Genomic DNA, 60,948 nt, shown 5'->3' on the forward strand with positions numbered 1-60,948 from the left:
TCAGGTTTTTCAATCAGGCAACTTCTCTGCTCCTAGCCTTCAGTGCACACCTGCACTTTGTAGTAGGCCTTGTGGGCAGACAGACACTCCTGATTCTGTGTGCTACAACTCCAAAAAGGTGTAGGCTACAGTTTATGAGCGCCCCCCCACCTCCCAAAAAAGGCCTTCTCAACCAGAGATCTTTGTACAAGCACATTTCGTAAAACAGAGACTGAGATCTAAAAATAATAGTTCTTATATACAGCATCCACCTTCACGTAAAAAGTGTTTGCTTTTGTAGACAGGATCAAGGTCATTAAAACATAAAAACTCATACAAACGGACAGACTGATTGGCTGCCATCTTGGATTACCTGTGCAACTAGAGGAGACAAAACTTTAGATCACCTTTACAACCTTCTGTCCCTGTTCTTGTTCGAGCTGGGCTTCTCCATCTGTAGGAGGCCTGCCACACCCATCCTCTCACCCATCCATAACGGCTTCTCTGAATCCTGAGAAGTGTGGGAGTGGGCTTATTTCCTCGTCCTTCTTGCCAGCGGTGATTCTGGGCAGCTCGATGGTAAGAAAGGTGACCATTCCGTGTGCAAAAACAATGTCTTATCCCGGAGCTCGTGTAAATGACATTACTAAGCTGCTCCCAAATGTACTACGCCAGGACATGGAAATTGATTCTATAGTAGTCCATGTGGGCATTACTGACATTATGAAGGGCAGTTCTGAAAAGTTGAAACTGGATTTATTTTAAAGAGTTGATTGACTCTGCTAAACACTAACAAAAGACCCATCATACTGTATCTGGTCCTCTACCATCTCTGAAATGCGGCATTGAATGCTTTAACAGGATTATTTCTCTTCACAACTGGCTATGGCAGCTCAATGGGTATAACGTTTGTTGACAATTTTGATACCTTTTGGAAACAAAACACATTTAATAAGGAGCATGGGATCCACCCATATCATTTGGGATTCTGGATCCTTTCAGAGCACTATAAGGCTGCATTGAGTCAATGACTTATCAATGACTAAAGCCCAGCTCAGTTAATCCCTACCATTGTGACACAGAGTTGTCATGATGCTTCAGAAAATGTACATTACACCAGGGGCGTCAGTAGACACAATGTAAGTAACCTAAGTTATGTTCCGTTAACTGCACTGAATGCCTCTACTGTTCCTACAGCTTTTGTATGCAGTCATCATGTGCCTATGAACCAGCTGTATACTGTTAGCACTAAGCCGGTGTGGTCTAGGAAGAAGTCCACTGTGAGCAGCTCACCCTGCACTAACATAAATAACATGGGCACATCTAGTACTGCTAAGCTTCCCAGTAAAGCAATGAATGCAAGTAAGCATTCCAGAAGAAAAGTGCACAAAATAGCCCACATTAATAAGTTTTGAAGTCAGAAGTTTACATACACTTAGGTTGGAGTCATTAAAACTCGTTTTTCAACCACTCCACAAATTTCTTGTTAACAAACTATAGTTTTGGCAAGTCGGTTAGGACCACTACTTTGTGCATGACACAAGTATTTTTTCCAACAATTGTTTACAGACAGATTATTTAACTTATAATTCACTGTATCACAATTCCAGTGGGTCAGAAGTTTACATACACTAAGATGACTGTGCCTTTAAACAGCTTGGAAAATTCCAGATAAGTTTGGCATGGCTTTAGAAGCTTCTGATAGGCTAATTGACATAATTTGAGTCAATTGGAGGTGAACCTGTGGATGTATTTCAAGGCCTACCTTCAAACTCAGTGCCTATTTGCTTGACATCATGGGAAAATCTAAAGAAATCAGCCAAGACCATAGAACAAAATTTGTAGACATCCACAAGTCTGGTTCATCCTTGGGAGCAATTTCCAAATGCCTGAAGGTGCAACGTTCATCTGTACAAACAATAGTACACAAGTAGAAACACCATGGAACCATGCAGCCACTCAAGAGGGAGAAGCGTTCTGTCTCCTAGAGATGAACGTGCGAAAAGGTGAAAATCAATCCAAGAACAACAGCAAAGGACCTTGTGAAGATGCTGAAGGAAACAGGTCCTAAAGTATCAATATCCACAGTAAATCGAGTCCTATATCGACATAACCTGAAAGGACGCTCAGCAAGGAAGAGGCCACTGCTGCAAACTGCCATAAAAATACAGACTATGGTTTGCAACTGCACATGGGGACAAAGATCATACTTTTTGGAGAACTATCCTCTGATCTGATGAAACAGAAATATAACTGTTTGGCCATGTTTGGAGGAAAAAGGGGGAGACTTGCAAGCCAAAGAACACCATCCCAACTGTAAAGAATGGGGGTGGCAGCATCATGGGGGTGGCACTGCTGCACGATCATCCTATTTTTCCAACTTAATTGAGAAAAATAAGAACAATCCTACATTTATTTCTGATACTGTCGCAAAGCTAACTAAAAAGCCTCATTCCCCAAGAGAGGATGGCTTTCACTTCAACAGTAATAAATTCATGAACTTCTTTGAGGAAAAGATCATGATCACTACAAAGCAAATTACAGACTCCTTTTTAAATCTGCGTATTCCTCCAAAGCTCAGTTGTCCTGAGGCGGCACAACTCTAACAGGACCTAGGAGGGAGGGAGACACTCAAGTGTTTTAGCACTATATCTCTTGACACACTGATTAAAATAATCATGGCCTCTAAACCTTCAAGCTGCATAATGGACCCTATTCCAACTAAACTACTGAAAGAGCTGCTTCCTGTGCTTGGCCCTCCTATGTTGAACATAATAAACGGCTCTCTATCCACCGAATGTGTACCAAACCCACTAAAAGTGGCAGTAATAAAGCCTCTCTTGAAAATGCCAAACCTTGACGCAGAAAATATAAAAAGCTATCGGCCTATATCGAATCTCCCATTCCTCTCAAACATTTTTGAAAAAGCTGTTGCGCAACAACTCGCTGCCTTCCTGAAGACAAACAACGTATACAAAATGCTTCAGTCTGGTTTTAGACCCCATTATAGCACTGAGACTGCACTTGTGAAGGTGGTAAATAACCTTTTAATGGCGTCAGACCCAGGCTCTGCATCTGTCCTTGTGCTCCTCGACCTTAGTGCTCCTTTTGATACCATCGATCACCACATTCTTTTGGAGAGATTGGAAACCCAAATTGGTCTACACGGACAAGTTCTGGTCTAGTTTAGATCTTATCTGTTGGAAAGATATCAGTTTGTCTCTGTGGATGGTTTGTCCTCTGACAAATCAACTGTAAATTTCGGTGTTCCTCAAGGTTCCATTTCGCGACCACTATTGTTTTCACCATATGTTTTACCTCTTGGGGATGTCATTCCAAAACATAATGTTAACTTTCACTGCTATGCGGATGACACACAGCTGTACATTTCAATGAAACATGGTGAAGCCCCAAAATTGCCCTTGCTGGAAGCCTGTGTTTCAGACACAAGAAAGTTCATGAATTTCTACTTTTAAACTTGGACAAAACAGAGAAGCTTGTTCTCGGTCCCAAGAAACAAAGAGATCTTCTGTTGAATCTGACTATTAATCTTGATGGTTGATGGTTGTGGACACTATTTTTATGTTTGGAAAAATAACGTTCCCAAAGTAAACAGCCTATATCTCAGGACCAGATGCTAGAATATGCATATAATTGACAGATTAGGATAGAAAACACTGTAAAGTTTCTAAAACTGTCAAAATATTGTCTGTGAGTATAACAGAACTGATATTGCAGGCGAAACCCTGAGAAAAATCAAACCAGGAAGTGGCTTCTATTTTGAAAACTCCATGTTCCATAGCCTCCCATTTCTCAATTTAAAGGGATATCAACCAGATTCCTTTCCTATCGCTTCCTCAAGGTGTCAACAGTCTTCAGACATGGTTTCAGGCTTTTATTTTGAAGAATGAGCGTGAACAACCACATTGCGCAAGTGGATAGGTGGGGGCTCTCAGAGTGAATTGTGCGCAAAAGAGAAAGGCGGCCATTGTTACTCCCGGTCCTAGTGAAAAGCCAACTGTCCCGGTTGATATATTATCGAAGAGATATTTGAAAAATACCCTGAGGTTTGATTATAAAAAACATCTGACATGTTTCTGTGGACATTATGGATATAATTTGGAATTTTTGTCTGCGTTGTCGTGACCGCTCTTTCCGGTGGATTCCTGGGCATAACGCACCAAACTAACGGAGGTATTTGGATATAAAAAAATATCTTTATGAAACAAAAGGAACATTTGTTGTCTAACTGGGAGTCTCGTGAGTGAAACATCCGAAGATCATCGAAGGTAAACAATTAATTTGATTGCTTTTCTGATTTTCATGACCAAGTTACCTGATGCTAAGTATACTTATTGTTTTGTCGAGCGATCGATAAACTTACACAAATGATTGTATTGCTTTCGCTGTGAAGCATAATCTCAAAATCTGAGACAGCAGGTGGATTAACCTTTTGTGACTAGGGGGCAGTATTTTCATTTTTGGAAAAAAAACTTTCCCGCCCGGATCCGGGAGAATTGACACTAGGTAGCATAACGCAACGGACAAAAAATCTTACTAAAAAATATTCAGATTCATGAAAATCACAAGTTAAATATATTCAAACACAGCTTAGCCTTTTGTTAATCACCCTGTCATCTCAGATTCTGAAAATATGCGGTCACGACAACGCAGAAAAATATTCCAAATTAGCTCCATAATATCGACAGAAACATGGCAAACGTTGTTTATAATCAATCCTCAAGGTGTTTTTCAAATATCTATTCGATAATATATCAACCGGGACAGAGCTTTTTTCAGTAAGACCGGGTGGAAAAATGGCTACCTCTGTCTTTTGCGTGAGAAATACACAAAGAGCCATCAGGTGGACGTAATGTTGTCGCTCAGGCTCATTTTTCAAAATGAATGCCTGAAACTATGTCTTGTGATACTAGACACATCAAGGAATCTCTTTGATATCCCATTCACTGCTCAATAGGGAAGCATAGGAAGGGACTCTTATTTAGAAACCGCTATGTTCCTGATTGGATTTTTCTCATTCTTTTCCCTGCAATATCAGTTGTGTTATACTCATAGACAATATCTTTACAGTTTTGGAAACTTTAGAGTGTTTTGTATCCTGAGCTGTCAATTATATGCATATTATATTTTCTGGTCCTGAAAAATAGCCCGTTTACTTTGGGTACGTTATTTTTCCCAAAATAAAAAAAAATGACCCTAGATTCAACAGGCTAAAGGCAAGGGCTGATTTCAAGGTTTTACTGATAACCTACAAAGCATTACACGAGCTTGCTCCTAACTATCTTTCCGATTTGGTCCTGCCATACATACCTACACGTACGCTATGGTCACAAGACGCAGGCCTCCTAATTGTCCCTAGAATTTCTAAGCAAACAGCTGGAGGCAGGGCTTTCTCCTATAGAGCTCCATTTTAATGCAATGGTTTGCCTACCCATGTGAGAGACGCAGACTCGGTCTCAACCTTTAAGTCTTTATTGAAGACTCATCTCTTCAGTAGGTCCTATGATTGAGTGTAGTCTGGCCCAAGAGTGTGAAGATGAACGGAAAGGCACTAGAGCAACGAACCGCCCTTGCTGTCTCTGCCCTTGCTGTCTCTACCTGGCCGGTTCCCCTCTCTCCACTGGGATTCTCTGCCTCTAACCCTATTACAGGGGCTTGCTGGTGCTCTTCCATGCCGTTTCTAGGAGGGGTGCGTCACTTGAGTGGGTTGAGTCACTGATGTGGTCTTCCTGTCTGGGTTGCACCACCCCCCCCCACTCCCCCCTTGGGTTGTGCCGTGGCGGGGATCTTTGTGGGCTATACTCGGCCTTGTCTCAGGATGATAAGTTGGTGGTTGAAGATATCCCTCTAGTTTTATGGGGGCTGTGCTTTGGCAAAGTGGGTGGGGTTATAGACTGCCTGTTTGGCCCTGTCTGGGGGTATCATCGGATGGGGCCACAGTGTCTCCTGACCCCTCCTGTCTCAGCCTCCAGTATTTATGCTGCAGAGTGTATGTCGGGGGGCTAGGGTCAGTCTGTTATATCTGGAGTATTTCTCCTGTTTTATCCGGCGTCCTGTGTGAATTAACTTCATATGGCTGCAGGGGCAGTATTGAGTAGCTTGGATGAAAAGGTGCCCATTGTAAACGGCCAGCTCCTCAGTCTCAGTTGCTAATATATGCATAGTATTATTAGTATTGGATAGAAAACACGCTAAAGTTTCCAAAACTGTCAAAATATTGTCTGTGAGTATAACAGAACTGATATTGCAGGCGAAACCCTGAGGAAAATCAAAACAGGAAGCGGCTTCTATTTTGAAAACTCCATGTTCCATAGCCTCCCTTTGCTGGATTTAAAGGGATATGAACCAGATTCCTTTTCCTATCGCTTCCTCAGGGTGTCAACAGTCTTCAGACATAGTTTCAGGCTTTTATTTTGAAAAATAAGCATTGCTTGCTGTTTGGGGTTTTAGGCTGGGTTGCTGTACAGCACTTTGAGATTTCAGCTGATGTAAGAAGGGCTCTTTAAATACATTTGATTTGATTTGATCATGTTGTGGGGTGCACTAGCTCTGTCAGGAGGAATGGGCCAAAATTCACCCAACTTATTGTGGGCAGCTTGTGGAAGGCTACCTGAAATATTTGACCAAAGTTAAACAATTTAAAGGCAATGCTACCAAATACTAATTGAGTGTATGTAATCTTCTGACCCACTGGGAATGTGATGAAAGAAATAAAATATTAAATAAATCATTCTCTCTACTATTATTCTGACATTTCACGTTCTTAAAATAAAGTGGTGATCCTAACTGACCTAAGACGGAAATGTCAGGAATTGTGAAAAACTGAGTTTAAATGTATTTTGCTAAGGTGTATGTAAACTTCCGACTTCAACTGTATGTTGTAATGGTGGACTAGTTGCCTGAGGGCACATGGTCTGTGAATGTTTTGTAATATTTTTTTAATTGTATAAAACTACCTTAATTTGTCTGGACCCCTGGAAGAGTAGCTGCTGCCTTCGCAAATACAAATACAAATACTCCACACACAGAAACTCATACAAGGTCCTTCCTCACTCTCCCTTTGGTAAATCAGACCGTAACTCTATCCTCCTACTTCCTGCTTACAAGGGAAAACTCAAAACAGGAAGTACCAGTGACGTGCTCAATACAGAAGTTGTCCGATGAAGTGGATGCTAAGTTACAGGACTATTTCGCTAGCACAGACTGGAATATGTTCTAGGATTCATCCGATAACACTGAAGAGTTTATCCCCACTGTGACCATACTTACATATCCCAACCAGACGCCATGGATTACAGGCAACATCCGTACTGAACTAAAGTCTAGAGCTGAAGCTTTCAAGGAGTTGGACAGTAGTCTGCATGCTTATAAGAAATCTTGTTACAACCTCCGACGAGCAATCAAACAGGCAAAGTGTCAATACAGGACTAAGATCAAATCCTACTACGCCGGTTCTGACGCTCGATGGATGTGCCAGGGCTTGCAAACTGTCATGAATTACAAGGGGAACCCAGCCGGGAGCTGTCAAGCATTGCAAGCCTAGCAGATGAGCTAAATGCCTTCTATGCTTGCTTTGAGGCAAGCAACACTGAACTATGTATAAGAGCACCATCTGTTCCCGATGACATTCACAAGGCCATGGGGCCAGATGGAATACAAGGATGCGTACTTAGAGCATGCACTGTCCAGCTATAAGTGTCTTCACTGACATTTTCAGCCTATCCCTGGCCCGGTCTGTAATACCAACTTGTTTCAAGCAGACCACCATAGTCCCCTCGCCCAAGAATGCCAAGGTAACCTGCCTAAATGACTATTGCCTTGTAGCACTCACATCTATAGTCATGAAATGCTTTGAAAGGCTGGTTATTGCTCATATTAACTCTATCATTCCAGACACCCTGGACCCACTCCAATTTGCATACCGCTCAAACATATTCATATATGATACAATCTCTATTAAACTTCACACTGCTCTCATCCACCCGGACAAAAGTAATACTTATGTAAGAATGCTATTCATTGACTACAGCTCAGCACTCAACACCATACTCCCTTCCAAGCTCATCACCAAGCTCAGGACCCTGGAACTGAAAACCTCCCTCTGAATCTGGATCCTGGACCTCCTGACGGGCCTGCCCCAGGTGTTGAGTGTAGGCAACAACACATATGCCATGCTGACCATCAACACGGGGGCCCCTCAGGGTGTGTGCTTAGTCCCCTCTTGTTGTACTCCCTGTTCACCCACGACTGCGTGGGCGTGCATGACTCCAATACCATCTTGAAGTTTGCTGATGACACGACGGTGGTAAGACTGATCACCAATGACGATGAGGCAACCTATAGGGAGGAGGTCAGAAACCTGGAAGTGTGGTGCCAGGACAACTACCTCTCCCTCAATGTCAGCAAGACAAAGGAGCTGAACGTGGACTACAGGAAATGGAGGGGTGAGCATGCCCCATCCACATCGATGGGGCTGTAGTGGAGCGGGTTGAGTGCTTCAAGTTCGTCACTGTCCTCATCACTAAGGAATTAACATGGTACACACACAGCCAAACAGTGGTGAAGAGGTCATGCCAGCACTTCTTCACCCTCAGGAGGTGGAAAAGATTTGACATGGGCGCTCAGATCCTAAAAAAGCTCAACAGCTACACCATTGAGAGCCCAGTACATCACTGGGCCTGAGCTCTCTGCCATTCAGGACCACTATAAGGGTGCCCTCAAAGAGCTAGATGTTCTTTACCATTGGGCCATCAGATTTGCCACCAATGCTCCTTATAGTACACATCACTGCACTCTATACTCCTCTGTTAACTGGTCGTCTCTGTATACCCATCACAAGACCCACTGGTTGAGGCCTCACTCCCCCTTATCTGAGATATCTACTGCAGCCCTCATCCTCCACATACAACACCTGTTCTGTTAGTCACATTCTGTTAAAGGTCCCCAAAGCACACACATCCCTGGGTCGCTCGTCTTTTACGTTCGCTGCAGCTAGCGACTGGAACAAGCTGCAACAAACACTCAAACTGGACAGTTTTATCTCAATCTCTTCATTCAAAGACTCAATCATGGACACTCTTACTGGCAGTTGTGGCTGCTTTGCATGATGTATTGTTGTCTCTGCCTTCTTGCCCTTTGTGCTTTGTCTGTGCCAATAATGTTTGTCCATGTTTTGTGCTGCTACCATGTTGTGCTGCTGCCATGTTGTGTTGCTACAGTACCATTTTGTTGTCATGTTGTGTTGCTACCATGCTATGTTGTCATATGTTGCTGCCTTTCTATGTTGTTGTCTTAGGTCTCTCTTTACGTAGTGTTGTGTTGTCTCTCTTGTCGGGATGTGTGTATATTTTTATTTAATTTATTCTATTTAATCCCAGCCTTCTGCCTTTGGTAGGACGTCATTGTAAATAAGAATTGGTCCTTAACTGACTTGCTTCGATAAATAAAGGTTAAATTAAATAAATCAAACAAATATATATTTACCATGTGGGGTCAGAGGAACCCCCAAACAATTGTCAAAGACTCCAGCCACCCAAGCCATAGACTGTTCTCTCTGCTAATGCACGTCAAGTTGTACCAGTACACAAAGTCTGGAACCAACATTCCCCTGAACAGCTTCTACCCCAAGCCACAATAACATGCATACTGACAGCACTCACTCACACACACACACACACACACACACACACACACACACACACACACACACACACACACACACACACACACACACACACACACACACACACACACACACACACTGCTGCTACGGTCTATTATCTATCCTCTTGGTTAGTCACTTTAGCCATGCCTATAAGTACACCCCCGTTCAAAAGTTTGTCACTTAGAAATGTCCTTGTTTTTGAAAAAAAAAAAAAAAAATCCATTAAAATAATATAAAATTGATCCGAAACACAGTGTAAACATTGTTAATGCTGTTAATGACTATTGTAACTTGAAATGGCTGATTTTTAATGGAATATCTACATCGGCTTACAGAGGTCTATTATTAGCAACCATCACTCCTGTGTTCCAATGGCACGTTGTGTTAGCTAATCCAAGTTTATCATTTTAAAAGGCTAATTGATCATTAGAAAACCCGTTTGTAATTATGTTAGCACAGCTGAAAACTGTTGTTCTGATTAAAGAAGCAATAAAACTGGCCTTCTTTAGACTAGTTGAGTATCTGGATCATCAGCATTTGTGGGTTCAATTACAGGCTCAAAATGGCCAGAAACAAATAACTTTCTTCTGAAACTCATCAGTCTATTCTTGTTCTGAGAAATGAAGGCCATTCCATGCGAGATATTGCCAAGAAACTGAAGATCTCGTACAAAGCTGTGTACTAATCACTTCACAGAACAGCACAAACTGGTTCTAACCAGAATAGAAAGAGGAGTGGGAGGCCCCGGTGCACAACTGAGCAAGAGGACAAGTACATTAGAGTGTCTAGTTTAAGAAACAGACGCTTCACAAGTCCTCAAACTGGCAGCTTCATTAAATAGTACCCACAAAACACCAGTCTCAACGTCAACAGTGAGGTGGCTACTCCGAGATGCTGGCCTTCTAGGCAGAGTTGCAAAGAAAAATCCAAAAGATTAAGATGGGCAAAATAACACAGACACTGGACAGAGGAAGATTGGAAAAAAGTGTTATGGACCGACAAATCCAAATTTGAGGTGTTCGGATCACAAAGAAGAACATTTGTGAGATGCAGAAGAAAGAAAAAATATGCTGGAGGAGTGCTTGACACCATCTGCCAAGCATGGTGGAGGCAATGTGATGGTCTGGGGGTGCTTTGATGGTGGTAAAGTGGGAGATTTGTACAGGGTAAAAGGGATATTGAAGAAGGAAGGCTATCACTCCATTTTGCAACGCCATGCCATACCCCGTGGATGGTGCTTAATTGGAGTCAATTTCCTCCTATGACAGGACAATGACCCAAATCACAGCTGGGGAGCAGATAGCCTAGTGGTTAAAGTGTTGGACTAGTAACTGAAAGGTTGGAAGATCAAAGCCCCAAGCTGACAAAGTAAAAACAATCTGTTGTTCTGCCCCTGAACAAGTTCCTAGGCTGTCATTGAAAATAAGAATTTGTTCTTAATGGACTTGCCTAGTTAAAAAAATAAAAACTATGCAAGAACTATTTAGTAAAGAGCAGTCAGCTGTTATTCAGTCTATAATGGAGTGGCTGGCACAGCCACCAGATCTCAATCCTATTGAGCAGTTGTGGGAGCAGCTTGACCCTATGGTAAGTAAGAAGGGCCTATCAAGCCAATCTAAATTGTGGGAGGTGCTTCAAGAAGCATGGGGTGAAATCTCTTCATATTACCTCAAAAAATTGACAACTAGAATGCCAAAGGTTTTCAAGGCTGTAATTGCTGCAAATGGAGGATTCTTTGACGAAAGCAAAGTTTGAAGGACACAATTAATATTTCAATTAAAAATCATCATTTATAACCTTGTCAACATCTTGACTACATTTCCTATTCATTTTGAAACTAACTTCACATGTGTTTTCATGTAAAACAAGGACATTTCTAAGTGACCCCAAACCTTTGAACAGTAGTATACATAGCTACCTCAATTTCTTCGTACCCGTTCACATCGACTCAGTGCTGGTACTCCCTGCATATAGCCATGTTATTTTTGACTGATTATTGTTATTCACTGTGTATTTATTTTTGGAATAGGACCAGTAAGTAAGCATTTCACTGTTAGTCTACACGTGTTGTTTTATGAAGCATGTGACAAATAAAATTGTATTTTATTTTCCTGGACCAGACACCTTACACACCTTATTAATACACCTCTTAGAGTTAGTTCTCTTTCTGAAAAGAGAGTGTGTGTGTGTGTGTGTGTGTGTGTGTGTGTGTGTGTGTTTGCGTGTGTTTTTGTATACAGCTGAGTGAGAGGATAATGGGTTAAAACAGCCTATGGTTAAATTCAAGAGCAGTGACATCGTCTGAAGAGAGGAGCGGGGCTGTTGGAAGCCCTTCCTGACTAGAGCTCCTTACCAAGCTGGGCTGTAACCTGAAGCAAAGGGGGGAGGGAGAGATAGAGAGAGAGAGCGGGTGGAAACGAGAGAGGGGGAAGAGACAAATTCAGAGAGTGAGGGAAGGAAAGAGAGAGGGAGGGAGAAAGAGAAAGCAACAGAGGGAGAGAGAAAGAGAAAGAGTGTGATGTCAAACCAGCTGAGCTCAGAAAGTAAACAGAGCTCCAGACTGCAGCATGCTTTCTGCGGTACGGGGACTGCAGCTGGGGGAAAGCCACGGGGGGACCCCTACGCTCCCTCACACAGGCATCCACCACTCCCCCGGGACCCGTGGATCTTCCCTCTTCATCACTCTCTTCATCCTCATCTCCCTGTACCAGGGGCTAGCATGGCCCTACGGTAAGAGCCCCTGCAAAATCAGATATGGCTCTCTCTGTCTCTCCACCCTTCCTCCTGTCTTTATCTCTCCTTCTCTTTTTCTCTTAAAGGGCAGAAAGGCTTTCAGAGTGCCTTGTGAAAGAAGAGCCATACAGTGAGATGTTAAGTAGAAGCTTTTGTAGAGGGAGGAAACAGAGTTTGTTGTTGGTTTGACTTAAAGAACCTGCTGTGGGATCCTGCTTTGGGATCCTGCATGAGTCAACCTCTTGGTGTTTTAACTTGTTATTGTCCACTTAAGAGTCATCACGCTCTTTCTTTCCTCACCCTTTACTTACCGTGCAACATGATTTCATATCTGCTGAGCACTTAAAATGATTTAATTTCAACTGACCATCTCTTATCTGAGATATGTGCTGGATCCCAAACAAAGCCACACATTCCTTGTAAATCGATGGAGCCATTCCGAGCCTGCTTATCATCCTGTTAAACATTTGGCAGTCTGTGTCTATTGACAGAGTGTTGTGGATGAGGTCTGCTTAGAAGCATCCGTCTATTGGCCCTCGTGACCATTTGAACCGCTGCAGGGTGTGTATCATATTGGAGTGAATAATGCAGTCTCTGCTGATGTGTCTACCATACTGTGTCTCTCATAACTTTCCAGTGAACTACACAGAGACTTACTAACTATAACTAACACCTCCAGGTGTTATGGCAGTACAATAAAGCCTAATGTAAAACGTTTTACGAGGTAGACTACAACCGTTTTAAACACCTGTAACCAAGATACCTCCCTTCGGTGATGAGAGATGTGCCAGAGTTTACTACTTACCTGATAATAAACAGCAATTACAGCAGTGAGACTGACTCAGGCTATTAATGTACCAGTTGCTTCAAATTCATTATACAATCAGTTGATGAAGGATGAAATCAGTTGAGCAAAACAGCAATCACTATGGAACTGTGCCTAGAGGGAAGGTTGTGGGTTTGATGGTTTTTCTTAAAGAGCTTAAGTGATTACACACTGGAGCCAAGTACTTGGCATGAGGACAGTGCAAAAGAAGAAACGTAAGAGGGAGAGAGACAAATGGAGAGACAAAGAGAGACGGGGGGGGGGGGGGGGGGGGGGCGCAGGAGAGAGATTTAAAAACAAAGACAAAGACAGACAGATAAATCTTGTGAGAATCCTTAACTCTGAGGCTCAAGCTGAGTTCAGTCAGCAACAGGCTGCAGGCTGCCTGGACATTCTTTCCTGTTGAATGTTGGGTTCTCCCTCCACTGTGCTTCCAAAGAACCTCTGTGCTTCTTACAAATTTCCTACTCTCCAGTCAGTCAATGATGTCTCCTCACAGCTTATTTGGCTAAGAATCCCCAGGAGGCTGGTTTAGGCTAATGGGTAGTTAGCAGTCGTAAATAGAGACCACGGTCACTGGCAGATAGAAGAGAGGGAGAGGGGAGAGGGATAAAAGGAGAAAGAAGAGGGGAGAATTAAGAGGGAACAGGGGAGGGAAAAAAAGGGGAAAGGATGAGGGGAAAGGGCAAAGTGGAGGTGGGAGAGGTGAGAGGAGAAGAGTGTTACGTTGGCATAAATAGGTCGGGAGAGTGCATAATAGTTTTTTTTATTAAGCCCAAATTACGGCGTGCCGTGTAAAGGCACAGGGATGAAGACCAAACAAACACATAACAAAACCCAGGGTAGAAACCCAAAACAAAAGAGCGAGGAGTACCTTGAATAAATAGCACATGCGCACAATGATTAACACACAGGACGAGATCCGTAATCATCTGTGCAATTCACAATGGCACGAAAGCCAAAACACACAGCACAGGTACTCATACGCACCATGGACATTGTAACAATAATCGACCACACAATGGAAACCAAAGGGCACACTTATACAAGTACTAATCAGTGGGAATAGGGGACAGGTGTGCGTAATGAAAGTTCTGGAGGGATCCGTGACAAAGAGAGAGTGACGGGGGAAGGGTATGGAGAGTCGGCCATTGATGAGCAAATGTTGGCGAAATTGAGCGTTTGGAAAATAGAATATCATATTGTCTGAAAGAGTTCAGTTCAAGTCTCAAGTTAACAGACCAAATGTATAAAACAAATGTGCAAATTTCAGGCTCCTGTTTGACCTAGATTTCAGTATACATTTTTACACACAATATACAATTTAACAAAAGTTTATAATAGAGAAACGGGTGTATGTACTGAAATGGGCTTGTGGTTTCTTATCAGACAGATGTTTACTTAAAAGCATTGCAGAGGTTGTCCATGGAGACCATTATTTGGGATCAGGATCCATTTGTGTGAACAGAGCTACAGTATCCCCAACACACTCCATCCCACATACTGTACACCACACAGGAGGTTGGTGGCACCTTAATTGGGGAGGATGGACTTGTGGTAAGGACTGGAGCGGAATGAGTTGAATGGCATCAAATTCATGGTTTGATACCATTCTATTTCCTCCGTTCCAGCCATTATAATGAGCTGTCCTCCCCTCAGCAGCCTCCACTGGTACACCACAACCCCCAGAGGAGTTTCCTGTTCCACGGCCGCTAAATCGCTCAGACCTCAAAATATTAGACATCTGCAGCCAGGGAGCACATAGAGTCAGCATGCACACAAAAGTGCACACACGAACACACTACAGCTATTCTGCTCTGCGTACGGGGACAATTTCTTTGGTAGCAGATGCAATGTGTCATCTTATTGATAGTCAATGTTTCCTGACGCAACTGTTTCTTTCATTTACAACCCAGAGAAAGAGCCTGACACAACAGTGGCGAGGCCACAAGACACACAGCTCCTGAATCACAACACTTCCTGTGACATGAACACATGTAGCCATCAACAAGCGGCAACAGAGAAAAATATAGATTTTTAACAGCTATGACAGAGCCCTGAATGCAGACGGCATTAATCTCTGATAAGACGTTAACTCACTGCTCAGCAATGCTCAGCGCATCAGTTCTCTCGCTCGCCCATACGCATGAACACACGCATTAACACATGCATGAACTTACGCATGCCCGCGCACTAGCTCTCTGTGGTTTCTGACTCTATTGTGATCATAATGGTCCTCAGTTGGGGTAGCAGGCTTTATTTAAAGAGGCAGTCTACGGTATTGTGCCATTTTTAGAGCAGAGGACAGGGAATAGTTTTTTTGGGTGGGTGGGGGGGTGAGTACAGTACTCACAGCTGTGCCTCAAAGCATTTGGATGTGAAATCAGAGATGAAAGGAATGAAAAGAAGTGTGTGGACTTTTTATACACAACAAATAAAAGACACTGTAGAGCAACCTTCAGCTTGACCCAAAAATATACATTTATAGGGGGACTGCCATGAGTTGATATGAGTTGGCATGCTGCCAGGGCTGGAGTGCAAGCTGGTTTATGGTCAATATTAGGATTTTGGCCAACAAAATTCTGCACAATAGGCATATTTTGTGTATCAGTCAGAGCAGCTACATATTGGAAGTGGTGTATCAGTCAGAGCAGCTACATATTGGAAGTGGTGTATCAGTCAGAGCAGCTACATATTGGAAGTGGTGTATCAGTCAGAGCAGCTACATATTGGAAGTGGTGTATAGTCAGAGCAGCTACATATTGGAAGTGGTGTATCAGTCAGAGCAGCTACATATTGGAAGTGGTGTATCAGTCAGAGCAGCTACATATTGGAAGTGGTGTATCAGTCAGAGCAGCTACATATTGGAAGTGGTGTATCAGTCAGAGCAGCTACATATTGTAAGTGGTGTATCAGTCAGAGCAGCTACATATTGGAAGTGGTGTATGAGTCAGAGCAGCTACGTATTGGAAGTGGTGAATCAGTCCATATGGTTTGTCCTTTATATGCTGCTTGTGTTTGTCTGATAGTGTATGACCTTTCTGAAGGTCTTGTTACTGTGTGAGACCTGTGCCATAGAGGGGGCAGTAAGGCAGCAGGGTAGCAGGGCAATAGGACAGGGCTCAGATACAGACATATGAGCATCTTTGTAGGAGGACTGTCTGAATGTATGTTCTGCTCCCAAACAATGATGTCAGCATCTGGATCCACATCAAAGCCGGATGGCACATGTTAACAACCTTACAACCTGTGTCTAAACCCAGCAATGGGATGGGGTGGGGGATGGTGTTTTAAAGGGGGAAATGGGGTCTCCTCTCCCCACCATCCACCAAGTGACAGGGTTTCTTTGAAGAGGCTCAGATTATTGCTTTTTTGGTTTCCCTGGCTCCTTGACATTCTTGTCGGAGCATATCTCCCACAACATCTGGGATGGAAAAAACAGATACCAATTACATAAGGCAAGAGTAGCCACACAAACAGCACAGAGATCTGCATGCCTAGCCAAAAGCCTGGAAAAAGAACTTACCGGGGAGTTTTCTATTTGTTGGTGTGTTTTTCTGTTTTCTGTTCTAAGCTGTGAGCAGTTAGCACAATTGCGTAGCGCTAGCAGGGCTGTTCACAAGCAACCCAATCAGAAATAGTCTGTAGGCTATGTGAGGAAAGACAATATCACAAAACATGCAAGCATTTATTTCTTAATCAAGCTTATTGTGTGGTAAGGGGTTGTGTACGACTATCAGTGCCCTGGGCAGGAGAGATTGAGGCATGCACAATCCATATCAGGTTGTTACAATGCACCGGTGTGGTTGTGGGCAGATCTGAATAGTATTTGCATACAGATAATGGCCTCATACTGTGATTGCCTGTGCACATAGAAAGGGAGCCAAAGAGACTATACAAGATTATGCAAACACAAACATGAAACCTGTGCCTTCAGTTCAAAAGAGGGCAAACAAGGTAAGATTGACACATTAAAAGCCCAGACAGACAGTCTCAGGTTCAATATGTAATGCCTAAAGAAAAGAGGCAGGAGAGAAAGGAGTATAGGAAAGGATTTGGTAAGTCTGTGCTATTTCCCTCACACTCTCACAATTATGTTGTCAGGCTTGGCAATTGCAGAAAACAACTTAAAGATAATTAGTAACAAAAATGCATGCCATAGTAAATTCGCACATATTTTTGCAGGGGTGAAAGTAGATCTAATTTCTTCCCGGTACGAGGACCTCCTAAGTGTACGAAACATTTTTATAGGCCTAATCATAGAATTAGGCTACATAGAACCCTATTAATTAATTATGAACTCCGTGGACCTTAAAGTAAATATTTGTATTAGACTATGTTTTAAAACTTCTTAAGCCCTCGACAACATCCGCTGAAATGGCAGAGCACGGAATTCAAAAATGTTTTGTCGAAATATTCATACATTCACAAGTGCAATACACCAAATTAAAGCTTAACTTCTTGTTAATCTAGCCACTGTGTCCAATTTCAAAAAGGCTTTACAGCGAAAGCACGCCATACAATTATGTTAGGTCATTGCCTTGTCACAAAAAACATACAGCCAAAGAGAGGAGTCACAAAAAGCAGAAATAGAGATAAAATTATTCACTAACCTTTGATGAACTTTATCAGATGGCACACATAAGACTTCTTGTTACACAATACATGTATGTTTTGTTCGATAAAGTTCATATTTATATCCAAAAATCTACGTTTACATTGACGCGTTATGTTCAGTAAGGTTGTGCCTTGAAAACATCCCTGAGAATTTGTAGAGAGCCACATCAATTTACAGAAATACTCATCATAAACTTTGATAAAAGATTCAAGTGTTATGCATAGAATTATAGATATACTTCTCCTTAATGCAACCGCTGTGTCCGATTTCTAAAAAGCTTCACGGAAAAAGCACACCATTCAATAATCTGAGTACAGAGCTAAGCCACAAAAACAAGCCATACAGATACCTGCCATGTTGTGGAGTCAGAAATAGCGTTATAAATATTCACTTACCTTTGATGATCTTCATCAGAATGCACTCCCAGGAATCCCAGTTCCACAAAAAAAAATTGTTTTGTTCGATAAGGTTAATCTTTATGTCCAAATACCTCCTTTTTGTTAGCGAGTTTAGTTCACCAATCGAAATTCACGAGGCGCGGGCAAGTCCAGACAAAAGTCCAGACAAAAAGTCAAAAAAGTTATATTACAGTTCGTAGAAACATGTCAAACGATGCATAGAATCAATCTTTAGGATGTTTTTATCATAAATCTTCAATAATGTTTCAACCGGACAATTTTTTTTTCTTTAGAAATGAAAAGGAACGCAGCTCGCTCTCACGGCCGCACGCGTGACTTAGCTCATGGCATTCTGCCAGACACCTGGTTCAAACATCTCTTATTCGCTCCCCCTTCATAGTAAAAGCCTGAAAGAAGGTTAGAAAGACTGTTGACATCTAGTGGAAGGCTTAGGAAGTGCAACATGACCCCATTTACACTCTATATTGGATGGGCAAAGACTTGAAAAACTACAAACCTTAGATTTCCCACTTCCTGGTTGGATTTTTCTCAGGTTTTTGTCTGCCATATGAGTTCTGTTATACTCACAGACATCATTCAAACCGTTTTAGAAACTTCAGCATGTTTTATATCCAAATCTACTAATAATATGCATATATTAGCTTCAGGCAGTTTATTCTGGGAACGCTTTTCATCCAAACGTGAAAATACTGCCCCCTATCCCAAACAGGTTTTAAACACAACCAGTCATGAGGTTCTCATCTGATTGTCAAATAATTCCTTCAAATGGCTCATGTAGGATACCCGTGCACAGAGGTGTGTTCAAAATATAGTTTAAATATTTTATTTAACTAGGCAAGTAAGTTAAGTTAACAACAAATTATTATTTATAATGACAGCCTAGGAACAGTTGGTTAACTGCCTTGTTCAGTGGCAGAACAACATATTTTTACCTTGTCTGCATGGGAAATTGATCTAGCAATCTTTCAGTTACTGGCCCAACACTCTAACCACTAGGCTACCTGCTGCCCCAAATTTAAACCTAATTTAGATGTTTTTGTGCTTATAAGTTGGCAGGCAATTTGTTAGTCAACTTGCCTATAATTAGATACATACAGTAGGCCTACAGTAGGCCTATAGTTTCTCTTCTGTCATTATTACTTGAAGCTAGTCTAGAATACTACGTAAATAAAGCCTTGCTCACCAGAATATTGCCATAAATCAATAGAATGATCAATGTATGTATTTTCTGTGGTTGAAAATGAAGTACTCTCAGCTTTTATGTCGCTGAAAGAAATTGCACATTTAGGCTACACAACACTTACTCCAGAGAGTGAATTTCACCATGACATTCAGGGGCCTCTATTGAGACATGCAGTTTGAATGCTGGAATTATTTTGGAGTGGACCAACATGCACAAGTTAGCCACATTTTGAAAGTGATTTGTTTGACAAATAGATGAAAATATAGGCCAATAAAAAAACATGTTGGAACGTTTTCACAGTGGTAAAAAAAAAAAGTTTGCTCCCTATACTTTCAATGCATTTTTCAGAAAAACGTGGGTAAATGGTGTTTACTTGCATTTACCCTCCACTAGGCCTACACCACTACAGGTAGCCTACCCTCTCAGCCGAGGAAATTTTACACACATGAACACACGCAGAACAGGCAGAACAGGTGGCGTACTGGTCAAGAACTATAGGAAACGTGTGATCTCTGTAATTGCAAACAAAGGTTTCTGTACCTGCTTTTCTGATGTATCAAATACTTATGTCATGCAATAAAATGCACATTAATTACTTAAAAATCATACAATGTGATTTTCTGGATTTTTGTTTTAGATTTCGTCTCTCACAGTTGAAGTGTACCTATGATAAATATTACAGACCTCTACATGCTTTGTAAGTAGGAAAACCTGCAAAATCGGCAGTGTATCAAATACTTGTTCTCCCCACTATACATCTGTTGGTCACAAAAGGTAGGGGTGTGGATCAGAAAACCAGTCAGCATCTGGTGTGACCACTCATTTCCTTCGCATAGAGTCGATCAGGCTCTTGATTGTGGCCTGTGGAATGTTGTACCACGCCTCTTCAATGGCTGTGCGAAGTTGCAGGATATTGACAGAAACTGGAACACGCTGTTATACAAGTCAATCCAGTGAAAAGCTAAATCAAATCAAGCTTTATTTATACAGCACATTTCAGACTTCGAATGCAACTCCATGTGCTTTTTACAGAAAAAAATTAATTAAAAAGTATGAAAATAATAGCTGAAATATTTACTACACAACAAACTTAACATTAAAAAAAACTAAAGAATGACAAAAGAACTTAACAAATAAAAAGCATCCTAAGGAAAGCAAAGCAAAAAATATGTGTTTTAAGATCTCTTTTAAATGTGTCCACATTTTCAGCCCCCCTCAGGTTCTCTGGCAGGCTATTGCAGAGGCTGGGGACATAATTACTAAAGGCTGCCTCTCCATGCCCCTTGGTTCTTTGGGATAGTTAATAGGCCAGTGCCAGAGGACCTGAGGGACCTACTTGCTATATAACTTAAAAGCATGTCTGACATGTTGGGGTGCCCAATCGTGTATGGAAAAAACAATAGAACATATTAAAATGAATTCTAAAACTTACAGACAGCCAGAGTGCAGAGACCTTAAAACTAGTGTAATGTGTGCTCTCCATCTGGTCTTGGTCAGTACCCATGCTTCAGCATTCTGTATGTTTTGCAGTTGACCAATGTCTTCCCAACAATGCTCAATTGGTGACATGTATGACGAGTATGCAGGCCATGGAAGAACTGTAACATGTTCAGCTTCCATCAATTGTGTACAGATTCTTGCGACATGGGTTTGTGCATTATCATGCTGAAACATGAGTTGATGGCAGCAGATGAATGGCACAACAATGGGCCTCAGGATCTCATCACAGTATCTCTGTGCATTAAAATTGGCATTGATAAAATGCAATTGTGTTTGTTGTCCATAGCTTATGCCTGCCCATACCGTAACCCCACTGCCACCATTGACATCAGCAAACCACTCACCCACACGACTCCATAGCAACTGTCTGCCATCTGCCTGGTACAGTTGAAACCATGATTAATCTGTGAAGAGCACATTTCTCCAGTGTGCCAGTGGCCATCGAAGGTGAGCATTTGCCCACTGAAGTCAGTTACGACGCTGAACTGTAGTCAGGGAAAGACCCTGGTGAGAATGACAAGCACGCAGATGAGCTTCCCTGAGACGCTTTCTCAGTTTGTGCAGAAATACTTTGCTTGTGCAAACCCACAGATTAATCCGCTGTCCAGGTGTGCTGGTCTCAAACGATCCCACAGGTGAACAAGTCCGGATGTGGATGTCCTGAGCTGGCATGGCTACACGTAGTCTGAGGATGTGAGGCCAGTTGGACTTGCTGCCGAATCTATAAAATGAAGTTGGAGGCGGCTTATGGTAGAGAAATTAACAGTATATTCTCTGCAGTCAGAATACCAATGGTACGATCCCTCAAAACTTGAGACATCTGTGCATTTATTTATTCGTTATTTTACCAGGTAAGTTGACTGAGAACATGTTCTCATTTGCAGCAACAACCAGGGGAATAGTTACAGGGGAGAGGAGGGGGATGAATGAGCCAATTGTAAACTGGGGATAATTAAGTGACCATGATGGTTTGAGGGCCAGATTGGGAATTTAGCCAGGACACCAGGGTTAACACCCCTACTCTTACGATAAGTGCAATCGGATCTTTAATGACCTCAGAGAGTCAGGACACCCGTGTAACGTCCCCCTACACATGGCAGTGTCCCCAATTGGGATATTTTTTTAGACCAGAGGAAAGAGTGCCTCCTACTGGCCCTCCAACACCCCTTCCAGCAGCATCTGGTCTCCCATCCAGGAACTGACCAGTACCAACCCTGCTTAGCTTCAGAAGCAAGCCAGCAGTGGTATGCAGGGTGGTATGCTGCTGACATTGTGTTGTGTGCCAAACTGCACATTTTATAGTGGCCTTTCATTATCCCCAGCACAAAGTGCACCTGTGTAATGATCATGCTGTTTAATCAGCTTCTTGATATACCACACCTGTGAGGTGGATGGATTATCTTGGCAAAAGAGAAATGCTCACTAACAGATGTTGACAAATTAGAGAGAAATACTTTTTTTGTGCATATGGGATTATTTCTGTGATCTTTTATTTCAGATCATGAAATATGGGACCAACTCTTTACATCTTTCTATTATATTTTTGTTCAGTGTACTTCGGGCCACAGATGGCACAGAGAGCACCAGTATCCGTGCTCCAAAATGAAAAACAAAACAATGAGCTCTCTAAACAGTTGACTGACTGTCACGACTTCCGCAGAGGTCGGTTCTTCTCATTGTCCGTGTGGCGTACGGCAGTCGACATCACCAGTCTTCCAGCCTTCACTGATCCACCTTTCATTTTCCATTTGTTTTGTCTTGTTTTCCCGCACACCTGGTTTGCATTCCCTCATTACTCGTCTTGCATATAACCCTCTGTTTCCCCCCATGTCTGTGTGTGGAATTGTTATGTGTAAATGTATATGTACTCCAGGCTGGTTTGAGCTGGGTTATTGTAACCTGTGTGTGTTTAGTTTTCTGAGTGCCGTGTTTTGCTCGCCTCAATAAAGGGCTCCGTTTGCTACGCATTTCTGCTCTCCTGCGCCTGGATTCCTTGCAGCCAGTTGCGCACTCTGTTACACTGACAAAAGCAAACAAATCAATGGATTAATCTTATGCATTGGAATAAAGGCATAGGCTATTTTTATCAAACACATGGCAAACAACTGTCGGAAATTAGTAATTGCAATGAAAATCAATGCTAAAGGAGCTCAGCTGAAGCCGAAATGCAGCACTACCGGGCTCCCGAGTGGCGCATTGTGTTCATTTCACTTGGAAGCTTTACTTTTCATATTTGGTGCACACACAAGAACGCACACACAAGAACACACACACACACACACACACACACACACACACACACACACAGTGAATTCACACCAGCCCTAATGTCTCCCCTTGTAAAACCCATAAAATTGTTAGGCTACTATCCAATGTATGCTCTTTGCAGGTGTTGAGCTTCATGCCTCACGGATGTGTGTTTATAGGGCAGTAAGCCATATCTCTCTGCTTTGCATAATACCTGCTCTTCAGGCACATGCCAATGCACCAACCAGCAGATGTGCTGCCACTAAGGCCTTGCAAACAGTCATTAGTAGAGGAAGGGGTTGGGCTCCCCTCAGAGATATGTGTTGTGCATTCCTGCATGGTCCAGCACTGACAGAGATAACTCTTTTAGTCACACTCTGAGAAAACACACCACATTTATCAGCAAAACTCTGTCTCAGTAAACACAGTCTGTCTCTTTACACAGTATAAACACAATATAAAGGTGATAGAGCAACTAGCTCTAGTTTCTCAAACAGCAAATTTCAAAATGGCTGCAATCGTCGAAGTGTTTAAGTTTAAATTTAGGCATTAACTATGACATCTTAAGGTTAAGCGTTAACTCCAAATGGTTAAGGTAAGGGTTAAGTTTTGGAATAGGCTTAAAATAAAAATCTCAAAAACAACATTCTATCACTCGATTCCAATTTGCAACCTTTGGAATCAGAGGCAGATGCTTATGCCCATCTATAACGCCCTACCAAAACCAAAACCTACTTGAAGGAAACAGCGCTCACTGTTGCCCCTAGAGGCCGGTTTCCACGTCATCTCCCGACGTCCTCAGACATGGATGGACGTCGAATACAAACTTGTATCACAGGTGATGTGGCTGGATAGAGACCAACAATTCACAAGTTCGGCTTCTCACCATCTAACGAACATATCAGAAGGGGTAGTAGTTGATGGAGCACTGTCAACTGTGGGACGTTTTATATATATATATATATATATATATACAGTAGTATATACGTTCTATTCATTCGACGTTGCTACGCTGAACAAATCTTTGGCATGTAGCTTGAGATTCAATGATGATGAGAGACAAGAACTTAAATAAATAATTGAATACATATCCAATAGGTGTGCATAGGCCGCACTACGCTGGTAAATGAATTAAGGAAATTCTGAGAGTTTACAGTTTCCATGGTGAATTATTTGTTTCATGTTCATTGTTGGGATAGCTATCCTACTGACATTTGTAAAATGATACTTTGCTGCACAGGTCATAAAGGCAGACAGGTAGGTTTATACAACCCACAACTGTTGTAAACCAAGCAGTAGCATGGAAAAATAATGTGTACACGCTTTTTTCCCCAAGGAAGAGGAAGTTGATGAATTTCCTGCCTGGACTGCGGGACAGTGGAATTATGAGATTAATTGGTCTAATGACATGTCTGTAGACAATTAGAATATGACAAGTGTCACTGGTCAAAACGCATTTAATTTATACTCCGGAATGTCTGTAGACCGTCACTGCGATGATCTTCCTTGTCACACAGACATAAAAAAAGGATATTGTTGTGTTATCGAACAGCCACTGCAACCAGACCAAATCCTCCTGTGCAGGTGGCCTAATATTCTCAGATATAATTGTCCACTTTTATTTCATCACAGTGTGAGTTATTTTCAGGAAGCTCGACATAACCATGTAAATAATGATGATGTTGTGGGTTTATTTTCCTCTAATAATTAATAAAAGTAGCTAAAGTTAAGACATTGTCAGCTATTCTCATTATTTGAAATGGCTAGCCAAGTAGCTAACTAGATGGACTGTTAACCAGCCTTAACACTTCATGGTACTTTGTGTCCAGGATACAAACAACCCATTTTATAATCTTGTGTAATCCACTATATTCTTTAATCATATCAACGAGGATGACTATTTGACAGTTTTTACCGCCCTAGCGTCTATACTGCTGTACATTGCTGTAGATCAGTGAGTGTAGCAGACGTGAGTCTGGGTGGAGTCCAGGTCCATAACCACGGGGGCTAGATTAGTCTACACAGACACTTAAAAGATGCCATAGAAATCACAGGCTCCAGTCACTGTCGCCTCCACCATGGATCCCCTCCAGACTGCTGCTGGTAGTGCACTTAGTACCGAGCTCTGCAGAATATGAGACAAGGACAAAGTAGACCTTCTATTGTAGTTCTTATAAAAGCCTAGGGTTCATTGTTGCTACCTTGCCGTCTAACCTAGATGCGTGAATAGAAAAAACGACTGGATACGTGAAAAGGTATTCAGCCACTGCTGGAGGATAAATGGAAGTTGGTCAAAACGGAATGCTGTAAGGCTGAGACGTGTTGGCTTAAATAAAATACACAAACAGGTCAGATACAAATACATTTAACACGGTTATTATGTTCATTCTGTGGAATGTGGTCATTTATAGTGAGCATGCTTCTGATGCGGTCTGGTTAAATGTATGAGTAATTGACTCCAGTAACAATGCTGGTGAGGCAGGCTGAATGTGGAGATTTCTCAAATATCCCTACATGCTCTTTAACCATTTATGCTGAAGTCTTAAATGCAGGGAGAGACAGGGAGAAAAGATAAGTTAAGAAGAGAGAGCAAGAAAGAAAGAGGGAGAGAGAGACAAGGTGTGACTATGGTGAGGGTCATGCGACCAGAGCTGGTGTAGAGTCTCTTGCGAACTCCATGCTTCTGCTCCTCGAAAACCTGGCCCAGGCGAACTCTCCCGTGGGTCACCCCCCCTCTCATTTGTACTTCTCTTATGCTATCTCTCTCAGTTGCTCTCCCTGTCTCTGCCCCCCCCCCCCGTCCCCCCCGTCCCCCGTCCGTCCCCCGTCCCCGTCCCCGTCCCTCCAAACGAGGCCATGCCGAGGAGGATGCTTGTGGTTTTCAGACTAGGAAATCCACAAAAATGTCAATATAAGTAGACACTATGAGTTACTCATTTTTAGTCAGGGAGAAGCAGACAACCGGTCAAATCTGAAGACATCATACATTACAGAAGAGAAGAGAGTATGGATGAGAACAAGAGTTCTAGGCCACATGTGTTTTGAACACATAAAACCATCTGGGGGTTATTGAAGGGGAGGGACAGGCTTGTTGAGCAAGGGGCTGGTGTTTACATGAGTAATAGCATCATACTGGAATTATACTGGAATCCTGAGGTCATAGACATTATGTTAATAATGCATGCCCTGTGTAGACTACGCCCTGTTTAGACATCCCTCCCTGTTCTCACTGAGTAGAACATATTGTTTTGTTGTTTTACATTTGCCGTAACCCTTCTTTTCAGGGTTACCACAGCAATAATACGTCAGCCAAAGAACAACGGATCCAAAACAAAGAGAATTGCAAAATCACTCATTGATTTTTCCAAACAAAGTATGAAAGCAGCGCCATTAACTGTCTTCACTTAGCACTGATAATACATTTGACCTGGCCTCTTATGTAATCCATTCTCAGAGTGATTAATATAGAATAGTATGCCATTCCTAAACTGTTCTTGGATGGCAGAGATTAGATTCTTAAGGAGAAGTGCAGATCTTCCCAGGAGTAGAATATAATTTATGAGTTCATTAATGTTACAGGGCCAGAGAGATGTGGGAACTGTTAGGAGTGATTTCTAACGGCATTACAGGACATCTGTACATCCTGTCCAGCTGACTGTCCTCAAACAGACTCTCACAGATGAATCAAAGCCTCAACACTTAGTCACATACTCTGCGTGTGTATTGGTGTGTGTGTATGTGTGGGCTAAAGCATAATAACATACTGCTGAGGTTGTTACCATGACAGACCTGCACAGCAACAGGACTTCGGGTCAAAAAGAGGAGCCAGAGAGCTTCTTAATAAATTGAACAGTTCAGGCCTCATTGCCTGAATTTACACCTCATATGAAAACTGGAAACATGTATGTTGAAGTCTTTAATCCAGGCTGCTGCTCCTCGAAACCCCGGCCAGGCGACCTCTCCCTCCTCATGTCCTGGTCCAACAGCCTCTCTTGGTAGAGGTTGAGGCGTGGGTCCCCCCTATTGCCCTCTCATGTGTACTTCTACTTTTTCCACACACAGCACACGCTCTTGCACACACACGGGCTTACTGAGCGGGCCCTAGTGGAGCCAGCAAGTTGTGTAAGGTATGATTAGTTGAATAAGTCTGTGAGCTATTTTATCTTCATTTATAGGCTATTTGATAATTTACTTAGGGTGTATCGATCGACGGACAGCCTGTACTGATGCACTCGTTTTGTATTTATTTTTAAACATAGTTAATAATTTAACATTTTAAATGTTTTTCTCTTTTGAGACTTTTGTGTGTTTAATGTTAACTGTTAATTTGTGATTTTTTATTTCACTTGATTTGGCAATGATAACATATGTTTCCAATGCCAATAAAACCTGAAGAGCGAGAGAGAGAGAGAGCAAGAGAGACAGAGAGCAAGAGAGAGAGAGAGAATTGTCTTACTAAATGAATGTTCCTCATCATTTCTGGGTAACAATGAAGTTTCTTACTGTGATTGTTTTCAATTAAAAGGTTTAGAAAAAAATGAAATGTCTTCTTAGCAAAGAGCAATTTCTCATGCAAGAATTTGCTAGGGCTGTCTGGGAGTGGTCTGAGTGTGTGTGTGGGGGGGGGGGGACTGAAAACTAGCTGTTATTACCAAATTAATGATGTCTGATGTAAAAGAAAATGACAAAACATACACAGATGAGTAGGCAGAGGAGGAAAATATGGATTGGATTTCCCCATTAAGTAAATTAATTTTGGAAATAGAACTCCGGATCCAGTCTTCTCCATCACCCTCACTTTAATAAATACCAGCTATAGGCTGCCAGGATAATGGAATAGTTCCAAAAACTCCAAGCTAATACTTTAAAGTATTTGAAAGTGTCTGACTTATGTATTTGACCCTGATGTACTGGTTGGTTCACAGACTACAGGTACCTATATAACCAGTGTCCGGGCCCAGAGTGGAACGTCATGTGTCGGGGCTGCTGTGAGTACGACGTGATCCGCTGTAAGTGTCCCCTCCAAGGCACCCCCGTTGGCTACGCTGTGCCTTGCTGCCGCAACGCCCTCAACGAGTGTGACCCCTGCATCATCCACCCAGGTAAACCTGTCCAGCACACCACCATGCTGGCGCAAAACCTGGGATGTCTATCCATTTAGTTTTTTTTTATCTGGTAAACCCGTGGAGGACTGGTTGAATGCATTCCTGCATGCTGTGTACTCAATTTTATTGACAACAACATGGTCAGATACATTATTCATTATTCATCATGAATTAATCATTAACATTTGGTTCATGCATGTGACCGACCAATACCTCATGAGCAGTGCTTAATTTGAGTCGGATACTGCCGGAACAAGATCCGGCACCTGTTCATTTTGGACTGTTTTATTCCGGAACCTAATTGGCCGGATCCAGTACCACTTGTGGCATGAAAAATTACTATCACTTTTTGCAATGTACAAGACCAAAGTTCAAGTTGTGGTGCCTCTTCGTTAATTCTCCTGCACCCACAAAAGAAAACGTCATGTGAAGAAGATTTTCAGCCTGGGCCTAATATTCTATGAGTTGATTTGGGTTGAGCCGGCCCGGGTTTATGGTTTGCGAAACATTGCCTGCAACTCTCATCTCTCCAGCGTGTTGCACTTCATAATTTATTTCCTTATAGAATCAAAGCTGCGCGAAAGGTTCTGGAGGAAGTCTAAAGTAAAATGACGTATGAAATGTGTTTTTAAAAGGCCAACAATTTTTAATACAGCATAAATAACCTACGTGAAAACGTATTGCTGAAAAAGCACAATGAGTAGATATAATATTTCACCTCAAGTTGTTGCATGAATGGCCTATGGGAATATGCTAATACTTTCTCTTTATCAACATATATTCTTAAATCTGCTTCATCTTCAAATCATATGTACTCCTCGGCCTGAACTATTGGCCAGACACCCACACATTATTGACACATACACATGCACGCGCATCCCTTTCCACTCTGAGGATACTGTATGGAGGAGGAGACATGGTAAAGTCATGTGATGTTTACACTATCCTGCTGCTGCATCCCTGACACCCATATCCCTGACACCCATATCCCTGACACCCATATCCCTGACTCCCATATCCCTGACACCCATATCCCTGACTCCCAGCCTGTCCCCAGGATGTCTGCACTGCTGAGCACCACAGAACCCCCAAAGTGAAAATACATCTGAAACTCAGTCCTTCTGGGGGTTTTCTGGACATTTCTATTTCAGGAAGAATACATGTGTTTTTGTTGTTTAGTTACCCTGGTACAGTAGATGATGAGCCTGATGAGTTTAGCAGGACTGAGCTAAAAAGAAAACAGTCACTGAGTGGAAAACAGTAGAGGTATGTGGCTGATTGTAACCGAACTGTCATTGGGAACGGTCAAACCAAGACTGTGACTGAATGCATCACCCTTATGGTGAAGAGGTTTTAGATCTTTTAGTGTTCAATCAGCACTATATAACCTCTCACTCTTTGTCTCTTCCTCCTCACATTCACCCTCTTTCTTTTCTTTTCTCTCCTCTCTCTGTCTTAGGTTGCAGCATATTTGAGAACTGTAAGCGGTGTAACAATGGGACGTGGGGGCCCAGAGATGATTTCTTCGTCAAGGGGAAGTACTGTGCTGAGTGTCGACCCGGCTGGTCAGGCGGTGACTGCTTGAGTGAGTTCACTCCTTCTCCCATATACCTCTACCCACATTACCTCCCAGCATGGTTACGGGTAAAACTCACCCTTAACCACAGATCTAGGATCAGTTTACCTTATTCCCCCAGTTCAAACAAAAACCATTAGGGGGATTAAATAATATATGACCCTGTATCAAGTTTATAGGCAACTTCCACTAGCTTTCCTTCCATGCCTATAGGCACATACCTTCTACCTTCAACCCAGTTAAACTGAACAAAAATAGAAATGCAACATGCAACAATTTCTAAGATTGTACTGAATTATAGTTCATATAAAAAAAATCTGTCAATTGAAATTCATTCATTAGGCCCTAATCTATGGATTTCATATGACTAGGAATACATTTACGAATTTGTTGTTCACAGATAATTAAAAAAGAGGTAGAGGTGTGGATCAGAAAAACAGTCAGGATCTGGTGTGACACCATTTGCCTCATGCAGCGTGACACATCTCGTTCTCGTAGTGGATCAGGCTGTTGATTGTGTCCTGTGGAATGTAGTCCAACTCTTCTTCAATGGCTGTGTGAAGTAACTGGTTATTGCCGGGAACTGGAACACACTGACGCACACGTCAATCCAGAGCATCCCAAACATGCTCCATAGGTGACAGTTCTACTGAGTATGCAGGCCATGGAACAATTGGAATTGCAGGAATTGTATACAAATCCTTGCAACATGGGGCCATGCATTATCATGCTGAAACATGAGGAGGATGAATGGCATAACAATGGGCCTTAGGATCTTGTTACGTTATCTCTGTGCATTCAAATTGCAAACGATAAAATGCCATTTTGTTCATTGTCCGTAGTTTATGCCTGCCCATACCATAACCCCACCGCCACCATGGGGCACTCTAGTCACAATGTTGAAATCTGCAAGGCACTCGCCCACATGACGCCATACACTTGGTCTGTGGTTGTGAGGCCGGTTGGACGTACTGCCAATTTCTCTAAAACAACATTGTAGGCTGCTTATGGTAGAGAAATGTACATTATATTCTCTGGCAACAGCTTTGGTGGACATTCCTGCAGTCAGCATGCCAATTTCACTCTCCCTCAAAACTTGTGACATCTGTAGCATTGTGTTGATCATTACACAAGGTTCACCTGTGTAACGATCATGCTGTTTAATCATCTTCTTGATATGCCACAACTGTCAGATGGATGGATTATCTTGGCAAAGGATAAATGCTCACTAACATGGATGTAAACAAATGTGTGTTCAAAATATTAGAAAAATAAGCTTTTTATGTGAATGGAACATTTCTGTGACCTTCCACGTTGTGTTTTTGTTAAAGTGTACTATAGGAGAGACGTCTGGCACAACCGTATGTTTGGTGGATGAAAGCTAAATGCCTCTGGGTTTTATCATTCAATGAGCTGAAACAACAAGTCAAGACACTGTTAATCAACATCCTGGAATCTCACAATACCATTTGATATGTCATGTCTGGAGTATAGCTTTAACAATATGCAAATAACAAAATGTGCTGTGAGGCACTGGTAGAAAGACTTTTCATCAACAGCAGAAACTTGGCATGTATTTGCGGCTCTAGGCCGCAGGCCTGTGGTTTCTGCGTATTTTGTATATTTTTTCCAGCCTGCAGTTTTAATTTGTCTCCCACTGGAAATGTATTCTTTTTTTCATGTATTTTTTTTGTGCTATCTAGAAACTAAACGGTTCTTCGGCTGAGCCCATAGAAGAACCCTTTTTGGTTCCAGCTAGAACCCTTTACACAGAGGGTTCTACATTGAACCCAAAAGTGTTCTACCTGGAACCAAAAATGGTTCTCCTATGGGGACAGCCGAAGAACCCTTTTGGAACCCTTTTTTCTACGAGTGTGTACCATTTTCTTACTATGTAACTGGTAACCAACATGCAATACCTCAACTCTAGAAGGCAATAACATAGTGTAATTTGTAAACATTTCTAAAAACATAATTCCAATTTGACATTATGGGGTATTGTGTGTACTGTAGATCAGTGCCTTCAGAAGGTGTTCACACCCATTGATTTGTCGGACTAAAATGTATTTAATTTTATTTATTTAATGTAAACGATCGAGTGGAATAAATTATATATACTGTATACACATTGTTGTCCTTAAGCCATTTTTCCACAACTTTGGAAGTATGCTTGTCCATTTGGAAGACCCATTTGCGACCAAGCTTTAACTTCCTGATTGATGTCTTGAAATGTTTCTTTAATATATCCACATAATTTTCCTACCTCATGGTGCCATCTATTTTGTGAAGTGCACCAGTCCCTCCTGCAGCAAAGCACCCCCACAACATGATGCTGCCACCTCTGTGCTTCACGGTTGGGATGGTGTTCTTCGGCTTTCAAGCACCCCCCTTTTTCCTCCAAACATAACGATGGTCATTATGGCCAAACAGTTCTATTTTTGTTTCATCAGACCAGAGGACATTTCTCCAAAAGTATGATCTTCATCCCCATGTGCAGTTGCAAACTGTAGTCTGGCTTTTTACCATGCCTTTCTAAGGTCTTCGAAAGCCAAGTCAACAAACAGATTACCGACCATTTCGAATCTCACCATACCTTCTCTGCTATGCAATCTGGTTTCAGAGCTAGTCATGGGTGCACCTCAGCCACGCTCAAGGTCCTAAACGATATCTTAACTGCCATCGATAAGAAACATTACTGTGCAGCTGTATTCATTGATCTGGCCAAGGCTTTCGACTCTGTCAATCAGCACATCCTCATCGGCAGACTCGACAGCCTTGGTTTCTCAAATGATTGCCTCGCCTGGTTCACCAACTACTTCTCTGATAGAGTTCAGTGTGTCAAATCGGAGGGTCTGCTGTCCGGACCTCTGGCAGTCTCTATGGGGGTGCCACAGGGTTCAATTCTTGGACCGACTCTCTTCTCTGTATACATCAATGAGGTCGCTCTTGCTGCTGGTGAGTCTCTGATCCACCTCTACGCAGACGACACCCTTCTGTATACTTCTGGCCCTTCTTTGGACACTGTGTTAACAACCCTCCAGGCAAGCTTCAATGCCATACAACTCTCCTTCCGTGGCCTCCAATTGCTCTTAAATACAAGTAAAACTAAATGCATGCTCTTCAACTGATCGCTACCTGCACCTGCCCGCCTGTCCAACATCACTACTCTGGACCGCTCTGACTTAGAATATGTGGACAACTACAAATACTTAGGTGTCTGGTTAGACTGTAAACTCTCCTTCCAGACCCATATCAAACATCTCCAATCCAAAGTTAAATCTAGAATTGGCTTCACAATTTCACAACAAAGCATCCTTCACTCATGCTGCCAAACATACCCTTGTAAAACTGACCATCCTACCAATCCTCGACTTTGGCGATGTCATTTACAAAATAGCCTCCAATACCCTACTCAACAAATTGGATGCAGTCTATCACAATGCAATCTGTTTTGTCACCAAAGCCCCATATACTACCCACCATTGCGACCTGTACGCTCTCGTTGGCTGGCCCTGGCTTCATACTCGTCGCCAAACCCACTGGCTCCATGTCATCTACAAGACCCTGCTAGGTAAAGACCCCCTTATCTTAGCTCGCTGGTCACCATAGCATCTCCCACCTGTAGCACACGCTCCAGCAGGTATATCTCTCTAGTCACCCCCAAAAAGTATTATTTCTTTGGCCGCCTCTCCTTCCAGTTCTCTGCTGCCAATGACTGGAACGAACTACAAAAATCTAAACACTTATCTCCCTCACTAGCTTTAAGCACCAACTGTCAGAGCAGCTCACAGATTACTGCACCTGTACATAGCCCACCTATAATTTAGCCCAAACAACTACCTCTTTCCCTACTGTGTTTAAATGATTTATTTATTTTGCTCCTTTGTACCCCATTATTTTTATTTCTACTTTGCATTCTTCCATTGCAAATCTACCATTCCAGTGTTTTACTTGCTATATTGTATTTACTTTGCCACCATGGCCTTTTTTTGCCTTTACCTCCCTTATCTCACCTCATTTGCTTACATCGTATATAGACTTGTTTATACTGTATTATTGACTGCATGTTTGTTTTACTCCATGTGTAACTCTGTGTCGTTGTATGTGTCGAACTGCTTTGCTTTATCTTGGCCAGGTCGCAATTGTAAATGAGAACTTGTTCTCAACTTGCCTACCTGATAAAGGTGAAATAATATTTTTTTTTTTTTAAATAAAAAAATAAAATGGCTGTTTTGGAGCAGTTGCTTCTTCCTTGCTGAGCGGCCTTTCAGGTTATGTCGATATAGGTTTCCTCCAGCATATTCACAAGGTCCTTTGCTGTTGTTCTGGGATTTATTTGCACTTTTCGCACCAAAGTACGTTAATCTCTAAGAGACAGAACGTGTCTCCTTCCTGAGCGGTATGACGGCTGCGTGTTGGTGTTTGGTGTATGGTGTTTATACTTGCATACTATTGTTTGTACAGATAAACGTGGTACCGTCAGGCATTTGTAAATTGCTCCCAAGGATGAGCCAGACATGTGGATGTCCGCAATTTTTTTTCTGAGGTCTTGGCTGATTTCTTTTGATTTTCCCATGATGTCAATCAAAAAGGCACTGAGTTTTAAGGTAGGCCTTGAAATACATCCACAGGTACACCTCCAATTGACTCAAATTATGTCAATTAGCCTATCAGAATCTTCTAAAGCCATGACAAAATTTTCTGGAATTTTCCAAGCTGTTTAAAGGCACAGTCAACTTAGTGTATGTAAACTTCTGACCCACTGGAATTGTGATACAGTGAATTATAAGTTAAATAATCTCTGTAAACAATTGTTGGAAAAATTACTTGTGTCATGCAGAAAGTAGATGTCCTAACTGACTTGCCAAGACTATAACAAGACATTTGTGGAGTGGTTGAAAAACACGTTTTAATGACTCCAACCTAAGTTTATGTAAACTTCCGGCAACAACAGTATATTTTTTTACATTCATTTTTACACTAAAATATATTGATTAGATACTGTAAGTATTCAACCCCCTGCGTCAATACATGTTAGAATCACCTTTGGCATCGATTACAGCTGTGAGTCTTTCTGGGTAAATCTCTAAGGGATTTGCAGACTGAACCAAGGTGGAAAGGTGAAAAGATGGAAAGCAGACTGAACCAGGTTTTCCTCTTGGATCTTATCTGTGCTTAGCTCTATTCTGTTTATTTTTACCCAAAACTAAACTACATAGGCCTTGCCAATGATAAGCACACCCATAATATGATGCAGCCACCACCATGCGTGAAAACACGTACTCAGTCATGTGTTGGATTTGCCCAAAACATAATACCTTGTATTCAGTATTACTTTAGTGCCTTATTGCAAACAGGATGCATGTTTTGGAATATTTTTATTGTGCACAGGCTTCCTTCTTTCCACTCTGTCATTTATGTTAGGATTGCGGAGTAATTACAATGTTTTTGATCCATCCTCAGTTTTCTCCTATAACAGCCATTAAACGCTGTAACTGTTTTAATATCACCAATGGCCTCATGGTGAAATCCCTGAGATGTTTCCTTCCCCCCTGGCAACTTAGTTAGGAAGGGCGCCTGTATCTTTGTAGTAACTGTGTATATAGATACACCATCCAAAATGTAATTAATACCTTCACCATGCTCAAAGGGATATTCAGTGTCTCCTTTATTTTATTTTTACCCATCTACCAATAGGTGCCTTTCTTTGTGAGGCCTTGTAATACCGCCCTGCTCTTTGTCGTGAAATACACTGCTTGACTGAGGGAAGTTACAAATAATTGGATGTTTTGGGTACAGAGATAGGGTAGTCCTTTACAAATCATGTTAAAACACTATTATTGCACACAGAGTGAGTCCATACAACATATTATGAGACTTGTTACTTTCCTCCTAAACTTATTTAAGCCTAACAAAAGGGTTGAATACTTACTGACTCAATACATTTTAGCTATTAATTTTTAATTAATTGGCAAACATTCTAAAAACATAATTCCACTTTGACATTATGGGGTTTTGTGTGTAGATTTGTGTCACAAAATCTCAATATAATCAATTTTAAGTTCAGGCAGTAACAACAAAATGTGACCGACCTGCTTGATTCGGTCTTATGTCGCAAAATTTGAAACTATGTTTTTTACTTTGGATAAAAGTAGAGACTCAGAACTAGACAATGTTATATCATACACTACAGTTGAGGAACAATGGAAAAGTAATTCTTCTTTGAAAGTTGATACATTTGTAACCTTACTTGAATGTTTTGGTAAACCTACTGGAGAGCTCTCCTGTGTCTACACCCATTCAGCATTGTTCACACCCTCTTAAGCCTTAGTCCCACCCATCTCTTTAAGGATTCACATATGAGACCGAGTACTGAACAACCAAAGATTTCAAGACTAAAGGCTGGTTTATACTATGTCTATTGACAGTTGTTGCAGTGAAATCATGAACATGCTATTGTCGTCCGACATCAAACTTGTCGTTTGTCAATTTGAAAAAGTATAAACACAAAAACTACAGGCATGACATCAGCAGCCTGATCGTACAAAATAGCATAACTACTGTAGTGTATTTTAACACCAATAAATATACCCGTTTAAAATATGTATTTAGTGTATGTCAATCTAGCAAACCAGGCAACTAAAAGCAACTTTTCTAAACACTGTTTTGGTTTGTTTTTAGCTTGTTAGCTAGCTAGCTAATTTTAAGTTAGCTGGCAAGCCAGTTCCAATAATGACCATGCCAGATAGCTGACACCGTATTCACTTTACCTCATTTGTCTTCATTATTACAGAAAAATAAACTCACAACAAAATCATTATTTACAAGTTAATGGCGAGCCAATTACAGAAAATAGCTTAGTGTGACGAAATAAAAGCAGGGCTTTCTTCAGGAGAATTTTAGAACTTGGACACTGTCTCATTGACCTAACGTTATATCCTAATTTGACTTTGGTGCAGGTCACATTCTTCACATTACTGTCTCTGGTAAACACATACTATATCAAATAAAATCTAAGTTGAATTGTCACATGCACAGGTTACAGAAAATGTAGTGAAATTGTTACTTGCATAGTAGAGTATTTTGTTTATTAAACATGTAGCTAGCTAGCTAAATAATTAACCATAATCCCAACTCATAACATTACTACCCTCGATGAAACTTCAGGTTTCTAACCATTCAGGTTCAATTTTGGCTAGCTAGTTAACATTAGGCAATAACTAGCAATGCAAATGGCTCTGGGATACAAATACTATTACTAGACAGATCATACACATGACATTAGCTAATGAGCCAGCCATTAGCCATGGTGCAGGTCACATTCTTCACATTACCGTCTCTGGTAAACACATGCTATATCAAATAGCTAGCTAGCTAACAGTAGGTTTTAGCTTCAAATGAAAATGACTTTCTGACTAAATTAGAAACGTATAATATCTGACAATGTAGCTAGCTAGACTATATTAATTGTATATATGGATGGACCCTTCTCCCTCTCTGTCACGAATGCCATGGTTGCCCTTAGTTTGAAGATGTAATCCAGAGCCAGGTGTTTTAGACAACAGCCTTCTCTGTGTTCTCTTTTCAACTCACTCTGCGTATTTGCAATCAAACGGCAGAATTTCCTTCATACCCTTATCTATCATACTCTAAAAAAGTGTATGTTCAAATGCCTCTCCTGTGAAGTAGTGAGGCGCGACATACACATAGTTCACTGAAATGAGTCACAAATGTGGAAAAAGTCAAGGGGTGTGAATACTTTCTGAAGGCACTGTATGAGCTACACAACACAATGATTTACTTATTATGACTAGAAACTGGCCAAATTATGATTCAAATGATCAACTAGTATGCTGTTTTACAGTAACGTACAATTACATCAAGAAATGAAAAGCCTATTGCATTGCATAATTATGTAAAGTGTGAGCTCTGAGTGGTTCTTTTCCTGTTTACAGAGTGTGGAGGAGTGATCCGTAAACGTCAGGGCCACATAGTCCTGGAGAGTTACCCCACCAACGCTCGTTGTGAGTGGACTGTTCAGGTGGACCGAGCATTCACCATCGATTTCAGGTGGGTGTGACCAACCATGTATTTGACCTGGGTTGTCTCTGAACTTCAAGACCGAGTTAGTTCACTGAACTTAAAAACCTCTACGGGATTGGTGTCCCCACACCGGGACGGTTGAGCTAATGTGCGCTAATGTGATTAGCATGATATTGACAGTAACAGCAAACTTTCCAGGACATAGACATGTCTTATACGAGCAGAAAGCTTAAATTCTTGTTGATTTAACTGCACAGTCTAATTTACAGTAGCTATTACAGTGAAAAAATACCATACTATTGTTTGAGGATAGTGCACAACAACATTTTTTTAATCAATTGGTACATTCACCTCTGAAGGTAAATAATGTACTTACATTCAGTAATCTTGCTCTGATTTGAATCCTGAGGGTCCCACTGATAAAATGTACCACAGTTTTGTTTGATAAAATCCATTTTTATATTCAAATGTAAGATCTGGGTCCTACAGTTTGAACCCCTGCTGCCTCCGGCTCCACACCCATCCCGCCTAGCCATCTAGATGTGTGAAAGTTAGTGTAAAAGTTAATGATCCATCAAGTATGACATTCGTGGGAGCGTGTACATTTAAATGTTATATTACCATATCATTTTTGTATTTTCTCTATAGTTATGTACTTAAAAATGTATCAATTTACCAATTCGGCACCTTTGGGCAGACTTGATACAAAATATTGTCCAGTATTACTGGATCAATCTAAAACTTTGCAACAAACTGCTGTCATCTAGTGGACAAAATCTAAATTGCGCCAAAACTGCAATAATATATTATGGCCTTTCTCTTGCATTTCAAAGATGATGGAACAAAAAATATTTTGAAAACTCATGTTTTTTTTGTTTGTATTATCTTTTACCAGATCTAATGTGTTATATTCTCCTACAGTCATTTCACATTTCCACAAACTTCAAATTGTTTCCTTTCAAATGGTATCAAGCATATGCATATCCTTGCTTCAGGTCCTGAGCTACAGGCAGTTAGATTTGGGTATGTCATTTTTGGCGAAATTGAAAAAAGGGTCAGATACTTAGGAGGTTTAATTCATTTAAGCCTGGTGTTGCTAAATGAAAGCTAGTTCTGGCTAGTCAAGCATTGTGAAACAAACAGTGTCACTTAGTCATATTTTCCTCTGACATGAAAAGGCTAGACTTTGGCCTCTCTGGTGACCATCTGTAATAGTTATTAATACTTGACCCATTTAAGACTAATTTAATTTCAGTTTTCACAGTTCTATGAGAGGTATTTCATGAACCAATGTCTAGACGAAGGTTGGAACCACACAAAGTCTTGAATAAAAGTCATTGCATTTCATTTATGTGATGTATTTTTTTATGTGATGTATTTTTTCCAAAATACATAAAACTTTTTGACAGGCAAGCATATATTTGAGGGCTTTTATGATAAAAAAAAAAGCCACATTGAATATTGAGCTGCATTCAGTCTGTTGGCACAATACGTAGTACATACAGTAATAGCTTTGAGTGTTAAAATAAATAGATCCATAGTAAAAAAATAGCATTCTTCACATACACATAAAGTTCCAGGTTAAACTACACAACCATGCCAAGCTCAGACAAGCTCCATGATCAGATGACAAATGTGTCTGCAAGTACAGTAAAGACATAAAACAGGTTTCCAGGCCCGCTTGGGCTATCGTCACACGACATGGTCTATCGACAGAAAGAGATTGATGAAATATCTCCAAGTGAAGAAATAGGGCCTCATACTGCTGTTTTATGTATTATATGACATACAAGCCACAGAAACCATGAATTAAATAGTGCTCTTCTCTGTTTCATGTTGCTCTGCTCATAGTTGGACTAATGGAAAGTTATGAGTTTTTGCATCAGCCAGCTAAACCTTACTGGCAGGGCCATCTTCTATTTATTACTCACTACTCTTGGCTACATCACACTTATTTATTGCTGTACTAATGACGGACAACAACACACTCAGCGAGTTACACAGCAACACACGCTGCACACACATACTTTTAAGGCCCTAAGATATTCCCGAAAACTAAAACCCAGGGCCAATTAGCACAAGCCCCTTTTTTCTTTTTTTAACTAGGATAGTCAGTTAAAGAACAAATTCTTATTTTCAAAGACAGCCTAGGAACAGTGGGTTAACTGCGTTGTTCAGGGGCAGAACAACAGATTTGTATCTTGTCAGCTAGGGGATTCAAACTTTCAACCTTTTGGTTACTAGTCCAACACTCTAACCACTAGGCTACCCTGCCGCCCTTGACCTAAGAGACTGTCACACCCTGACCTTAGAGATCCTGTTTATCTCTATTTGGTTTGGTCAGGGTGTGATTTGGGGTGGGTATTCAATGTTCTATTATTTGTATTTCTATGTTTTGGCCGGGTAGGGTTCTCAATCAGGGACAGCTGTCTATCGTTGTCTCTGATTGAGAACCATACTTAGGTAGCCCTATTTCCCACCTGTCTTTGTGAGAAGTTGACTTTGTTAATGGCACTTTTCCTTAAGCATCACGGTTTGTTTTGTAGTGTTTATTGTTTTGTTTGGCATCTTTTTCTAATAAAGAAAACACGTACTCACACCACGCTTCACCTTGGTCCTCTTCATTCAACGGCCGTGTCAGAACTTCCCACCACAAACGGACCAAGCAGCGTGGTAAGGAGGAGCAGCGTGTTCAGGATTCATGGACTTGGGAGTAAATCCTGGACGGGAAAGGACCCTGGAGGCAGGCTGGGGAATATTGCCATCCGAAAGAGGAACTGGAAGCAGCTAAAGCTGAGCGGTGGTGATATGAGGAGGCTAACCATCGAAGCAGGCATGAGAGGCAGCCCCAAAATAACTTTTGGGAGGGGTGCACGGGGAGTGTGGCAGAGTCAGAATTCAGACCTGAGCCAACTCCCCGTGCTTGCCGTGGCGAGCATGTGACTGATCACCCACCGTGCTATGGGGTGATGCACATGGTGTCTCAAGTGAGCATTCACAGGCCGGCGTGCTCTGTGCCAGCGTCCCGCATTTGCCGGGTGGAAGTGGGCATCCAGCAAGAACGGGTTGTGCCAGCTCTGCGCTCGAGACCGCCAGTGCGCCTCCACGGCCCAGTGTATCCGGTGCCTCTACCAAGAACTAAGCCTCCTGTATGTCTCCCCAGCCTGGTGAGTCCTGTGCCTGCTCCCAGAGCCAGGCCTCCTGTGTGTCTCTCCATTCCAGTGATGATCCAAGGCAAGAACTTTCAAGTGATGATTCTTGGCAGGAAGCCTCCAGTGATGATCCATGGCACGAAGCCTCCAGTGAGTAGTCATGGCACAAAGCCTCCAGTGAGGAGTTATGGCACGACGCCTACAATGACAGTCCCCAGTCCTGAGTCTCCAGCGACGGTCCCCGGTCCGGAGCACCCAGCGACGGTCCCCGGTCCGGAGCACCCAGCGACGGTCCCCGGTCCGGAGCACCCAGCGACGGTCCCCGGTCCGGAGCACCCAGCGACGGTCCCCGGTCCGGAGCACCCAGCGGCGGTCCCCGGTCCGGAGCACCCAGCGGCGGTCCCCGGTCCGGAGCCCCCAGCGGCGGTCCCCGATCCGGGGCCCCCAGCGACGGTCTCCGATCCGGGGCCCCCAGCGACGGTCTCCGATCCGGGGCCCCCAGCGACGGTCTCCGATCCGGGGCCCCCAGCGACGGTCTCCGATCCGGGGCCCCCAGCGACGGTCTCCGATCCGGGGCCCCCAGCGACGGTCTCCGATCCGGGGCCCCCAGCGACGGTCTCCGATCCGGGGCCCCCAGCGACGGTCTCCGATCCGGGGCCCCCAGCGACGGTCTCCGGTCCGGGGCCCCCAGCGACGGTCTCCGGTCCGGGGCCCCCAGCGACGGTCTCCGGTCCGAGACTTTGATAACACTTGGCATTGTGATAAAGTCTGATTTAAAATATGAAGTAAAATTGTCCTTTATATGTTGAGCCAAAGATCTTAAATCTACCGATATAGATTGTAAACTCACACTCCATCCAAATCCTTGTTTTCTGTATTCCCTGTACTGTTTACAGCTGGCATCACTCACTGTTCTGTCCCAACAAAAATCCAAGCTTGTTCATTAAAAGGATATACCAATATGTTTCTCTCACCAAGTATCCTATTCCCTTAAACTCCAATTAAAACAGGTCCCAAAGCCACACAGACCTCTGGATGACCTTATATTCACAGGGAAAGCTGACGAAGCATGGTGGGAGTTGACATCAGTGTATTCACCAATCATACTATTTAGCTTGGCAGTGTGACATTGAGTTAATAAGCAATCATACATCAATGACACTTCAACAACTTACAATAAATCACTTACAATCAGACCAGTGTTAATAGTCAGTCACACATGTTTGATTTGATGACTGATTCTGAAGAATGAGACCAGATATTTACAGGCATCAAACACACATACCATACATTTGTCACTGTGTTCAAAATATACAACTCTGATGGAAAACTGTGGGGATCCGTATTGAGTGTTATGTGCAAATTTACTCTTAAAGTTAAAGTTAGGGTGAACACATCAAGTATCCCTAAGATGTTTCTAATAGTACTGAAGCTTGACTAATAAATTAAGCATATGTTTTCTATAACTGGACATGTGTTAACTCAAACATCCGTCGTTGTAAAATGTATGTCTAAAATATGTTCCGTTTTCGCAGCCCGTGTCACTAACAATTGTATCGTCATATCTTACATTTTTGATCTTAGCTCAAGTGCATTATTGTCCCATTAGTAAAATTTTAGCTTTGTTGCCTCAAATTAGATAGCATTAGACATGATCTCAGCTGAAAGCCTTGCAGATACATTTTTTATAACGACTGAGTCAATTGTTTTTTTTAGCATTGATCTCTTTCGCAGGCGAGGGAAGCTTAAAAAAAGATGACTGTATGAAAAAGTACTCATCAGTGTTGCCTTCGTGAAAAGATTCCATATCTGTAATAGATTTCGCTTTCATCACAACGGGAGGAATTTAAACATTCAATTCTCACCTCCATTTAAAAAGAAATGAGTTGTGCAAAGTAGTGGAATCACTGTTCCAATCACTACTGCTGGCTGTAGTAAAAGTCAGGGGTGTGAGATGGTGCCAGCCAGGATGGCAGCACCAGTAAAGCCGGGTAGGCGACCCCTCTCAGAGCGCTCCAGTAAAAACAAGGGCTCTAGCAGGAAAGAAAGAGAAGTCTCCCTACTCAGAGTCAAGGGGGGCAATGAGGTGCAATAACACACCATTTACATCATGTTTACTATGTATACCACGTGAGAAACCTCTTAATTGGTTTTAAATGGAAAATCCAGGCCTGGCTACTGCAATGAAAACTTTCTGGCTGGAATAAACAGAGGAGTGACAGGATGAGTGAATGGTATAAGTGACTAGCTGAAACAAACCGTGCCAATTGGCTTCCGTATACACACCTTTTAAATGTCACTGCAAGAGAATAGGTACGTTCTCAAAATACATACTTTTTTCACTTGCAATATTTTAGCTGTAGACACATATATTTCCAGGTTAATTCAAGGTGTGGAGATCAATTTATGTGGATTTGTGTCACAAACCAACCCCCAAACCCTATACTCCCATTAGTACTTCACATTGAGGTAAACTGTCAATACCACTAAATAAACTCAGTAATAAAATCATTTAGAACAGTCTCCCCAAGATACTTCTAACCAGCTCCCTCCCTCCCTCCCTCTCTCCCTCTCTCCCTCCCTCTCTCCCTCCCTCCCTCCCTCCCTCCCTCCCTCTCCACCCACAGGTTTATGATGCTGAGCCTGGAGTTTGACCATTCCTGTCGCTACGACTACATCGAGGTGCGTGATGGTGACAGTATCAACTCTCGTGTGATTGGTCGGTTCTGTGGGAACAACAGGGCTGCTCCAATCCAGAGCTCTGGCAACTCCCTACACGTCCTGTTTGTAGCCGATGGCTATAAGAACTTTGACGGCTTCTTCGCCACCTTCCAAGAAAGCTCAGGTAGGAACAGTACCTCCCAGAGTAGATTTTGTACCGAAAGTTGGCAAATTGATGAATAAGATCTGGGAATATATTGTGGTTTGCAAATATCCCATCATAAGTTGAGAAAGTTTAGAAAAATACTTGAGGGCTTCGGTAGCAACCTGAATGTTAACTTATGGCTGTTATGATAACTAAGCAGAGCACACCCTTATCAAACTCATTCCAGGGAATCCCTGCTTGGCAGCCTAAGAGAGAAACCACATAAGTACCAACTTAACCTGTCACTCAGCTCCTCATTCAAACCCAATCACCATGAACACACATGGTAACATAGTACTCCAAGCACTCTACTCAAGCCACAAATACTTACCACAGGATACTGTACATTTTAGGGATGGGTGTTGGAGAGTAGGCGTGAATTTAAACACCAAAGTATTTTCTCACCTATATACAGTTCATACATTTTTTGCCATATCCCCAAAATAAACAATCCACTACAAACTTTGACTGTATTTCAGATCAATACTCAGGACAGATCAATGGTTCCTCTCCTGGTCTCCTTTGATTAGTGCAGATGAAGGGTGGGAGCGACGAAAGCCTGCAATTATTTGTATATTTTTTAATTACTGTTATGTAGGCCATGTAACGTGTCTAAGCATCCTTCCTGCTCCTTGTGTTTTAAGCATGCAGCTCCTCCCCCTGTCTCCATGATGGAACCTGTATCCTGGACACGTCCCAGTCCTACCACTGTGGCTGTCTGGGTGGCTACACTGGACAGCGGTGTGAGAATGGTGAGTACACTAAACTTTGGGTCAAACTATTCACAGAGGTGATGTGACTTGTGTTACTGGTGTCTTCCAGCTGTACAGTACAGTTAAAACAAAGACCTCAGACAACAAGCATGTAGAATTCTCCCATGACAATCTCTTCAGAGAGTCCAAATAGTGCTTACAACAATGACTAAGTCACATTCACTGATCTCTCCCTATTCCCTGCTGTCATTTCCCTATTCCCTACTGGTCACCTCCCTATTCCCTACTGTTCATCTCCCTATTCCCTACTGGTCACCTCCCTATTCCCCAATGCTCACCTCCCTATTCCCTACTGGTCACCTCCCTATTCCCCAATGGTCACCTCCCTATTCCCCAAAGGTCACCTCCCTATTCCCTACTGGTCATCTCCCTATTCCCTACCGGTCATCTCCCTATTCCCTACCGGTCATCTCCCTATTCCCTACCGGTCATCTCCCTATTCCCTACCGGTCACCTCCCTATTCCCTACTGGTCACCTCCCTATTCCCTACTGGTCCTCTACCTATTCCCTACTGGTCCTCTACCTATTCCCTACTGGTCATCTCCCTATTCCCTACTGGTCACCTCCCTATTCCCTACTGGTCATCTCCCTATTCCCTGCTGTCATCTCCCTCTCTAGTCCTGTGCAATCAGCAGCTGGGGAAACTGTGTCACCATGTCGACAGATGGACCATAAACCACTATGACCACCTGACAGAATTCTGACTTCATGAAACTGCACCTCACCATCTGAGTTTACTGTATGTATGGATTGTAAACATCTTGGAGAGAAATACCGACCCAGAGCGAATGATGAGAGCGATAGAGAGAGGCAGAGGAAGAGAGAGTGAGAGAGAGAATGACAGATATGGGCAAGTGGAAAATAAGTAAGCAAGACTAAGCTTGGCTAAGCTTCCCTCAGCCCATCTGAATCTGGGTCAGTCACCTGCCTGCCAACCAAACCATGCCAGGCAGCCTTCTACCTCGTCCTGAGAGGGCTCCAACAGGGCCCTGTATAGCTGGAGCTCCTTCTGTCCACAGCTCCACCACAACCCTGCTTCTTTATGGCCGCCAGGGCTAAAATTGAGTCTATACAACTTGTTGAACAAAACTGCTTCTATAATATGAGGCAGCTTTTCCATTGGATGAGAGGAGATCATGAAACGCATGGGAGAAGTGGAGAGATGGAATCTCGTCCATCTGGTATTCCCGTGAGGAGGGATGGAATCTCGTCCATCTGTCTGTCTGTCTGTCTGTCTGTCTGTCTGTCTGTCTGTCTGTCTGTCTGTCTGTCTGTCTGTCTGTCTGTCTGTCTGTCTGTCTGTCTGTCTGTCTGTCTGTCTGTCTGTCTGTCTGTCTGTCTGTCTGTCTGTCTGTCTGTCTGTCTGTCTGTCTGTCTGTCTGGCTGGCAGGCAGGCAGGCAGGCAGGCAGGCAGGCAGGCAGGCAGGCAGGCAGGCAGGCAGGCAGGCAGGCAGTAAGGCAGTAAGGCAGTAAGGCAATAAGAAAATGACTCAATAGGGTTGTGCACGTTTTTTCTTTTCCATGTCTGGAATTCCAAGCGAATTTCCCCTGTCCCGTCCCACGTGCGGCTCAACTGAATGGTGGAAACACTGAAAGGCAGGGAGACTGTAACGGTTTTCTGTCTGTGAAGGAGAGTCGGACCAAAATGCGGCGTGTCTATTGCAATCCATGTTTAATGAAGTAACACACTAAACACAAACACTACCAAAACAATAAACTTAAAGAAACCCGAAACAGCCTATACTTGTGTAACCTAACACAGAACAATGACATCAGGACACTAAGGACAATCACCCACGACAAACTCAAAGAATATGGCTGCCTAAATATGGTTCCCAATCAGAGACAACGATAAACACCTGCCTCTGATTGAGAACCACTTCAGACAGCCATAGACTTAGCTAGAACACCCCACTAGCTACAATCCCCATACATACACACCACATACACAAACCCATGCCACACCCTGGCCTGATCAAATAAATAAAGATAAACACAAAATACTTTGACCAGGGTGTGACAGAACCCCCCCCCCTAAGGTGCGGACTCCCGAACGCACCTCAAAACAATAGGGAGGGTCCGGGTGGGCGTCTGTCCATGGTGGCGGCTCCGGCGCGGGACGTGGACCCCACTCAATCAATGTCTTAGTCCCTTCTCCTCGCGTCCCTGGATAGTCCACCCTCGCCGCCGACCATGGCCTAGTAGTCCTCACCCAGAACCCCACTGGACTGAGGAGCAGATCGGGACTGAGGGGCAGCTCGGGACTGAGGCAGCTCGGGACTGAGGGGAAGCTCAGGAGTGAGAGGAAGCTCAGGAGTGAGAGGAAGCTCAGGCAGGTTGATGAATCTACCAGATCCTGGCTGGCTGGCAGATCCTGGCTGACTGGCAGATCCTGGTCGACTGGCAGATCTGGAAGAGTCTGGTCGACTGGCAGATCTGGAAGAGTCTGGTCGACTGGCAGATCTGGAAGAGTCTGGTCGACTGGCAGATCTGGAAGAGTCTGGTCGACTGGCAGATCTGGAAGAGTCTGGTCGACTGGCAGATCTGGAAGAGTCTGGTCGACTGGCAGATCTGGAAGAGTCTGGTCGACTGGCAGATCTGGAAGAGTCTGGTCGACTGGCAGATCTGGAAGAGTCTGGTCGACTGGCAGATCTGGAAGAGTCTGGTCGACTGGCAGATCTGGAAGAGTCTGGTCGACTGGCAGCTCTGGCTGCTCCATGCTGACTGGCTGCTCCATGATGACTGGCAGCTCTGGCTGCTCCATGCTGACTGGCTGCTCCATGCTGACTGGCTGCTCCATGCTGACTGGCTGCTCTGGCTGCTCCATGCTGACTGGCTGCTCCATGCTGACTGGCTGCTCCATGCTGACTGGCGGCCCTGGCTGCTCCACGCTGACTGGCGGCCCTGGCTGCTCCACGCTGACTGGCGGCCCTGGCTGCTCCACGCTGACTGGCGGCCCTGGCTGCTCCACACTGACTGGCGGCCCTGGCTGCTCCACACTGACTGGCGGCCCTGGCTGCTCCATGCTAACTGGCAGCTCTGGCGGCTCCTTGCAGACTGGCAGCTCTGGCGGCTCCTTGCAGACTGGCAGCTTTGGCGGCATCCTGCAGACAGGCAGCTCTGGCGGCTCCTTGCAGACAGGCAGCTCCTTGCAGACTGGCAGCTCTATGCAGACTGGCAGCTCCTTGCAGACTGGCAGCTCCTTGCAGACTGGCAGCTCCTTGCAGACTGACAGCTCCTTGCTAACTGGCAGCTCTATGCTAACTGGCAGCTCTATGCTAACTGGCAGCTCTATGCTAACTGGCAGTTCTGAACAGGTGGGAGACTCCGGCAGCGCTGTAGAGAAGGAAGGCTCTAACAGCGCTAAACAGGCGGGAGACTCCGACAGCGCTGGAGAGGAGGAGGGCTCCGACAGCGCTGGACAGGCGAGGCACACTGTAGGCCTGATGCGTGGTGCTGGCACTGGTGGTACTGGGCCGAGGACACGCACAGGAAGCCTGGTGCGGGGAGCTGCTACCGGAGGGCTGGGGTGTGGAGGTGGCACAGGATGGGTTAGACCGTGAAGGCGTACTGGAGATCTTGAGAGCGGTGCTGGCACAGGACGTGCAAGGCTAGGGAGGTGCACAGGAGGCCTGGTACGTGAGACTGGCACCATCTTCACCAGCCGACTAACACGCACCTCAGGACGAGTATGGAGCGCTGACCCAGGTGCCATCAAATCCCCGACACGCTCCGTCGGGCGAATTCCATGTTTAAAACACCAACACAGCAACTCCCTCATTTCTCTCTCCTCCAATTTCCCCATTAACTCCTTCACAGTCTCTGTTTCGCTCACCTCCAACACCGGCTCTGGTTCTGGTCTCCTCCTTGGCTCCTCACGATAAACAGGGAGAGTTGGCTCAGGTCTGGCTCCTGACTCTGCCACACTCTCCCTGAGCCCCCCCCCAAGAAATTTTTGGGGCTGACTATGGGGCCTCCGTCCGCGCCGCCTTGCTTGCTTCGCAAACTCCATTCTCCTATATCCTTCCGCGCACTGCTCCATCGAATCCCAGGCGGGCTCCGGCACTCTCCCTGGGTCGACCGCCCACCTGTCTATCTCCTCCCAAGAAGTATAGTCCATACTGTACTCCACTTTGGGCTGTTCCTGCCTGTTGACACGCTGCTTGGTCCCTTTGTGGTGGGTGATTCTGTAACGGTTTTCTTGGTGAGAAGGAGAGTCGGACCAAAATGCGGCGTGTCTATTGCAATCCATGTTTAATGAAGTAACACACTAAACACAAACACTACCAAAACAATAAACTTAAAGAAACCCGAAACAGCCTATACTTGTGTAACCTAACACAGAACAATGACATCAGGACACTAAGGACAATCACCCACGACAAACTCAAAGAATATGGCTGCCTAAATATGGTTCCCAATCAGAGACAACGATAAACACCTGCCTCTGATTGAGAACCACTTCAGACAGCCATAGACTTAGCTAGAACACCCCACTAGCTACAATCCCCATACATACACACCACATACACAAACCCATGCCACACCCTGGCCTGACCAAATAAATAAAGATAAACACAAAATACTTTGACCAGGGTGTGACAGAGACAGTGATTATAGGGAGGGTTCCTCTGATGGTTTTGGACTACACTGCTATCAGACCACGGCCAGAGAGAGGGAGAGAGGTATGGGGCGGGTCCTGCAATGCTATGCCCCAATAGCCACAGTAAGGCCAGAGTGATATAGAATGAACATAATAAGTCTGTGTAGGTGTGTGTAGGTGTGTGCATGTGTTTGTGCAGACATGTGTGTGATTGGTATTTAGCTTGGTTCCAGATCAGAGAGAAGGGACCCAATGGTGAATTACAAGTTGATGTGTGCTATTTGTGTCAATCAAGTTCTCTATTTCACAGTCGGGCATTGTCTGAACATTTACACACTATTCCATTCCAGTCGACTAACCCAAGCTGCATGCTACTAACCCACATCATTAAAAACACCCACTACCTTGGAAAATGGAACAGTTTAACTAAAGCTTCTTTTTACTGGGAGTTTTCTATTTATTCCTCCGTTACAGACAATGTGTTAACATTCCCTTCTGAGCTGTTCTCACTCTTACCAAGCCTGCTGAAATGATCTATTAATAAGGCGGTAAGATGTGGAGGCTGTATTTATAACTTCTAGCTACTCAAAGAAGTAATGCTGAGGAGGAAGAATGGGTTTGTGAGCTGTGAACTGGGTTCTGAGAGCCCTGAAGCTGTAGGTGGCTGTTCACAGGTGTGTTAACACTAGATAATATTGTACTAATACCGCACAGCAGTAAACGCACTTATGTTATGTGAGCAGTAGCTGTGTGGTCCTATGTTTCTCTCGAGCCTGTTCGGTAGTTGCAGTGATGAGACAAGATCGTAATTGGATCGCAATTGGATATCACGAAATTGTGATATCCAATTAAATAAGAATGTGTGAGGAGGGTTGTTTATATTTCAGTGTGTGTGTGTAGCACTACATTCTGAGGTCTCCTAATATCTTTGTACATATGTTTTTGTGTCCTTCCAGTTGTAGGGTGCAGGAGGCCCCCAGTACCTGTCCATGGCTCCACAGAGGGGATATTCCATCACTCAGGGGCGCGAGTCACATTCCGCTGTGACCCTGGGTTCGAGCTGAGGGGGATCCGCACCGCCATCTGCCTCCAGGATGGCACCTGGAGCACCTCTGCCCCCCAGTGTGGTAAGAGGCCAGAGAGAGAGGGGCACAGCACAACAAACAATTTAGATGCTTGGTGAAAAATCCAACCTGATTGACCTTAGAGACATTGACACTGTAGGTTTGTTTTATACAATACCATTTGAGACGTTGGATGTTAACACAACAGCTCCTCTAAGGAATAAACATATTTACAACTCATCTGCAAATTCAATTATGTCTGACAATCTGAATCGCAGCATCACTGATCCTACATGTTATCTGTGTTCCTCTGCAGTGCCTATGGTGAAATTATGTGCCATCCCAGCCAAGCCTGTGCATGGAGACCACTTCCTAGTGTACGGGCCCAATGATATCATCATAGCCCTGCAGTACCTGTGCTACCGGCCCTACAAGCTGAGCGGGACGCACCAGAGGACCTGTTTGCCCAACAACACCTGGAGCGGAACACCCCCCACATGTGGTAAAGGTTAGGATGGGAGCAAGGCATGATGGGAATCAGAGTTTGGAGACAGTGGGAACAGGTTTTGATAGACATCAAAGGTGGACCTACTATTATTAGGAATGACTATGTTCTACATGACCAGACAATTGATAATATTTCACTAGTAGAATGTGTACAACCATTCAGAATGGTTAGCCAACTGTATAACAACACTTATTTCAATCCAGAAATTCACTTGTTTTCTCTCTTTTTTTTACAGTGAATAATACACTTGCTGAACCAGGCAAAGACAAAGGAAATGACAAAGCAAGAGATACAGAAAAGGACAAAGAAAAGCATGCAGAAAAAGAGAAAGACACTGACAAAGACATTGAAAAACCCAAAGACAAAGAGAAAGACTATAATACAGGTATCAAAGAGGACGTAGCTTATAAAGATCCAGACACAGGCCTGAGGAACACAACAGTGGATGGTAAAGATCCAGACGCAGGCCTTAGGAACACAACAGTGGATGGTAAAGATCCAGACGCAGGCCTGAGGAACACAACAGTGGATGGTAAAGATCCAGACGCAGGCCTGAGGAACACAACAGTGGATGGTAAAGATCCAGACGCAGGCCTGAGGAACACAACAGTGGATGGTAAAGATCCAGACGCAGGCCTGAGGAACACAACAGTGGATGGTAAAGATCCAGACGCAGGCCTGAGGAACACAACAGTGGATGGTAAAGATCCAGACGCAGGCCTGAGGAACACAACAGTGGATGGTAAAACAGATGGTAAAGACAAAAACATTGACATTACTCTGGTTAACATCCCAGGACGAAACGAGGATAAAACAAGTGACAAAGAAAAAGAAACTGGGCTAGATAAACCTTCTGGAGATACCAAGGATAAAGTGGACAGTAAAGAAACGGATGACATTGTAAACACAGTGGAGGGAGAGAGAGAAAATGACGTGGGGAAAACCATCTCAGACATAGATGGCAGTCCAGATACTGGGGGAGACACAGACGTGGTACGGGAGATAGGAAAGACAACAGAGATCCCTGAGATAGTGGTGGTGGTGGAAGATAAAGGACAGGAGGAAGAGAAGAAGAAAGAGGATCCAGTAGATAAAAGCAGTGATCCAAACATAGTTGATCCTAATGACTTAAAACCTAGGGGAGACACATTTGCCATAGATTACACTGAGTTAAAACCTAGGGGAGACACATTTGCCATAGATTACACCGAGTTAAAACCAAGGGGAGACACATTTGCTGTAGAGTACACTGTTACGGATGTGTTTGGCACCAATGACATAGAGCAGGGTATGAATACAACAATGTCGAAAGACATTGTGAAGATTTTTATTCCAACTAGAAACAACAACACACAGTTCACCCCATATTCATCAGGAGGTCAGGAAACCGAGAGGCTGGTGGAAAAGCCACACAAAGATATAGGAGCAACTAAAGATATAGGCTCAACTAAAGATACAATGGCAAGTACAAGCAAACCTGAAGAGGAAAATACTGGAAAAGATTCTGACAAAAAAACTGATGATGAGTCTGATGATGAGAAGAGAGAAAACCAAAGCATCAGTGGTAAGACTAATACACTGCATTATTGAAACAGATATTATAATGACCCTCAGGATCTTACATTTTGTTCTTCAATCTTTCGCTAGCTCTCCACCTATCTATCTTACATTCTGCACCTCCTCTCTTTGCCCTCTCTTCCCTTCGTCTCTCCTTCCAGAGGAGAGCTGTCCCCCTCTCCCACAGCTCTACCATGGGTACCAGCAGGTAGTGCCAGGGCTGGTGCCAGAGACAGTGGATTTCTTTTGTAATCACTCCTACGCTCTGAGTGGTGACGCCAGACGCACCTGCCAGGCTGGCGGAACCTGGGGAGGCACTCAACCCCTTTGTGTGAGAGGTAGGCACTGATGTGTGTGCGAGTTTGTGTATGTGTGTGTGTGTGAGTGCATGCGAGCGTGTGTGCCTCAACTTTGTGATTATCAACAAGGGACACACTGGAGCACCTGCCAGTTGAGCACTATTTTTAGCAGCCTCTAATCAACCCAACATTGAGAATGAAAGCAGCTGCCAGCCTGTCAGTAGGTATTAATGGGAACCCTGTGTGTGTTTGTCTGCAGCCTGCAGAGAGTCCAAGGTCTCAGAGCTGGTCAGACAGAGAGTTCTGCCTCCACAAGCTCCATCCAGGTATGTCTAACGATGTATAATATATTATGTTAGAGAGCACACATAATAATACACATTATATAGTCTATATTTAATTCCAGACGTAAGCATTAACCAACACTATACTGTATATCCACATTGCCATCGAAATCATCATATTTTTTATTTATTTGACCTTTATTTAACTAGGCAAGTCAGTTAAGAACAAATTCTTATTTTCAATGATGGCCTAGGAACAGTGGGTTAACTGCCTGTTCAGGGGCAGAACAACAGATTTGTACCTTGTCAGCTCGGGGATTTGAACTTGCAACCTTTCGGTTACTAGTCCAACACTCTTACTAGTCCAACATAAAACTTATAGTATATGTGCATAATCATATATCAACATCATTGGCACACCACACGAGAGAGACCATAAGCACAATGTATGACCCTGAATAATGCACACATCACAACAGATGACTTAGCTCTTTTTTGTGTGTGACAGAACCACTTTACCATGTGAAGCCCACATATAAATTACGAAGCGGCTGCGGATCTGACTTTTCCTGGATCTTTCTTCCCAACAGCTAAAGGTCACACAGCATCTGTGCATGTGCAGGATTCTCTACTTTAGGCACAGTCCCTACTCTCTATTCTGGCAAATAGTGCTCGATCAAAGTTGAATCAATATCTGCAAGATCACATAATGATAGTATTGTACATAACAGAACTGAATATAATAGCATACTGTAGTGTAACGTTACTTTAAGACAAAAAACAGCACCTCATTTCCAATGAGATTTTAGGATGATTGTGCAAATGGTCGCATTTTTCTCTCATGCACGCGTAACTAAACAGTGTGCCACTAGGCAAAATATGTGCATTGATTGAAACAAGACAGGTAGGATGTACTACTAACACTACTTGCTCTACAATTTGCTCACTGTAATTCATTCAAAACAACACTGTACATAACTAAGAAGATCGTTCACAATTGACAGTGAGAAATGTGAAGGGAGAGTGACCACACATTTTTGGGGGCGTTAAGTAGAGGTAAAGAAACACATGCGCAGAACGTGATTACAGATCTTTCCGGGATTCCAGGGGGGGCGGACGGGATTGGAATGGGGCGGTTACTTACAGATCCACAGCCTCTGCCTATAAATTAAACGTTTAAAAACCTAAAAGGAGTTGTACATACTGCTAGCCTCTTTAGGTACATTATACACTAGTTTGTTTCTGTAAAGGAATCTCAATGGAACCCTCTCATCTCTCAGGAAGACCCCTGTGCATAAGCTCTACTCATCCTCTGGGTTTGTGAAGATGTTCCAGTCTGTCGGCCCCACCAAAGTTCCCCCAATGCTATCCCAGCTGCCCCAGGGGTTCCACCACCTCCACACTCACATAGCGTACGAGTGTGCCTCTCCCTTTTACCAGCACTCAGGCAGTGCACGCCGCACCTGCCTCAAGACTGGCAAGTGGAGCGGGCGTCATGTCTCCTGTTCACCAGGTGAGGGCAGCAGAGCCACATTACTTGATGTATGTCTTCATTTAGGGGAAGGTTTGTCTTGCCACCTAGGCATGCTAGAATTGCACTTTCAAACCACACTTAGACACTAAGCAATCAAGAAAATTGGATTGAAAAAGTAATATTCCAGGTTGGGTGTGATGTGGAATAAGGTTTCCATACATGATCAAGTGTTGTTTTATCACTCTGGCAGATCTGAGGTTTAACATCTTCCTTCCCCTTCTTTCCCACCCTTCTCACGCCTGGCCACACTTTCTTCTCTTCCACACTTGTCTCTCCATCCTTCTCTTTTCCCAGTGTGTGGGAAGCACCCTACCTTTGACCCCCAGAGCCCGGCAGAGTCCCACTGGCCCTGGTTAGCCGCCATCTACCAACGCCCCACCAACGGAGCAGGGACCAAGCTGGGCAAGAAGGCCAGCCTTGCGGGGTCACTAAAGAAGGGGACTGGAGCTGAATTAGGTGCTGGGGTTGGATCCCAGGGGCAGGATGAGGCCTCAGGCTGGCAGCTGGTGTGTAGCGGGGCCCTGGTGAACCAGCGGAGTGTGGTGTTGGCAGCCCACTGTGTGACTGAGCTGGGGAAACTGTACCCTCTGGATGCAGCCACGGTCAAGGTGGTGATGGGAAAACATTACCGCAGTGACCTTCGGGAGACCAAGGGCCTGCAGCATCTCAGGGTAAGAGAGGGGATGGAGAGGGCTTAAGGGTGGGGAGTAGAGAGTGAGAGTGACTAAATGGGTTAGTGGGTGGGGGTGGGCAGTGAGTGTGAGTTTGGAGAGGAGTAGGGAATGATGAATGATGTGGTTGGCTGAGACCACCTGTATTTAGCCACACACTGCAATGATTAGACTGAAATACAGCTATGGTGTACAGTTCACCACACATGATTTTACACACTATAGGTACATTTTCAAGCCTTATGAGATGGTAAAAGCTCAAGGTCTACATCTATATAATACCAATGGCTGGGTGGTTTTGAGCCAGTGTCCAATTAAAATGTATAATTTCACAACAATGACATCATGTCTACTACATCTAGCCATGTAAAACAGCCCCATGTTTTTTTTTTTACGTTCAATCATTGAATAAGTGCCAGAGAGCTACTTTGACTGTAAGTAATCACCAATGTGGTTGTGCGACATGGCTAGTCTGGATCTAACCAACATATACAGTAGCGTATTGCCATTTTGCAGTATATTGTAAATAATATAGTCTAATGGTGCATTATGCGCTTTATAAAGGGCTGTCAATTAATATACACCACATTACCAAAAGTATGTGGACACCTGCTCATCGAAAATCTCATTCCAAAATCATAGGCATAAATATGGAGTTGGTCCCCTTTTTGCTGCTATAACAGCCTCCTCTCTTCTGGGAAGGCTTTCCACTAGATGTTGGAACATTGGAACATTTCTGTAAGGACCTCACTTTGTGCACATGGACATTGTCATTCTGAAACAGGAAAGGGCCTTCCCCAAAATGTTGCCACTAAGTTGGAAGCACAGAATCATCAAGAATGTCATTGTATGCTGTAGCATTAAGATTTCCTTTCACTGGAACTAAGGGCCTAGCCCAAACCATGAAAAACAGCCCCAGATCATTATTCCTCCTCCACCAAACTTAACAGTTAGCACTATGTATTGGGGCAGGTAGAGTTCTCCTGGCATCCGCCAAACTCATATATATCCGTCAGACTGCCAGATGGTGAACCGCGATTCATCACTCCAGAGAACGTGTTTCTACTGCTCCGGAGTCCAATGGCGGCGAGCTTTAAACCCTCCAACCGACACTTGGCATTACGCATGGTGAGCTTAGGCTTGTGTGTGGCTGCTCAGCCATGGAAACCCATTTCACTAAGATCCCGACAAACAGTTATTGTGCTTATGTTGCTTCCAGAGGCAGTTTGGAACTCGTTAGTAAGTATTACAACCGAGGACAGACAATTTGTACCCGCTACATGCTTCAGCACTCGGCGGTACCGTTCTTTGAGCTTGTGTGGTCTACCACTTTGCGAATGAGCCGTTGTTGCTCCTAGACATTTCCACTTCACAATAAAAGCATTTACAGTTGACCGGGGCAGTTCTAGAAGGGCAGAAATGATGAACAGATGAACAGACTTGTTGGGAAGGTGGCACGTTGAAAGTCACTGAGCTCTTCAGTAAGGCCATTCTGCTGCCAATGTTTGGCTATGGAAATTGCATGGCTGTGTGCTCAATTTTATATCTGTCAACAACAGATGTTGCTGAAATAGCCATATCCACTGATTTGAAGGGGTGCCCACATAATTTTGTGTATACAGTGCCTTGCAAAAGTATTCGGCCCCCTTGAACTTTGCGACCTTTTGCCACATTTCAGGCTTCAAACATAAAGATATAAAACTGTATTTTTTTGTGAAGAATCAACAACAAGTGGGACACAATCATGAAGTGGAACGACATTTATTGGATATTTCAAACTTTTTTAACAAATCAAAAACTGAAAAATTGGGCGTGCAAAATTATTCAGCCCCCTTAAGTTAATACTTTGTAGCGCCACCTTTTGCTGCGAATACAGCTGTAAGTCGCTTGGGGTATGTCTCTATCAGTTTTGCACATCGAGAGACTGACATTTTTTCCCATTCCTCCTTGCAAAACAGCTCGAGCTCAGTGAGGTTGGATGGAGAGCATTTGTGAACAGCAGTATTCAGTTCTTTCCACAGATTCTCGATTGGATTCAGGTCTGGACTTTGACTTGGCCATTCTAACACCTGGATATGTTTATTTTTGAACCATTCCATTGTAGATTTTGCTTTATGTTTTGGATCATTGTCTTGTTGGAAGACAAATCTCCGTCCCAGTCTCAGGTCTTTTGCAGACTCCATCAGGTTTTCTTCCAGAATGGTCCTGTATTTGGCTCCATCCATCTTCCCATCAATTTTAACCATCTTCCCTGTCCCTGCTGAAGAAAAGCAGGCCCATATCATGATGCTGCCACCACCATGTTTGACAGTGGGGATGGTGTGTTCAGGGTGATGAGCTGTTGCTTTTACGTTTTGCATTGTTGCCAAAAAGTTCAATTTTGGTTTCATCTGACCAGAGCACCTTCTTCCACATGTTTGGTGTGTCTCCCAGGTGGCTTGTGGCAAACTTTAAACAACACTTTTTATGGATATCTTTAAAAAATGGCTTTCTTCTTGCCACTCTTCCATAAAGGCCAGATTTGTGCAATATACATTGTTGTCCTATGGACAGAGTCTCCCACCTCAGCTGTAAATCTCTGCAGTTCATCCAGAGTGATCATGGGCCTCTTGGCTGCATCTCTGATCAGTCTTCTCCTTGTATGAGCTGAAAGTTTAGAAGGACGGCCAGGTCTTGGTAGATTTGCAGTGGTCTGATACTCCTTCCATTTCAATATTATCGCTTGCACAGTGCTCCTTGGGATGTTTAAAGCTTGGGAAATATTTTTGTATCCAAATCCAGCTTTAAACTTCTTCACAACAGTATCTCGGACCTGCTTGGTGTGTTCCTTGTTCTTCATGATGCTCTCTGCGCTTTTAACAGACCTCTGAGACTATCACAGTGCAGGTGCATTTATACGGAGACTTGATTACACACAGGTGGATTGTATTTATCATCATTAGTCATTTAGGTCAACATTGGATCATTCAGAGATCCTCACTGAACTTCTGGAGAGAGTTTGCGGCACTGAAAGTAAAGGGGCTGAATAATTTTGCACGCCCAATTTTTCAGTTTTTGATTTGTTAAAAAAGTTTGAAATATCCAATAAATGTCGTTCCACTTCATGGGACTTCATGTCCCACTTGTTGTTGATTCTTCACAAAAAAATACAGTTTTATATCTTCATGTTTGAAGCCTGAAATGTGGCAAAAGGTCGCAAAGTTCAAGGGGGCCGAATACTTTCGCAAGGCACTGTATATATAGTGTATGTGCACATGATTTAGGAGTGTGAGTGAGTTGCCAGGTAACAAGCAAAGCTAACGTCATTCCACTGACAGCCAAGCTGTCACCCTGCTGTTATGTTTGGCACAGGATCTCTCTTCTCTCTACAGCTTTTCTTTTTTGACACCGCCTTTCTCTCTCAATTCTTTCTCTTACCATCCCTCCTCTCTATCTCTGACAATTCCTTCTTCATTCTGACTACCCCTTCGCTTTCTGACCATCCCACCTGTACTGTTTCTTTCTCTGACCAGTCTATTTTCTCTCACTCCCTGATAATCATTTCTTTCTGTCTCTCTTCCCATCCCTCCTCTTTTCCTTCAGGTGGCCTCCATCTCTATCCACCCCAACTACGACCCCCTGGTTCTTGACTCAGACCTGGCAGTGATCAAGCTCCTGGACAAGGCTCGTATCGGGGAGAAGGTCCTGCCCCTCTGCCTACCTGACATCCAGGGGGGAGAGGTGACCTCCAGAGAAGGGTTGGTGACGGGCTGGGCCCCCCTGCCAGATCCCCGGATCGGGGAAGAGGAGCAGGCCAGGGTGGGTGTGCAGCACCTGGCCGACGTGGTGCCCTGCGAGCAGCAGTATGCCCGTAAAGGGGTGCCCGTGAGCGTCACGGACAACATGCTCTGTGGCCGCCAGCGACTCGACTACAGCCCATCTAACATCTGTCCCGCAGACACAGGGGGTATCCTGATCCTTCCTGCCCAGACAGGCTCCCCCCAGGACCCCTCTCTTGCCTCTCCAGAGGGGCGGGACACATCCAAAGGGGAGTGGCGGCTGCTGGGGTTGGTAAGTTTCGGGTATGACCAGGGAGAGTGTGACCCAGACCTGTTTACAGTGTACACACATGTGGCCAACTTCAAAGACTGGATAGAGAGCCATATGAAGTGACATCACCAGGATGTGACTCGCCCTGTATCTCTTTTTCCTCCCTCTCTTCAACCAACAACTCCCTCTTTTGCTTCATCATTATTCCCCCTCTTACTTTTATTTGCTGACATCTTTCTCCATTCTCCCTCCTTCCTCCTCCCATCTACCTGCTTCTTGTTGTACCCAAGCAGGGAGTGTGATCACAAAAGAGCAGAGCAACACTGGACTGTACAGTGCTCTGAGCTGACTTTAGGGGGCCCTAACACAAACGGATCATATAGAGCTGCCCTCCACTCAGCACAATACTTCAGTGTTCAGGTTTTACCTTAAATTTGGTCTTAGACTTGAAAACGAAAACCAGTTCCCTGGGAAAAGCTGGTTTTCATTGTATTCTTTGATATGTATATATAATGTAATGAATTATTATTATGGCTCTGCACGTGGTTCAAGGGATGTACATATTGTATAGAAGGACATAAATGTAATGTTGTTTTTAATTAAAGATATGTGGTTGTGTGTAAAGAAACGGGGGTCTGGTTAGAGTTGTTCATTGAGTGTGGTTCTGTGAGCTTTCATCCAGCATTAATTCAAAGGATACCCATGTGATTCTACTAAACAGAGTTGAGAGAGAGAGAACCTGGTGCTTGCTATGTAAACCAGACAGCCATTTGGCCAGGGCCAGAGAAAGCCTATGAATAATCCAGATCAAGTATAAGGGCTGCAATCGAACACCTGCAAATTGAAATCATTAACAAAATAATTGATGTGCCTACACAGTTAATAATGTGTGTATAACGCAGTTAATAATTTAAGTGTTGACCCCTCTGCAAGCATCTAAAGAGAACAATTGGTAAGTAATCGATGGAGAAAGTGTAGTGTGAACATTTAGCCACAGGGTGGCAGTTTTAAAACGTCAATTTATATGGATTTATGTGGAGGGATGCTCTGGTATTGGTATTTTGGTATTTTATTAGGATCCCCATTAGCTGTTGCAATAGCAGCAGCAACTCTTCCTGGGGTCCACACAAAACATGAAACATGACATAATACAGAAGATGAATAGACAAGAACTACATCAATTTAAAAAAGGCACACGTAGCCTACATATCAATACATACACACAAACTATCTAAGTCAAATATAGGATACAGGCTCAGCCCAAATCTCACAACCAGAGGGATTGGGTATTTATACACACCAAAATGGTACTAACTCCACTTTCTCTCTTACAATGTCCACAACATCTACAAAAAATGAAGTCAGAACAAGCCCACAAGCCCAGCACAGTTTTTGATCATGACCATATTTGTGTGATGTGTGTGATGTACTGTGTGTGTACATTGTTCTCTGCTATACATTGCAGCACATCTACTGTAGCCCACCTTGCTCTTTCTTCTCACACTCTCTCTCTCTTGCGCACACACACACACACACACACACACACACACACACACACACACACACAGTGTCTGAAAGATGAACAGATGAAGGGGTATTTCTACCACATTGGGGGAACTGCTGTGTCTGTGATTGTGTTATAGGCGCTTGGGTTATGTGTCATGATGATTCTGGGAAGGAGAATGAGCTGGTG

General features: G+C 43.4%; 1 protein-coding gene across 2 annotated transcripts; it reads left to right on the forward strand.

Annotated features, from left to right (window-relative positions):
* The first annotated feature begins 12,091 nt into the window (after positions 1–12,091).
* Positions 12,092–59,877, forward strand: LOC110497132 (inactive serine protease PAMR1). Of its 2 annotated transcripts, none has more exons than XM_021573107.2 (14): positions 12,092–12,394; positions 28,116–28,292; positions 29,755–29,880; positions 37,827–37,941; positions 43,694–43,911; positions 44,577–44,684; positions 50,266–50,436; positions 50,690–50,881; positions 51,117–52,445; positions 52,600–52,776; positions 52,997–53,063; positions 54,302–54,534; positions 54,850–55,226; positions 58,809–59,877. In XM_021573107.2, the coding sequence occupies exons 1-14, from the start codon at positions 12,232–12,234 to the stop codon at positions 59,376–59,378; spliced, it is 4,023 nt and encodes a 1,340-aa protein (XP_021428782.2). In that variant the 5' UTR covers positions 12,092–12,231; the 3' UTR covers positions 59,379–59,877. The 2 variants fall into 2 exon arrangements, with proteins under 2 accessions (XP_021428782.2, XP_021428783.2); XM_021573108.2 differs by having other exon boundaries at positions 50,690–50,875.
* Positions 59,878–60,948: the final 1,071 nt, after the last annotated feature.

This window comes from Oncorhynchus mykiss, chromosome 2, assembly GCF_013265735.2.
Source record: "Oncorhynchus mykiss isolate Arlee chromosome 2, USDA_OmykA_1.1, whole genome shotgun sequence".
Lineage (NCBI taxonomy): Eukaryota > Metazoa > Chordata > Actinopteri > Salmoniformes > Salmonidae > Oncorhynchus > Oncorhynchus mykiss.

Bases quoted from the DNA above. Each gene is read 5' to 3' on its own strand.
- LOC110497132 (XM_021573107.2), top strand. From the start codon at position 12,232: ATGCTTTCTGCGGTACGGGGACTGCAGCTGGGGGAAAGCCACGGGGGG. The intron at 37,942-43,693 runs GTGGGTGTGACC...CTCCACCCACAG, and splicing joins GCATTCACCATCGATTTCAG to GTTTATGATGCTGAGCCTGG. The intron at 50,437-50,689 runs GTAAGAGGCCAG...GTTCCTCTGCAG, and splicing joins CACCTCTGCCCCCCAGTGTG to TGCCTATGGTGAAATTATGT.